General features: G+C 45.2%; 2 protein-coding genes across 2 annotated transcripts in view; both read right to left on the bottom strand.

The window, feature by feature from the left end:
- The window catches only part of LOC122124493 (heat shock transcription factor, Y-linked-like), a 1626-nt gene extending 75 nt beyond the window's left edge, over nt 1-1551 (bottom strand). Inside the window, exons 1-2 of the mRNA XM_042699204.1 lie at nt 1042-1551; nt 1-618 (exon numbers count right to left, since the gene is read on the bottom strand). The exon at nt 1-618 is cut by the window's left edge and continues 75 nt beyond it. Coding sequence (XP_042555138.1) covers nt 1-618; nt 1042-1551 — 1128 coding nt within the window. The remainder of the gene's footprint in view (nt 619-1041) is intronic.
- A 25172-nt stretch (nt 1552-26723) lies between these two features.
- Nucleotides 26724-65819, bottom strand: LOC122124495 (proto-oncogene tyrosine-protein kinase receptor Ret-like). Its single transcript, XM_042699206.1, is given in 20 exon segments — nt 26724-26746; nt 26749-26902; nt 28416-28515; nt 29406-29543; nt 31282-31352; nt 35572-35694; nt 35803-35954; nt 37911-38018; nt 38993-39140; nt 42805-43061; nt 44146-44265; nt 45351-45461; nt 46280-46405; nt 47867-48131; nt 50784-50983; nt 51223-51418; nt 52765-53006; nt 54955-55242; nt 57014-57277; nt 65750-65819. Coding segments are annotated over 20 exon segments (3156 nt in total).
- Nucleotides 65820-71779: the final 5960 nt, after the last annotated feature.

Here is a 71779-nt window from a genome sequence, read left to right as displayed (position 1 = left end):
ATTGGGAATGGTGGGAATGAAGAAGCATTGATTGTGTGCTGGCAGTAGCAGGTTCGAATCAGTAGAAAGATTGGCGAATACATAAGGATATTGAGTTGGGATAACAGAAGGCTCCATCATTAGTCCAGGATTTCTATTTTGGAAGGTAGGTATGATCCGATATTGACAAGTTGAAGTTGTAAAATAATTTACAATGTGGCCATTAGCCTGGGTGTAGCTGTTGTTTGACAGCACATGAAAAGTGGCCACATGATTTAGAACTTCATGTTGATTTGATCTAATTGGTTCTGACGGTTGAACTGCTGATGATGTAAAAGAAATGTCATTTCTGACTAGAGAAGTTGAATTTTCAATCATTTGCCTGCTAGAAGGCTGCTTTATTGGAGATAGCAGTGAATTTCCTGAAGTTGAAAGGAAACTTTCTCCACTGTTTTCAGCAACTAAATGAGAATTGGGATTACTTACATTACCATCTGCTTCGAGGTGCTGCTTGTGGTTCAGAAGTGGAACCAATGAAGCAGCTGCTGGAGAAACATTCTTAATCTTGACTCTTCTTTTCATCCTTGCTAACAGTTGGGGACATCCTTGTTTAAAATTCGGATTATGGTAGCACAGCAACTAAAACCAAAGGAGAAAATCATTTGGAGGTATTTTAATCAGATACAGTGCCAAACCTAGTGGAAGAAATCAGAGACTACAAACTAATCTTCTTGATAGAGAAGTCAAAATTTGTAGATACGCTTTCATTACTTAAAATGTACTTAAAATGTGAAAACTTATTATTGCCTTAACGTTAAAACATTCTGTCTTTATAGCAAAATGAACATTTTAAATAGCTTTATTCAAAGTTCACTTGTAAGATTCAAAATTGGTAGCAAATTTTCTGTAAGTGCTAGATGTTTAAGGTGCAGGTTGTCAAGAGATAAAATTCTTTTCATAGAATTTCAAGTAATTTTTTTTTTACTCTAGTGTAGTGGAAGGCAAAACAGGTGTACAAATGACATCGGTTAGTACTTAAGTGAAAAAAGCCTAAGTAATTACCTTGGTTAAAACAGAGGCCTCTTTTTCTTCGGCAAGAAAGTCAACTAGAGAAGCAGATCGTTGAAATTGATGCTGAACTTTACTAAACCCATAAAGATTCAGTTGTCGAATTAGACTTTTCATACTTCTAGTTTCAAAAATTTTGAAAGGATACTTTCTTCCCAAAATTTCTTCCTTAAACAGATCTTCCTTAATCACAACAGAAGTTCCATCCTCACTCCACCAAATAGACTTGAATTTGTCACTTTCAACTATTTTCCAAAGTTTTCTGGGAAAAGTCAGGGAAACAAAATCATTGTCTTCATCTGCTTCCGAGACACAAAATGTGGAACGGAGTCTTTGGGCCCACGGTGTCTGAGACAAAACTTGGAAAGTAATTTCCTCAATCTTCGACCTTAATTCAGCCTCCTCAGTGAGTGAGCGATCACTCAGTGAAGGTAGATTGGAAGTATCTGATTCTGCGGAACCATATTGGGAAGTATCTGGCATGTCTGAAAATAATTCCTCCATCTCAATCTCTTTCTTCCTCAGTGACTCATACTATCTTCACAGTTCTGAACAGCTTAAATAGGCCTACCTACACAGATAGATAAAGATCTGCATAAGCGTTCTATGACATCACAGGAGGCCTTTTGTCTCCTAGCAACAGTTGGGTAGGGCAGTCAGAATCTGTCCTTACCACTCTGATGCTAATCCAGTTATCCTAAAATGGAGACTGATCGCTTGATACACCTGGAAGTTTCAAAATCCGAGTCATACAGAATCTTGGCAGTCACTAAGGCAACAAATCAATTGATCAGTCTCTTCAACACAAATAACGAAAATTGCTTTTTCCTTTACCAACAGACTTTCTGCATTCATGCTCTGAGTATAGGGCGGGATAGTTGGACATCCTAAATGTGAAACAAATTACTCAAGGAGCTCAATCATCATGTTGTGCAGCCTGTAACCATAGCTACTGAGGGTTTGCAGATGAGAGGAATACTGCTCAACTCCAGTCTGTGAAAGTAATTAAAGAGAATCTATCTAAAAAATTAATTCAAGTGCCAATTCAAGTTGTGTATAATCTGAACTTTCTGAGATGATTTCTGACTTATACCTACCCCAGGCATATAAAGATCTCTTCATTATCACCAAGGAGGGAAGGTACTTGTAGTGTCACAACCCAATAGAGTTGCAATTCCAGTAATATGACCTAAAAAATAATATGATTCTTTCCTTACAATATTTTGCTGTTAAGGTTATCTCTCAGCATTTTCTTTATCTCATTCACTTGTAGAGATGAAGAATGAAAACTTACTTAAATTGGATTCTTTGAGAAATTATGCATGATACCCTTTTCTTTTCCTAAAATTGTGTGCTGATTCATGAATACTACCTATGAAATAACAAGCACCACACAATGGGGCTAGTTTCCTAATGAGTGCTAACCATGCAAACATATTGCCTCCTATTTGTCACTGGTTCTGCAAAGGGCTCTGCCACTCAAAGAAACTGCTTCAGATTGGTAGGGGCCAGTCACTGGTAGGAGCATGTGAGTGTAATTCTAGATCCTGCACAGCCTGAGACAGGAGAATCAAGTGTTTGGGCTGAAATGATAAAGCTTTAGGTACTGAGTTCTAGCCTAGTAACACACAAATATAAACACAACCCTCCACAAACACACACAAAGCCATAGACACAAGCACCAATGAACATACAAAAACCTGGCTGCATTTGTGTCATCTCACTGTATTTGCAGATCTACCTGTAACGATTTTGATTTCCAAATTCACTGTCTGATTCAACTGTAATGTCTCATCTGAAGGAAATAAGAATCTCCTTAAGGAAGAATTACAGTTTTCTCTCACAAATAAATAGCCCTTATGTGATTGGAAGAGACTGACATGTTAAGAAGGGTCAAACTGCTTTCCTTAAGTCCACAATTGTTGAGAATAAATGTGTGTGTGAGAGCACATGCACGTTTGTGTATTTGGTATGTGTGTGTGCATGAGTGTGTGTTTGTGTTCCACAAATATTGACAAAGGGGAGAGATAGAGAATTAGAAAACTGCATTTGAACACTATGTCTGGGGACTCTCCCCTTCCTTTAATGCTCAATCTTAGCACTCCTCCACTGTGCCATATCTTCACTTCTGCCTGTGCTTCTTAATTATTGGATAAAATAAGGCTACGGTGTAGCCTTAGTTTGTATTTTGATCTCATTTAGAAGAGAGAGGATTACAGGCTTGATCTACTGGTGCCTGTCACTATTATTCTTAACAAAGTAATTTTAATTAGAAAACTATGTTCCCTTCTAAATATAAAAGTTATGAAATGAGTGGGTTATGTATAGACTAGAAGTACAGTAAATAGGTTCATTATCACCCCTTTCTGATCATTTTGTGTACTAGAAAAGATTCTGGCAGAATGATTTTTAATGTTATAGTAAGTAGATGTTTTGGCATATTAAGCCTAATGATTAAGAATATTATTAACCATGTATGTGTCAACTTGTCAACAATCATATTCAAGTATGAATTAGTTTTGCACATCACAACACCTTGCCTAAACACGGCTTTTGGACAGAACTCTGCAAATACTCCAGATTGATTTTCTCCATTTCTTCCCAGAAAACTGTCACACTTCATCCAAACTTATCACTTGCAATTATGTTCTATTCCCCAAATCCAAACTCACTCAACTATACTGGAAATTATCAAAGCCCCCAAAATACAATTTAATTTTACGTCCACATTTAAAACAAAACACAAAAAAACCAAAACCCGAAATTACACCAGTTCAGTTTTCAAAAAAGGTACATGTGAACAGAGAAACTGTTATATTTTGAATGGGAGGTACATGTTAGAAAGACAAATAAAGATACATTTAGAAAAATAGTGGCTAACTATTAAATGATAACTGTGAAATATCTTCACTTCTGCCTATGGAAATAATAAACTATAAACAACACATTCAACATAATCAAACTAATTCCTTTTTCATATCCATCTGTGTGTCCAAGCAGTATTGCCTCTCTGACTAAGATTTAGAAGACTAAAATTTCAAATGGCCTTTTTTTTTTATTGTGAAAATACTGTAAGAGGGGTTACAATTACATGCCAAGATAATGAGTACATTTCTTTTTTTTTTTTTTTTTTTTTTGTCGGTCGTGGGGCTTGAACTCTGGGCCTGGGCGCTGTCCCTCAGCTCTTCAGCTCAAGGCGAGCGCTCTACCACTTGAGCTACAGCGCCACTTCCGGTTTTCTGGTGGTTTATTGGAGATAGGAGTCTCAGGGTCTTTCTTGCCCGGGGTGGCTTTGAACCGCGATCCTCAGATCTCAGCCTCCTGAGTAGCTAGGATTACAGGCGTGAGCCACCAGCGCCCGGCATGAGTACATTTCTTATCAAGCATTGTAGCCTCCTCCTTTGTTTCCCCTTCCTATCCTCCCCCACCCGCCCCCAGCTCCCCCACCCAACCTTCCTACCCCCCACCAAAGTTGTAAAGTTCATTTTTCCACATAACGACTTGTACATCTCATTGTTGCAATGGATCCACCTGAATCCCTATTTCAAAGATTTGTTTTTTCCCTTTCCCTCCACAAATTACCAACATCAAATACAGTGAAAGCAGGGGTTGTACCATGGGAAGGGACATACAAAGCAAGAAAGAAATAATCTTATAAATATGTTAGAAACAATCAACTGAAAGAAAAAAATTTGAATACATATCTTAGGGTTCATTTCCCTAACATCAACAAATCTGATCTTTTCTGCTTGACTCAGACATATACTAGTTATTGCAAATTAGGGAAACCATGGGACCTAAGTTTCTTTGGGCCTGGTTTACTTCACTTAATATAATTGTTTCCAAGTCTTTCCATTTCCTAACAAATGGGGCAATGTCACTCTTTCTGATGGAGGCATAGAATTCCATTGTGTATATATACTACATTTTCTTGGTCCAGTCATTTACTGAAGGTCATCTGGGTTGGTTCCATATCTTAGCTATGGCAAATAATGCTGCAACAAACATAGTTGTGATGGTAGCTTTAGTATAGTCTTGTTTGTGATCATTTGGGTAAATGCCCAAAAGTGGGATTGACGGTCATAGGGGAACTCTATGTGGAGTCTTTTGAGGAACCTCCATACTGCTTTCCAAAGTGGTTGAACAAATTTACACTCCTGCCAACAATGCAGTAAGGTTCCCTTCTGTCCACATCCCCTCCAGAATCTGTTGTTATGAGAGTTCTTGAGTATAGCCATGCTAACTGGGGTGAGGTGGTATTTCATGTTGTTTTGATTTGCATTTCTTTTATTGCTAGGGAGGTTGAGCATTTCTTCATGTGTCTATTGGTCATCCTTCTTTCCTCTTCAGAGAAGTTTCTCTTTAAGTCTTTAGACCATTTATTTATTGGGCAGTTGTTTCTTTGAAGATTAATTGTTGGGGAATAGAATTTTTTGAGTTCCAGGTATATTTTAGGTATGAGACCCTTGTCTATTGAAAATCTTCTCCCAATCTATGGGTTTCTATTAATCTTGCTAGCTATGTCCATTGCAATTTTATGCAATCCCATTTGTCCAACTTTTCTTTGATTTGTTGTGTTTCTGTGTCTCTATTAAGAAAATTTCAGCCTGTGCCAAGGAGTCCTAGGGTTTCTCCTATTCCATCCTGTAATGTTTTCAGGGTGTCTACTTTGACTCCGAGGTCTTTGATCCATTTGGAGTTGATTCTGGTGCAGGGTGATGTATAAGTTCAAATGGCATTATTTATATTACTGAATAGTTTAGTTTAAAAGAATAAATTCTTACACCATACTTGTTTTCAAAACCATTTTTCTTTTTTTCTTTGTCTTATAGAACTTGATGGTTTTTCTTAGATACAGGGAACTTAGTACATTCTTTTAAATTTTAATTTTATTGTAACATGGGCTAAGAGGGGATAGAGTAACATCAGTAAGATAATGAGTACATTTTATCCTTTACATTATTAAAACCCTCCTTCTTTTTCTCCACTTTTCCTCCCAAACAGCTTCCCATCCTTACAGGTTGTAAAGTTTGTGTCCAGTATGGGTTTTTGTTAGTAAAGCTCTTGCATTGCTTCTTTCTTTACTGTTTTCTTATGTTTTTTTTTTAATCTTGTGTTACTTGCCCAAAAGAAATAATTTTATACACAAAAGCTATTATACCAAAATCAAAAGCAGTGACAACAGGAGATGAAACAAAAGTGGAAAATGACAGAAAAAAAGAAATTCTATCAGGATTTTAAAATACCAATAAAAACAGAAACAATAAACAAAAAACTTCCTTGTTTCCATATATTGGAGTTTATTTCTATTAACATCATTTTATATGATTATATGCACATAGCCATTGAGCTAAGGTAATCCTCTCATGGGACTCCACCAGATGAGTACTAATACTTACTAATGAGGGAAACCATGGAGCCTATATTTCTTTAGGTCTGCTTTCTTCTCTTAATATGATTTTTCCATGTCTTTCCCTTTTCTTACCAAGGGAGCAGTGTCATATTTTTCTGATGGAAGTATAGAATTCCATTCTGTATATATATATATATATAAAATCACATTTTCTTGATCCATTCATGAGGGGCATCAATGTTGGTTCCATGTCTTAGCTCTTGTAAAAATTGCTGCAATTGACACAAATATCCTGGTAGCTTTACTGTGGCATTGTCCCAGGAACGAGATTGATGGATCATAGGTGAGCTCTATATTTAGTTTATAGAGAAATCTCCATACTGCTTTCCAGACTGGTTGAAGGAATTTACATTTCCGCAAAAAATGCAGTAGTGTTCCATTTTGATCACATCCCCTTCAGCATCTGTTATTATTAGATTTCTTGATTACAGCCATGCTTATTTATAGGGCAGTTTTTTTTTGTTTTTTTGTTTTTTTTTAGGGCAGTTGATTTTTTGAGGATTTCTTATTTGGGTTTTAATTATTTTTGTTTGTTTGTTTTGGTCATTGGCAGTGCTTGGACTCTGGGCCTGGTGCTGTCTCTGAGCTCTTCAGCATTTTGGGATTTGGGCTTTGTTGGAAATAAGCTCTCTGGTGCTATCCCGTGAATATGTGTGGGCATAGCACCTGGCCACACTCTATGCATTGTGAAAAATGAATTCTATGGAATCACCCTATGGAGATTGCAGGAATAACACCAGGCAATCTGCTAGGCATTGTGGGAAATGACCTCTCTGCTGCCACTCCATAAAGATGGACAAGCATAGCACTGGACTGTCAACACAGCATTGTGGAAAATGATCTCTCTGGTGCCACACCATGTGGTAATGCAAGCAAAGCATCCAGATGACAGCAAGGCATTGTGGGAAATTTCCTCTCTGGTGCAAACTCGTGGAAATATGAGGGCATAGCAATCGGTGTCAGCAGGAGATTGTGGGAAGTGAGCTATTTGGCGCCACTCTGAGGAGGTGTGTGGGCATACCACCCAACCAACTGCACAGCATTGTGGGAATTAAGCTCTCAGTGCCACCCCTTGTGGTGTTGTGGCATAGTACCTGGACACTAGCTGGTATTCTGCAAAATGACCTCTCTGCTGCCACCATGTAGATATGTGGGCATACCACAGCACAGCATTTTGGGAAGTAAGCTCTCTGGTGCCGCCCTGTGAAGAAGTGTGCGGAAATCACCTGACTGACCCATAGGAATTGTGAGTAATGAGCTCTCTGGTGGCTCCCCGTGGAGATTTGCTGGCTGATCAACTGGCTACCTATTGGGTATTGTGGGAAAGGAGCTCTCTGGAGCCACCTAATGCCTTAGTACGGCACAAGCACTGTGCAAGAGCAAAGCATCGTGGAAAATGAGCTCTGTGGTGCCACCCATAAAGATGTTCAGCCATACCACTGGGCTGTCAGCAGGCCATTGAGGAATGGCGCACCTTATGGTAAGGTGTGGCACTATCATCAATCCAAAAGCACAGCATTATGGGAAATGACCTCTCAGGTAAAACCCTGTGGAAATGTGAGAATTAAATGATCAGGTGTCAGCAGGGCATTGTGGAAAGTGAGCTGTCTGGTGCCATCCCGTGGAGTTGTATGGTCATAGCAACTGATCACCAGCTGGGAATTGTGGGAAATGTCTGCTGTGCTGACATCCCATGGAGATGTGTGGGCATAGCACCCAACCTACAGCACTGCATTGTGGGAAATGAAGTCTCTTTGGAGTTCTACCTGTGGAGATTTGCAGGCAAAGGAACTGGCCACACTGTAGGAATGGTGGGCAGTGAGCTCTCTGCGCAACCTCTTGCAAAGGTGCAGAAATATTGTGGCCAACAACAAGGCATTATGGGAAATGAGCTCTCTGATACCACCATGTATAAATGTACAGGCATAGAGGTACGGCACTATCACCTAGCCCACATCACAGCATTATGGAAAATGACCTCTCTGGTGCAACCCCCTGGAGATGTGCTGACATAGCTCCAGGCCCTATGCAGTGCATTGTTGGAAATAAGCTCTATGGTGCTACCCCCTGGAGATATGCATACACAGCACCCAGCTACCAGCTGGGAATTGAGGAAAGTGAGCTTTCTTCTGCCACCGCATGTACATGTTGTCATAACACTGTGCTGTCAACAGGGAAATGTGGGAAATGAGCTCTCAGGTGCCACCCTGTAGACATTTGCCAGCAGTACAACTGGTTACCCACTGGACATTGTAGGAAGTGAGCTATCTGGAAAGGTTCAGCGCTAGCACTGAAAGACAGCAAAGCATTGTGGAAATGTGTGGCCTAGGTCCACCCCGTGGAGGTGTGTGGGCATACAACCCAACCAACGGTACAGCATTCTGGTGACTCCTGATCATCCTATGGGAATTTTGGGCAATGAGCTTTCCGTTGCCACTCCGAGAAATGTGGGCATAAAACCTCTCCGTGAAGGTTCCGCAAAAGACTCCACATAGAGCTCCCCTATGACCAGCAATCTGCTTTTTGGGCATTTACCCAAATGATCACAAACAAGACCATGCTAAAGCTACCAGCACAACTATATTTATTGCAGCATTATTTACCATAGCTAAGATATGGAACCAACCCAGATGCCCCTCAGTAGATGAATGGACCAAGAAAATGTGGTATATATACAATGGAATTCTATGCCTCCATCAGAAAGAATGACATTGCCCCATTTGTTAGGAAAAGGAAAGACTTGGAAACAATTATATTAAGTGAAGTAAGAAAGGCCCAAAGAAACTTAGGCTCCCATGGTTTCCCTTATTTGCAATAACTAGTATATGTCTGAGACAAGCAGATAAGGTGAGATAAGGTGATGTTAGGCTAAAAGAACCCCAAGATAAAGATTCAAATTTTTTTTTTCAGTTGATTGTTTCTAACACATTTATGATTATTTCTTTGTTGCTTTGTATGTCCTTCCCCATGGTATAACCTCTGCTTTCACTGTATTTGATGTTGGTATAATTTGTGAAGTGGAAGGGAAAAAATAAATCGTTGAAATAGGGATACAGGTTGACCCATTGCAACAATGAGATGTACAAGATATTATGTCGAAAAACGAACTTTACAACTTTGGTCTGGAGAGGTGGGGAGAGGGGAGCCAGAAAGGGGGAGAGAGAAAGGGATGGGAAGAGGAAACAAAGGAGGAGGCAACAATGCTTGATAAGAAATACACTCATTATCTTGCCCATGTAATTGTAACCCTTCTGTATGTTATTTTCACAATTAAAAAAAGGAAGAAGCAGCTTTCCTTGAGCTGGTCATGGTTTGAAGAGAGCTGTAGGGCACATCCCTGTGGAGATTCAAGGGAATTGCACTCGTTTGACAGTAGAGCATTGTGATAAGTGAGCGCCATCCCATTGAGATTGCAGGAATAGCACCAGGCATTACACTAGGCAAAGTGGGAAATGGCCTCTCTGGTTCTACCTTGTGCAGATGAATGGGCATAACATTGGACCATTAGGAGGGGATTGTGGGAAATGAACTCTCTGGTGTCATCCCATGATGATTTGTAGGCAGAGCAGCTGGCCATGCTCTGGGCATTGTGGGAAGTGAGCTCTCTGGCCCCGCCTAATGGAAAGGTTCTGCAGTGCACTGACAAAGAGCACAGCATTGTGGGGAGTCGACTCTCTTATGCCACCCCTGGACTTGTGTTGACATAGCAATGGGCTTTCAGCAAGGCATTGTGGGAAGTGAACTCTTGTGCCACCCTGTGGGGTTTTGTGAGCATAGCACTATGCTATCAGCTCTTAGGTGCTATTCCTGAAAAGGTGGGGCCTTATGACCTGGCTGACAGCATGGCATTGTGGGACATGAACTCACTGGTGCCACCTAACACAATGTGTGGTTACACCACCCAGCAGACAGCATAGCATTGTGGGAAATGGGCTCTCTTGTGCCACCCTGAAAGGATAAATGGCCATAGAACTTGGCTGTCAGCAAGTCATCGTGGGGAGTGAGCTCTCTGGTGCTACCTCATGGAAAGGTGCCGCAAGATCACCTGTCCGACAACACAGCATTGTGGGAAATGAGCTCTCTTTGGAGTTCCGCTTGTGGAGATTTGGAGAAAGAAGAATGAGCCACCATTTGGGAATGGTGGGTAATGAGCCCTTTGATGCCACCTAATGCAAAGTTGTGATACTATCATCTGGATGACAGCATGGAATTGTAGGCTGGGCATTGTGGGAAGTGAGCTCTTTGGTGCAAACCCATAAAGATGTATGGGCATAACACTAGTTGGTCAGTGGAGCATTGTGGGTATGAGTTCTCTGGTGCCAACAAGTGTGCTGATGTGGGCATAGTACCTGGCCACCAGCTGGTTTTGTGGGAAATGACGTCTCTGCTGATGCCCAATAGAGATATGTGGGCATACCATCTAAATGAATGCACAGCATTGTGTGAAATGAGCTTTCTGGTGCCACCCTGTGGGGATTTGCAGCAGAGCAACTGGCCCTTTTGCTGGGCCTTGGGTGAAGTGAGCTCTCTGCTGCCACCTAATGCAAAGGTTTGGCATTAGCACTGACCGACATTACAGCATTTTGAGGAATGGGCTCTCTAGTTACACCCCGTGGAGTTGTGCAGGCATAACACTGGGCTGTCAGCAGGGCATTGTGGGAAGTGAGCTCACTGGTGACACCCCGTGGAGTTGTGGGGGCATAGCACCTGGCCACCAGCTGGGAATTGTGGGAAATGAGCTCTCTGGTGCCATCACGTGGCGATGTGTGGGCATAGCACCCAACAGACAGCACTACATTGTGGGAAATGAGCTCTCGGTGGAGCTCCACCTTGTGGAGATTTGCAGGCAGAGGAACTGGCCACCCTCTGGGAATGGTGGGAAGTGAGCCCTCTGAGCAACCTCCTGCAAAGGTGAGAAACTATAACGTGTCCAACAACATTGTGGGATATGAGGTCCCAAGTGGCACCCCGACACATTTTGTGGACATACCAATCGGCCCACAGCATGGCACTGTGGGAAATGAGTTCTCTATTGCCATCCTGTGGAGATTTGCAGGCAGAGCAACTAGCCACCAGCTTGGAAGCCCTTACATCTTTACGATATTGCACAATAAAGGTCATTTCGCAAAATTCTTTGCTGTTGGCCCATGCTAGTGCTGTATCATGGCATTAGGTGTCTCCAGAGAGCTCACTTTCCATAATGTCCAGCGGATGGCCCACTGCTCTGCCTGCAAATCTCCATGGGGGGCAGCACTTTAGACAACATTTCCCACAAGGCTGTGCTGTCAAACAGGTGATAGTGCATCGTCGTGTCTGAGAGATCACGCCCACAATGCCCAGCATGGGGCCAGTTGCTCTGCCTGCAAGGTTGTTGTAACCTCCAGAAGGTTACAACAAAGAACTCATTTCCCACAATGCTGTGCAGTAGCTTGGATCATATGCCCACATATCTCTATGGGTGGTGGCAGAGAGGCCATTTCCCACAAAACCAGCTGGTGGCCTGGTGCTATACCTGCACCACCACACAGGATGTGTCATCAGATAGCTCACAGCCCACAATGCCCTACTAAGGACCAGTGCTATGGCCGTCCATCTTTATGGGATGGTACCAGAGAGCTCATTTCCCACAATGCTTTGCTGTTGGCCAATGCTAGTGCTGCACAATAGCATTAGGTGGTGCCAGAGAGCTCAATTCCCAAATTGACCAGCGGGTGGCCAGCTGCTCTTCCTACAGAGCTCCATGGGGTGGCACCAGATTGCTCATTTCCCACAATGCTTTGCCGTTGGACAGTGCTAGTGCTGCATCATGGCACTGGGTGGCGCCAGAGAGCTCCCTTCCACCAATGTCCAGTGGGTAGCCAGTTACTATGCCTGCAAATCTCCACAGAGTGGAGCTCCACAGAATGCTCACTTCCCAAATACTGTGCAGTCAACCAGCTGGTGGCCAGGAGCTATGCTCAAACCACCACATGGAGTGGCACGAGAGGGCTCATTTCCAATAAGGCTTTACTGTCAGTAAATGCTAGTACTGCACCATGGAGAACTCACTTTCCAAAATGCCCAGTGGGGGGCCAGTTGCTCTGCCTGCAAATCTCCATGGGGGCACCACCAGTGAACCCATTTCCCACAATGCCTAGTATATTTCCTGATGATATTCCTATATACTCCATGGGATCCTTATCACAATGTTGTGTTGTTAACTGAGTGCTATTCTCACATATCTCGACAGGGTGGTGCCCTAGAGCTCTTGTGGAACTATAACCAGCTTACTGAGGGCTTCTCTGCCCATACTGTTCATAGTGACAACAAAGAGCGCTGTCCCCACACATCTCCTAGGAGATGCTAGTATCCCAAAATGCCCAAAGGGCTGACAGGTGCCCTGCCTGCACATCTCCATTGGGTGGCACCAGACAGCTCACTTCCAACAATGCTGTGCAGTTGGTTGGGTGGAATTCCCACACCATCACACAGGGTGATACCACAAAACTCACATTCCACAATTCCTTGCTAACAGCAAATCACTGTGCCCTCATATTTCCATGGGATTGCACTAGAAACTTCATTTCCCTTAATGCTGTGCAGTCAGTCAGTGCTAGTGCTGAACCTTTGCGTGCAAGATAGTGCACTTCCCACATTGCCCTGAGGGGGAGCCATTTCCTTTGCCTGTAAATCTCCACAGGATGGAGCTCCACCAAGAGCTTGGATGGTATGCTGACATTTCTCTATAGAGTGGCAGCAGAAAGGTCATTTCCTACAAAACCAGCTCATGGCCAGGGACTATGCTCAAACTACCACATGGAGTGGTACCAGAGAGCTCACTTCCGACAGTGCCCTGCTGACAGCCCAGTGCTATGGCCATCAATCTTTATGGGATGGCACCAGAAAACTCACTTCCCACAACGCTTTGGGGGTGGCCAGTGCTAGTGCCACACCATGGCAAAAGGTGACACCAGTGAGCTCACTTCCCAGAATGCCCACCAGAGGGCCAGCTGCTCCTCATACAAAGTTCCATAGGGTGGCAGCTGATTGATCATTTCCCAAAATGCTGTCTGTCGTGAGCTGTGCCCACAAATTGTAGGGAGGTGCCCCCAAGATGATACCATGCTGTCGACCAGGTGACAATTCCCCACTTTGAATGAAGTGGCGCCAAAGAATTCACTGCCCACCATTCCCAGAGGGTGGCCAGTTCCTCTGCCTGCAAATCTCCACAGGTAGAACTCCAAAGAGACCTCATTTCCCACAATGAAGTGCTGTAGGTTGGGTGCTATGCCCACACATCTCCATGGGATGTCAGCACAGCAAACATTTCCCACAATTCCCAGCTGGTGATCAGTTGCTATGACCATACAACTCCACTGGAGGGCACCAGACAGCTCACTTTCCACAATGCCCTGCTGACACCTGATCATTAAATTCTCACATTTCCACAGGGTTGTACCAGAGAGGTCATTTCCCATAATGCTGTGCTTTCAACTAGTTGATAGTGCCGCACCTTACCATAAGGTGCGCCATTACCCAAAGGCCTGCTGACAGCCCAGTAGTATAGATTGGGTGATATGCACACACATCTCCACGGGATGTCAGCACAGTGGACATTTCTCGCAATTCCCAGCGTGTGGCCAGAAGCAGTCCCCAGAAGAAAAAAAGCAAAGGAAAGAAGAAAGAAGAAAAATATTCCCTAAATCTGTGACCGCCAGTGGAACATTGGGCGCACAACTTTCTAGCAAAAGATTGGCAGACTAGGAAGTGAGATCTCTAGTGCAGCCCTGTGGTAACCCGAGGAATTGCCCTGCATTCAGTAGATCTCTGCTGCCATCAAGTGAAATTTGCATGCAAAACATGTTGCCGGCCAATAAGAATTTTGGGCATTCAGCTCTTTAGTACCACTGTGTGGACAAGAGGGGAAGTGTGTTGTTTTCTGCAATCTATGGTGCCACACAGTGGATATTTTTTAATGTTTTTTATTGTGGAAATACTGTTCAAGAGTGGTTACAGTTACGTGAGCAAGGTAATGAGTACATTTCTTTTCCAAAATCATTGCCTTCTCCTTTGTTTTCACATACCTTTCCTTTCCACCCACCTCCACAACTACGGTCCCCACCCCACCCCAGCCTAAATTGTAAAGTTTGTTTTTCAACATAGTATCTTGTACATCTCATTGTTAAAATGGTTCAACCTGTAACCCTATTTAAAAAATTTTTTCCCTTCCCTTCCCTAAATTAGATCAGCATCAGTGAAAATAGAGGTTATAACTTGGGGAGGAACATACAAAGAAACAAAAAAAAAAATCACATGGCACTTTATAAGTACATTAAAACAAGCAAGAAAGAGAAAACCAAATGTGTCTCTATCTTGGGCTTCATTTCACTTAACATCACCTTATATATGGTCATATGTACATAGTTTGTTAAATTTTCTACTTGTCTCAGACATATACTAGTTATTACGAATAAGGGAAACCATGGAACCTATATTTCTTTGGGCCTGGCTTATTTCACTTAATATAATTTTTTCCAAGTCCTATTATATCCAAGTCCATTTCCTAACAAATGGGACAATGTCATTCTTTCTGATGGAGGCATGGAATTCCGTTTGTATATATACCACATTTTCTTGATCTATTCATCATCGCGGTGGGTTCCATTTCTTAGCTATGGTAAATAATGCTGCAATAAACATAGTCTTGTTTGTGATCATTTGGATAAATGCCCAAAAGTGGGATTGCTGGCTCATAGGGGAGCTCTATGTGGAGTCTTTTGAGGAACCTCCATACTGCTTTCCAAAGTGTTTGAACAAGTTTACACTCCCATCAACAATGTAGTATGGTTCCCTTCTGTACACATCCCTTCCAGCAACTGTTGTTTAATTAGAGGTCTTCATTATAACCATTCTAACTGGGGTGAGGTAGATTCTCTATGTTGTTTTGATTTATAATTCTTTATGGCTAGAGAGGTTGAGCATTTGTTCATGTGTCTAGAGGGCATTCCTATGTTCTCTTCAGAGAAGTTTCTCTTTAGGGCTTTAGTCCACTTCTTGATTGGGCAGTTTGTTGGAAGGGATTTAATTTTTGAGGTCTAAGTATATTTTAGATATGAGAGACCCTTATCCCTTGGATGGCTATTGAAGGTCTTCTCCTAGTCCTTGGGCATTCTACTGGTATTGCTAGGTATGTGCTTTGCCATGCAGAGGCTCTGCAACATCATGCAATCCTATTCATCCAAACTTTCTTTAATTTGTTGTGTTTCTGAGTCTCTATTAAGAAAATTTTGGCCTGTACCAAAGAGACCTAAGGTTTCCCTATTTTGTCCTGTAATGTTTTCAGGATGTTTTCTTTGAGTCCAACGTCTTTGATTCATTTGGAGTTGATTCTAGTGCAGGGTGATATATAAGGATCTAGCTTTAGTTTTCTACAAATGAGTAGCCAATTTTATCATCACCATTTACTGAAGAGGCTGTCTTTCTTCCATTCTAATTTTTTAGCTCCCTCATCGAAGATTAGATGGCTATAAGTCTGTGGGTTCATGTCTGGGTTTTCAATTCTATTCCATTAGTCCTGAGTCTCTTCTTGTGCCAGTACCAAGCTGTTTTGATTACTATGGCTTTACAGTACAGTTTGAAATTTGGTATTGATACTCATCCAGCACTGTTCTTTCTGTTAAGGATCATTTTTGTCATTCGGGGTCTTTTATTGTTCCATATGATTTTTGGATTGCCTCATCTATTTCCTTGAAGAATGAGGTAGGAATATTGATAGGTATCGCATTGAATTTGTAGATAGCCTTGGGAAGTATTGACATTTTCACGATGTTGATCTTTCCAATCCAGGAGCCTGGGAGGTTTTTCCACTCTCTAAGTTCAGTTTTGATTTCCTTTTTCACACTTTTGAAGTTTCATCATCGAACTCCTTCACTTCTGTGGTTAAGTTAATTCCTAAGTATTTTATTTTTGTGGGACTTTACAAATGGACTTGCTTTCCTGTTTTCCTCCATGCTTTTCTCATTGTTGGCATACAGAAAAGCCACTGATTTTTTGAGGGTTAATTTTATACCGTGCTCCTTTGCCAAAGTTTTGAATCAGCTTGAGGAATTTGGGAGTGGAGTCCATGGGATTCTTTAAATACAAGATCATATCATCTGCAAAGAGGGAGGGTTTTACTTCATCTTTCCCTATTTGAATCCCTTTTATGTTTACATCTTGTCTTATTGTTGTAGCTAGGCATTCTAATACTAAATTCAAGAGAAGTGGAGAGAGTGGACATCCTTGACTCATTCCTGAGTTCAGAGGAAATTGCTTTAGATTTCACCACTAAGTATAATGCTGGCTGTAGGTTTGTCATATGCAGGGTGTGGAGAGCTGCGGGAGCTGGCCAAAGATGGCGCGGCCACATGGCACGGCCAAGCCAAAGATGGCGCTGTCTTCCACCTTCTGCCTTCCTGATGGCAAGTGCTCTCTGTGAAAAACAACTCCTTATATGGCTATGGCTTGGCTCCTAGTTTGCTTCCGTGTTTGCGACCCTATTGGTATATGTCACGTGGCACCTCGGGATTGGCCATCCAGGAGGCTTATAACCAGAGTGCGGGTGCGGGGCGGGAGAGAAGCTAATAATCAAGGTTCCTGAATAAACTGCTTTGAGAAGAATCCCGGGTCGTGTCTTCCTTGCTGGTCGAGGTGGATGCGACAAGTGGTGGCCCGTACGGGGAAACTAACTCCACAAGGGATCCAGAACTCTTGGCAGTCAGGGTGGTGCACCGGTAAGTTCCCAGGTAAGTGGGAATCCGCGATTAAAGCAGGCATAATACGGGGCTCTTCTCTGTAGATAAAGAGAGAGCGGAAGCCCGGGAAAAAATAAAGGCCTAAGGTGAAAGTAAGAAAATAAATATAAAAAATAAAAAAGGGAGTAAAAAAAGATAAAATTTTTATAACTAAGATGGGCGCCGCGACGTCTCATCCAATTTTTCTGGCCCTGAATGAGCTCCTACGCTCAAAAGGACTAAAGTTTAAGAAGGGTGTTTTACAGAGTTTCCTTGAAGAATGCAACATTGTAGCTCCTTGGTTCATAGTGTCCGGGAGCCTTACAGTAGCCTCGTGGGAAAAATTAGGGAGGGATTTGGACTTTGCCTATGAACAGGGCACATTAAAGGCAGGAGTCCGCACCATTTGGAAACTGATAAGGGGCTGTCTGGAGGACCAGCGCTGCTGTGAGGTTATAGAAAATGGACAGTCAGCACTGGAGCAGTTACAGGAGGAGAGGTCAGAGAAGGCGATCAGTGAAAAGGGAGACAGTAGACAGGGAAAAAGGGGGCAACTATACCCAGATCTGTCTGAGCTGAAATCGGAAAGAGAAAGTTCCAGTGAGCTAGAGGAGGAAGAAGTGAGAGCACTTATTCAACAGATGAAAAGGAGTCGTATAAAACAGGGAAAACATAAGCTAAGCCAACCTGTGCTTAATGAGGATGTGGAAAGAACTTTTGGTCAGGCCCCTTTAGATGACGTAAAAGGAACTTCCGGTCAAGTCCCCTTAGGTCCTCCTCCATATCAACATGGAGCCAATGGGCATACGTTTTGCCCGGATACTTGGCGGACTGCCCAAGCAGAACTCCCTTCCCAGTTTTTCAAGACGGTAATCAACAGAGATTTCATGAGCCTCTAGAATTTAAAGTAATTAAGTCCCTGGCTGAGTCTGTTCGGATGTATGGGATTACAGCCTCTTTTACTGTAGCTCAAGTGGAGGCTATAAAGAGATAGTGCATGACTCCCTCTGATTGGGCAAGCCTAGCACGGGCATGTTTGAGTCCAGGCCAATACTTGGATTGGAGGGCATTTATGCTGGAATTTTGTAGTGAACAGGCAGCCATCAATCAAGCAAACGGACACCAGGCTTGGGATAGAGATATGCTCTTAGGACAAGGCCACTTTGCTAATGTGTGTGGTTTCCCCTTTTGTGTTTTTGGTAATTAACAACATCTCTATATGCTCAGATGATGTGTGTGCTTGCACTAATGAAACCTGCTATTATGCTACCTGCTGGAGTTCTCAGTATCCGTTAGCCATAGTTACATGCATTCCACGTTGGGTGCCTGTGCCAGTAGATGCTTCTCAAGCTGTAACCTTGTTTAGACATAAGAGAGATTTTGGCATCACTGCGGCCATTGTAACTGCTATAGCTGTAGCTGCTGCGGGTGCGACGGCTGCCGCTGTCACCATGTCACATACTGTGCAGACGGCTCAAACTCTAAATAAACTGTCGGCTACTACAGCCAGAACTCTGGATCTACAACAAATGGCCTTCGCACAATTAAAAGGAGGACTGATGCTGTTAAATCAAAGGATTGATCTTGTACAGGAACAGGTTGATATCATGTGGCAGTTGGCTCAGCTGGGATGTATTCAGAAATATGAAGGGCTTTGTATTACTGCTATTCAGTACTATAACTATACTCAGGGAGCAAATTTGTCTAAACAACTGTCAAGTTATCTTTTAGGCAACTGGACGGGAGAATTCGACCAATTGATGTTACAGCTACGATCGGCCATTGTCGTGGTAAACTCCACCCGGATGGATGATGTCCTATTACAAGATGTTTCCTCATGGATTTTGACAGCTGTGGATCATTTAAAGGAGTGGGCGGGATTAGGCTCCCTTATCGGTATCCTGGCATTGGTGATCTTGCTGTGCCTGTGGTGCATATGCCGGATTAGGAGCTCGCAGCGCAGGAGTATGGCTATGGTGGTCCAGGCTTTCACTGCCATTGAGGCCAGACAGTCCCCCCACGCATGGCTTGCCATGTTAACGGAATAGCACAGGGTGTAAGGCAAACGCACTGCACTTGGGCAAACGCACTGCACATGGGAATCACTTCCTGGCGTAAGCCCAAGAAGAGCATGTTGGGTTGCAAGTGGGTTGATGCCCAAGATCCCACCTCTGCAAAAAAGGCATCGGACGGGCCTGGTCATCACTGGGGAAGGCGCCCCTCAGGCGAAGACCAGTGCAAGGTCCTCTCATTAATGTTTTAGACAGAGGCCCAAACTCTACTCTTACCTGTCGCTAATAAAACAAAAAGGGGGAGCTGTGGAGAGCTGCGGGAGCTGGCCAAAGGTGGCGCGGCCGCATGGCACGGCCAAGCCAAAGATGGCGCTGGCTTCTGCCTTCTGCCTTCCTGATGGCAAGTGCTCTCTGTGAAAAACAACTCCTTATATGGCTATGGCTTGGCTCCTAGTTTGCTTCCGTGTTTGCGACCCTGTTGGTATATGCCACGTGGCACCTTGGGATTGGCCATCCAGGAGGCTTATAACCGGAGTGCGGGTGCGGGGCAGGAGAGAAGCTAATAATCAAGGTTCCTGAATAAACTGCTTTGAGAAGAATCCCGGGTCGTGTCTTCCTTGCTGGTCGAGGTGGATGCGACAGCAGGGTTTATTGTATTGAGGAATGTTCCCTGGATTCCTAGTTTTTCCAGAACCTTCATCATAAAGGGATGTTGTATCTTGTCAAATGCTTTTTCTTCATCTATTGAGATAACCATGTGTTTCTTATCCTTGCTCTTGTTGATATGATGCATTTTATTAATTGATTTGTGTATATTAAACTAGCTTTGCATCCCTGAAATTAATCCTGTTTGATCATGGTGTATGATATTTTGGATGAATTGTTGAAGTCGATTGGCCAAAATTTTGTTGAGAAGTTTTGCATCAATGTTCATCAAGGAAGTAGGTCTATAATTCTCTTTCATTGATGAGTCCCTGCCTGGTTTGGTGATGAGGGTTATGATGGCTTCATAGAATGACTTCGGTAGTGAGTATTGGTGTGAGCTCTGTTTGAAGGCCTTGTAGAATTCTGCTGTAAATTCATCTGGTCCTGGGCTTTTTTAGATGGTATGTCTTTTATTGCTGTTTCTATTTCAATGCTTGATATGGGCCTGTTATGATGATTTAACTCATCTTGGTTTGGTTTCGGTATGTCGATATTTGCTAGGAAAAGAACCATTTCTGCCAAGTTCTTGGTTGTTTCTGTAGTGATGCTTCCATTCTCATGTCTGAGTTCATTTTGGTGTGTTCTCTTCTTTTTCTGATAAAATTTGTTAAGGATCTGTCAATTTTGTTAATTTGTTCAAAGAACAAACTCTTTGTTTTGTTATTCTTTCTATGTTTTTTGGGGATTCTAATTCTTTTAATTCTGATTTAATTTTAATTATTTCATTCCATTTACTGAATTGGGGTTTATCTTGCTGCTCTTTTTCAAGGAGGTTGAGAAATCTCATTAAATTGATGGCGTCAGATCTCTCCAATTTGTTGATGTAGGAACCCGAGCTATAAACTTGCCTCTGAGTACTCCTGGCCTTTGTTGTGTCCCAGAGGGGGTGGTGTTTGGGTGTTCATTTTTGTTGAATATCATGAGCATTTGAATTTCTTTTCTAAACTCCCCCATGATCCACTGGTGGCTCAACAGTGTGTTGTTCATCCTCCTTGTGTTACAGGACTTTCTTTGGTGGCTTTTGGTGTTGAGTTCTAATTTTATTCCTTGTGGTCTGAGAGAATGCAACGTGTAACTTCAATGTATTTGGACAAGTTTGTCTGGTGATGTAAAATGTGGTCTATTTTGGAAAATGCTGAGTGTGGTGCTGAGAAGAACGTGTATTCTGATGCTGCTGGGTGAAATATATGGTAGATGTCTGCTATATCCAGTTGATCTATACAGTTGCCTAGATTGGCTGTTTATCTGTTGAGTTTTTGCCGAGTTGATCTATCTAGTGGAGATAGTGGTGTGTTAAAGTCCCCAACAGTTAATTTCTTTGGATCTATGTGAGATTTGCGGGAAAGTAGTGTTTCTTAGATAAATTTGTGTGCTCCATTGTTTGGCAAATAGAGATTTAGAATTGTAATATCCTCCTGAAGGAGAGATCCCTTAATTAGTTTGTAGTGACCTTCTTTATCTCTTCTCACTAATCTTAATTTGAACTCTATTTTAGCAGATATTAGGATTGCAACTCCTGCCTAATTATGGGGACAATTTGCTTGGGAGATATTTGTCCCAGCCTTTCACTTTCAAAAAACATTTGTTTTCGTGAGCAAGGTGTGACTCCTGAAGGCAGCAGATATAAGGATTTTGCTTTTTAATCCAACTAGACAGTCTGTGTTTCGTAATTGGAGAGTTAAGTCCGTTAGTGGTGAGAGTTAGGACTGAGTGGTGTTTGGTAGTTCCTGCCATGTTATTCCCCTTCTTTGGGGTTGCGTGCAACAACTGGGTTCTTCCTATGGTTCTTGGATTCTCGGTTTGGATACAGTTTCTTGGCCTTTATTGTGTTCCTTAAGTATCTTTTGTAGGGCTGGATTAGTGGAGATATATTGCTTCAGTTTTTCTTTGCTATGGAATATTTGACCTTCGGTTATGAAGGAGAGCTTAGCTGGGTACAGTATTCTTGGATGATAGTTGTTTGTCTTTAGGGCATGGCATACATCATTCCATCATCTTGTTTTAATTGACTCTGCCAAGAAATCTGAGGTGATTCTAATTGGTTTCCCTTTATAGGTGATTGATCTTTTCTTCCTGACCCCTTTAAGGATCTTTTCCTTGGTCTGAAGTGATCCTGTGTGGATTATAATGTGACGGTGGGATGTCCTATTCTGGTCTGGTCTATTTGGGGTTCTAAAAGCTTCTTGTATCTGAATAGGCCTATCTTTTTGCATGTTTGGAAAGTTCTCTGCTAGGATCCTGTTAAATTTCCTGGACCATTAACTGCTGTCTCTAGGTGCTTCTCTACACCCATTATCCTCAGCTTAGGCCTTCTGATGGTGTCTTCCAAATGTTGAATAGAGAGATATATTCTATGTCTTGGATAGTTGTGTTCTTTCTCTGTGATATCTAGGCTGTCTTCAATTCCTGAGATTCGATCTTCTGCATGGTCTAATTAGTCAGCTTGATGGCTTCAAATTCTTTGTTGGAGCTTTGATTTAGATCTTTTATGAACTTCTTTACTTCCTTAATTTGGTGTTCAGTGTTCTCAAATCAGTTAGTTGATTGATTATGGTTTCCTTAGAGTCCCATTCTTTCTGTCAGGATCCATTCAGCATTCCCTTTGTTATCTCCCTGAATTCTTTCAGCTGTCTATCGATAGATTCCATGAATGCCTTTATTGATCTTTGTCTATTCTCATCCTGCTCTTGCAATTTCTGTATTACTCTTTGATTAGCTTCATGTTCATGAAATTCCTGTGTTTCTCTTAGACTGTTCTCAGCCTGCTTAAACAATTCCTGTATTTCTCTTTGACTGTGCTCAGCCTGCTCATCCAATTCCTTTCTCTTTGAAAAGCTGTTCTAAGCCTGCTTATGCAATTACTGTGTTGATCTTTGAGTAGCTTCCTCACGCTCATGAGATTCCTGTATTAACCTTTGGTTTGCCTCCTCTCACTCCCTTTGCAGCTTTTTAGTCTTTTCATTTACTAAATTTACCAGTAATGTTTGTAGAGATTTTTGGGAACTCTCCTCTGGATTATTCATTAACTGTTCTGTCACCTGATTATCATGAGTGGGAGTTGAGATATCTGGACTTGCCATTTTTCTTGCATTTCTCTGGCATGTTCTGCCAATTTGGTATGGAAGTAACACCAATTTTATGCTAGCACACTATTTTCAGGTAAGCATCCACCAGAGTCCTGTAGTTGCAAAGAGAAAATGGCTGCAGATACAAACAGATACAATCTATTCAACATCAAATAACTATGGATTAATGGGCTAAAAACAGCCAAGAAGAATTTGGCAAACCAGAAATTATTAGGTTTAGAGAGAAATGTGGGAGAAAATAGCATTAGAGGGATGTGTAGAGGTAAACAGAGACTGAATTTAACCAACTCGTAATCTCAGAGAGGGAAGCAGATTGGACAGAATGGTAGGAGAGAGTTTAAAATGAAAAGGAAAAAATGGAAAAACAAATTTAAATTTAAAAAGTGAAACACAAAAATTGTGTAAGTTTAAATAAATGATATTGAGAGAAGAAAATCATAAGATGAGAGGATAGGAGGGATAGAAAGGAAACATGAAAAACTAAAAAAAAAAATCCTTACAATTAGTTACTTGAAAATTATATAGGTATACATAGATAATACAGAGACTGGGGGCTGGGAAGATGGCTCAGTGGTGGAGCGCTTGCCTTGCATGCTCAAGGCCCTGGGTTTGATTCCTCAGCACCACATAAGCAAAAAGAAAAAAGCTGGAAGTGGCACAGTGGTTCAAGTGGTAGAGCGCTAGCCTTGAGCTGAAGACGTGAGGGACAGCGCCCAGGCCCAGAGTTCAGACCCCACTACCAGACCCCCCCCCATAAAAAAGAAGTTAAGACAAGAGGTTGTACATTGAGTAATAAATTGCTAGATTAAGTATGTACACAATGGAGAATAAGGTCTAATAATCAACAACAGGTATATATCTGGGGATGAGCAGAACAGCAATTAAGTCACGCAAAAGAGAAAGAAAGACAAAAATATGAAAAGAAGAAAAAAGTAGGACCAAATGGTCAAAAGAAATTTTTTGAAAAGCACACACATACATATACACCTAAAATTTAAAAAATGAGAGGAAAAAAACAATAGAAAACAAATTTTCAAAATAATTAAAATTAAAAAAAAAAAAGAACAGAGTTCTTTGATTTTTTTAGGGGGTGGAAATGGGAAGATCCTGTATCTCCCCTTTGTCCATAACCAGTCTCTTTGTGGACTCTGTGGTCTGCTGTTGTGTTTGGTTTTCCTGTGGCTTGATTGGTTTCTTAAGTCAGTTTGAGCAGGCAGAAAAATGCTCTGTGTTACCCAGAATTTTGTGATCCTCCTCCCAGGCTAGTTCAGTGGGAGGGATATCTGCTTTGAGTATCACAAAAGAGAGAGATGGCTGTTTCCTCTAGTTTGGAGATGCTGTGATGAGGCTAGGTTCTGGATAGGGTTGAGGCCTTTCAGCCAACAGTAGCTTTTCCCTGAGGCTACCTACCTAGACACTCACAGGGCCCAGCCTAAAACTATTCTCAGGCTTTACTGAATTTCAATTGTTTGTCTAGACTGCTGTAGAGAGGGGCAGCCTCTGGCTCTGTTTACCCAGTGAAGAAAGTCACTCTTCCTCTGTTGGAGCTTTCCCTGCCTGGGCTGGGTGACTTTTCCCTGGGTGGAGCTGAGCCTGGCAGGTCAGATCAGGTTCCTGTGACCTGCTAAATGACTCTTTTGCTTTCTTCTAAGACCTGAGTTGGAGCTAGCTGTTTAGCTGGGCCTTTGTCAGTAACAAAGTTGGAGATCTCCGGTGGTGGGGGAGGGGCAGCCTTCCCTCCTCTGCTCCCTGAGATGGAGTGAGGACGTCAGGTTTCTACTCACACCAGTCTTGGTTCCTGGGCCATCTCTGGTCTGCGATCTTCATGGTGAAGGTATCTGCTCCTTGTCAGTTCTTGCTGGTGCTGAGTAGAATCCGCTCAGATGTCACATCTGGCACCTTTGTCCCAGACTCTCTCTGTTGTAGGTATGGCAGCTACAGCTGCTGCCACTGCTGCCACAGCCATCACAGGTATGCTGAAGCTGGGGCTACCAGCAATTGCTCAGATCTGTCTCTTGCCTGGATTTTCCCTCTCTGGCCAAATTCTCTGTACTGTGATGGCACACTTGGTGTGATTCTCTAGTCTAGGACTGTTCACTGGAACACTACAACTGCTTTCTATGCAAGAGCTTGTTTAGCCTCCAGCTTCTCCTACATCATATTCCTCTGAACTCCCCAATACCACTAATTTTAAGGCCACACATGTACATCAACCAGCTTTCCTTTCTAGTCTTTAGAAAAATGTGAACTTAGGGGGAAAAAAGCAACTCATGAAAGGTTTCTTTGCACTTTTCTCAAGCAGTTCTTCCTCTGGAGAGATTTAGAAAGGAGGCAGAGAATGATTTTTTTTCCTCAGGCAGCGATGAGTGGCTGCTTTCCTTCTCATTGGCAGGCTCCTGGGCTGGGTGGACAGTGACCTGTGCTCCTCTCGATCTTCAGGCCTGCGCACCTGGACATCACTGCCCCTACAGTACCATCTGCCAGGTTCTGCACAGCCCACTTCCTACCAGGGACTCTAGGAAGTGTCCACTGATTTCACCTCTTTCACTGTCTGTGTGGGAGGTTTTTGTCTGGGGAGAACTTAGGCGGTGTCCTGGAGCCCTGGCACTTACACAGTGCAGTGGCCAGATTAGGCACCCAGCTCCCAGGACATGGGCAAAGCACTCCACACTCTCCAAGGCTCTTTCCCTTGTCCAGAAAGAGTAGGGAAATCGAGGTCTAAGCCAGTGAGTTGGCAAAGGGCACAGACCTGTAAGTGGGCCTTGTGTCCTCTCTATGCCTTGAAGTGGTATCTTTGCAAATTCTTAAATATGTTATGAATACAGCCCATAGTCTCTCCCCTGCTAACTCCATCCTGGACTCCCTCAGTCTTTAGAGAAAAGAGCCTGGACTCTCCGTTCTGAGACGGGATCGTTTTCCGGTCAGTAGCTTTTCTGGGTAGTCATGGGGAGGACAGCCGTGGCCCCACCCTCGACCAGTTGCCAGGCTGCAAGGTGGTTCCCAGACCCTCCCTCCCCCACCTGTGCCCCAGCTGTGTACCTGCTTGCTGCAGGCCACTAGGCAGGCAGTCTGGGTCTGTGTGAGCCCTAACAGGACCCAAAAGGTAGTGAATGGAGAGGAGCGACTTTGTGGTCACCACAACCCTTTCTTGACCACGCCCCGTGATGGCTGCTCCAGCCCCACCCAGCCCAGGGTCTGCTTTGCCTGGGCGTGCTTGCAGACTACATTCACCATCCACCCTTTGGCTGGGGAGAAGAGACCTGGGTGGCCTTTTGGAAGAATCTAGCCCAGGAGTAGTCTCTGGAAGTTCCTGGCTGTGTTCTTACTGGAAGTTGGGGTGCTAGGTCCTCCTTAATTAAATTCATCTCCAAATCAAATCAGTTCATCCAAGTACCAAAATCAAAAGTTGTTCCCCTACTCAGGAAACAACTTCAATCTTCTCCATATTCCCTGAGAATTCTGCCCTGATCTAATTATGTTCTCTTTTGTCATCTTAAATTGTCTGGTAATATTTATTTCCACATCCTGTTTTTTTTTGTTTTAACTTTTAAAGGAAAAAATAAATTTAAAAAACACCTGAATGTCAAAACTGGATCCAAAGTCATACATTTAACAAAGGTTTGATGGCATTTTAATTTCTTGCCTGACAGAGACACTCTTTAAAAATAAAAGCATTACAGACTGGAGAATACAGGGGAAACACTAGCTGCTAGAATCTTGTAAATGCATGGAAACTCTACCATAGAGTTCGTTTACAATCCATGTGGAGGGAAGGGTACATGGGAGTGGGACATGATTACAATCTACCAAGGGTGTCTCCTCCTCTGAAAGGCCATCATCCTCAAGCAGTGAGTCATAAGGTATACAGCCAGCCAGATCCAAGTAATCCTGAAAGAGAAAGAATATATAGTGGGGAGCTATGGGGGTTGTGTGTAGAGGTCTGGATGGCTTAAATTCAGGGCCTGGCTGCTGTTCCCAAGCCTTTGTGACAAGGCTTTTGTGGTCTACCACTCGAGCTACAGTTCCACTTCTGGTTTTCTTGTGGCTACTTGGGGATAAAAGTCCCACACACTTTCCTGCCTTGCCTGGCTTTAAACCACAATCCTCAGATCTCAGCCTCCTGAGTAGCCAGGATTACAGGCATAGGATATGCGTGCCCTGCTCCCTTGGCTGCTTTTAAGGACACCCCAAGATTGACGCCTTCAAGTTGCCAGTTCTGGCTATGTCTTCATCCTCCATATTGGCCTCTTAGCAAGGCCAAAGCCCCTCCCAGATGGTGGCACTGAGGCCTGCCACCCCCAGCCATGCTTAGAGCCCAGAACCAGGCCTGTTTTTCTGTGTGCCAATAGGGCTTAAACTTGAAGCCTGGGCATTGTTCCTCAAGCCTGGCACTAGCAGCTGAGCCAATTTTATTTCCAACTTTTGGTGTTTAATTAGAGGTAAGGATTCCATAGACTTTTCTTCTTGGGCTAGCTTTGAACCTCACCAGTGTGAGCTACTGGTGCCTAGCTACTTATAGGTTTATAAGTTGAAGGAGGAAGGGCTGACAGATGTCAGGGCAAGTTGAATGTGGAACTTATTGGACTTTTGGCATTATAAATAACCTTTTAACAGTCAAAAGACTTGGTGTGGCTGGGTTCCCATTCCTATGTGCTGTGGGTATGACAGCAAGGAGGAATTTAGAGGGACTAAGAACTTCTGGGATCCACACTCCCTTCTCCCCCTTCTCCTGAGTCACTTCCCATGGGACATATATATTCAGGATACCGACTAGGTACCTTTCTCTTTTTTTTTTTTTTGCCAGACCTGGGCTTGAACTCAGGGCCTGGGAATTGTCCCTGAGTATGTTTTGCTCAGGTTTACCACTCTACCACTTGACTCACAGCACCAATTCTGGCTTTTTCTGAGTATGTGGTACTGAGGAATCGAAACCAAGGCTTATTAATGCTAGGTTAGCACTCTACCAGTAAGCTAATGCCCAGCCAATAAATAATTTCTATTTAAACTATAGTTGGCTTGATGTTTATTTTATCATAGGAGGGCTTGAACGTAGGGCCTGGGCATTGTCCCTGAGCTCTTTGGCTCAAGGCTGGTTCTCTAGCATCTTGAGCCACAGCACTACTTCCCCAACTAGGTAACCTCATAACATTCAGTATTGCAAATAATCCTTTGGGGATTGTAATTTCTCTTCCTATGAGTGCCTGTGTCAAACTATGAATTGCATTGGTTTGTTTTGTTGTTGTTGGTTGCTGTTTTCTTTCTGATTTGCACAGAAGCCTAAGAGACGGTTTGAGGCCTCCTCTGAGCTGGGACACATGGCTCTCTCCGTGGCAGCTATACCCTGGTCCCCACACTGGGGTGTCAGAACCAAAAGCCTCTGAGCAGCAGCTCTGCGACTCACTCTGCTCTTCACCATCATCTTCTCCAGGTCTTTGCTGATGTCAGCAAAGACTGGCCTACTGTCTGGTTCCTGCTTCCAGCACTGCAGCATCAGAGAATACCTAGAAGGAAGAGCAAACTGGCAGTGATTAGCTGGCATGGACAGCCAGGCCCACTGGGACCTTCTCCAGCATGGTGAACTCCCTAGGGCCCAGCACAGTTGTCCAGCATCTTGGAGGAGCTGCTCTCTGGGCAAGAGGGTAATTGTTCCTTTCCTTCCTTTCCTTCTCTCTCTTCCCCTCTCCTTCTCTTCTCCCTTCCCATTCCCCTCTCTTCCTCTTCCCTCTCCTTTTCTCCTTCTTCTCTCTTCCTCTACTCTCCTCCTTTTTCTTCCCTCTCCTCTCTCTTCTCCCCCTCTTCCTCTCCTCTTTCTTCCTCCTCTCAAGGCCTGAAGCTTGGTCCACGTGTTCACTCAGCTAGTACTCTATCACTTGAGCCATACCTCAATACTCCCAGTCTGACTTTCTGCTACCTATCGTTGAGACACAAATCTCAATGACTTTCCTGTCCTGGCTGGCCTCAAACAGTGGTCCTTCAGATCCCAATCTCATAAGTTCCTTACAGGTGCTGGCACTGGGTTCACTGGTTGGAAGTATCTATTTTTGACTAGGTCTCTCTAAACCCTCTGATTTAACTGGAGAGTAGAGCACCCTTGAGCCAAAGTCCAGACTGCCCTGCTTGTACCTGGCACCTCTATTTGAGTGTTCCCCAACATCCTCCTCAAGGGCTTCAGCTCACATAAAAGGATTCCTGCCTCAGTCTATTCTCAGAGAACCTCCCCCCCACCCCCACCCCCCGTCCCCGCACTTTGCTGCCCAAGTCTCCAGTATCTGCCTCATATCAGAGGGTGCTTCCTACTATAACCTCTGCTTACATTCCCCCCACCGACTCCAGAAATCCTGGCCCAGGTCTCAGCATTGGAGGGTGTTTGGATAAGGCAAACCCCTCTCACATTTCCTCACTGCAGTTGTAGGGCCTTTCCAGTCGGTGGCCAGTCTTGAGAAGGTTGAAGAGCCGCTCAGGAGGAATCCCAGGATAGGGGTTGCCCCCCAGTGTCACAATTTCCCACAGCAGAACCCCGAAGGACCATCTGCAGGAAGAAGCAGATACATGACCGTTTCCCGCTGGCTCCGAGGCCTACTCAGTAAGGCCCAGTGCCAAGGGCAGCTGGTTTAAACTTCCATCCTGTGTGTGATGATGGGGTTTAGGGGATTCTGAACAATTCTTTCATCTTTCCTGTGGGCCACAAGACTTCCAGTAAGCCTCAAAATAGTCACACATTGATGGCCCACCCCTGTAATCCTAGCTGCTCAGGAGGCTGAGATCTGAGAATCGTGGTTCAAAGCCATCTTGGGCAAGAAAGTCTGTGAGACTCTTATCTCCAGTGAACCACCAGAAAACTGGAAGTGGTGCTGTGGCTCAAGTGGTAGAGCCCTAGCCTTGAGCTAAAGAGCTGAGGGACAGTGCCCAAGCTGAGTTCAAGACCCACGACAAAACTAAAAGAGAAAAAAATCTTGAAACACAAAAGGTCTAGAAAAATATTTCAGTGCAAGAGAAAACTTACAATGAAGTGGAAATAAAATGAACACAAAACAGCATGGGTCACTGGAGGCCACTTGTAGAGGTAAGATTTGTGTGCATGCATACAACAGAAAGCGCTAGAAGATTCCATGGCTGGGAAGAGGACAGCAGAAGAGGCTGGGCTATGGTGGCCTTAGGGAATCAAGAGTCTCCTCCTAGCACTTTTCAATTCCTTTACAGTCACCTTTCTGCAATCAGCAGACTACTGCTTATCCTAATTTATTTATTAATTTTGTACAAGTACTGGAGTGTGAACTTAAGTCTTAGGTGCTGTCTCAGCTTTTTTTTTTTTTTGCGGGGGGGTGGGGGGGAGGTCCAGTCGTGGTGACTGAACTCTGGGCCTGGGCGCTGTCCCTCAGCTCTTCAGCTCAAGGCTAGCGCTCTACCACTTGAGCCACAGCACCACTTGTGGCTTTTTTTCTTTCTGCTTATGTGGTGCTGAGGAATCGAACCCAGGGCCTCATGCATGCAAGGCAAGTGCTCTACCACTGAGCCACCTTCCCAGGTCTGTCTCAGCTTTTTCACTCAAGGTTGGTGCTCTACCACTTAAGCCACAACTACCACTTCTGCCTTTCTTATGGCTAATGGGAGGTAAATGACTCATGGGCTTTCCTGCCTATGCTGCCTTCTAAGTGGGATTTTTCAAATCTCAGCTTCCTAAGAAGCTAGAATTATAGGTGATAGCCTATAATTTGCTTAGCATATTATTTGCTTAGCTAGAATTATAGGTGATAGCTTATAATTTGTTTAGCAATCGAGTCATCACAGCCTATGTTATTGAAACTCTGCATGTCTGTGGATTTCAGAACACTTTAGAAGCCAGTGTCTCCATTTAACAAATGATCACATCTTGTCATCTGACCTGGAAGAGTGAGTTTTGGTTCCTAACATCCAATCTTTGTGTAATTTGGGACCCTTCTGTCTACAAACTCACACCAGTTGTGGGAAGGGGGCATTGTAGGGTTGCTTTCTTGAGCCAAAGTCACTGCAGGACTCCCAGGAGGGGAGTGATTTGGCTGGACCTGTTCAGGAGGTAGGAGTGGACGAGGGAAGGGAGGAGAGTGGCAGGTGGTGGCCCAGGTGTCCTCTCCTACACTTCCAACTTGGCCTTGTGGAACTGCTGCTGGAATGTCATTGGATGAATCCATGAGGCTTCCTCAAACTCATCTGGTCCTGTGCTGTTCCTCAGCCAGCTTCACTGGCGGCTTCTGTAAACCCCACCCTAGTATGGCAACACCCACACTTACACATCACTTTGGGTGGTATAGATGTCATTAAAAAGGGACTCAATTGCCATCCATTTGACAGGAATCCGGCCCTAAAGAGGATGTAGAAAGAAAAGCTTTAATGTTAATAAGAAGCCCTGGAGGGGCTGGGAAGGTGGCTCACTGGTAGAGTGCTTGCCTTGCTTGCATGAGGCCCTGGGTTTGATTCCTCAGCACCACATAGCAAATAGAAAAAATCCGGAAGTGGTGCTGTGGCTCAAGTGGTAGAGCGCTAGCCTTGAGCTGAAGAGCTGAGGGACAGCGCCCAGGCCCAGAGTTCAGGCCCCACGACCGGACCACCCCCCCCCCCAAAAAAAAGAAGCCCTTGAACCAGATCAGAAGAGATCTGCTTTGTCTTGTGGGGGTGTGCATGCACAGGTGCATGCACATTTGCCAGTCTTAGGAATTGAACTCAAGGCCTGGGCACTATCTCCAAGCTTTTTTGCCCAAGGTTAGTCCTCTATCCCTTGAACCAAAGCTCCACTATGAGTTTTGATAGTTAATTTGAGATAAGACTTGTCTCATGGACTTCTCTGCTTAGCCTGGCTTTGAACTGTGGTCCTCAAATCTTAGCCTGAATGAGTAGCTAGGATTAAAGACTAGAAGCCAATAGTGCCCAGCTTGAGTTTGACTCTGTACAGAGGGTGAAATACCAAGTCCTGAGGCTAGATCTAGCTGAGTAGAGCCTTGAAGAGGCTGAGTTCTAGCCTGAACCTCCAGACTTTGCTGAGTTGCTGATAGGATGATGGATAGCCTAAGATCACACAAGGTAACCTGTCACTCACTCTTCAATGTCTCCTTCTCTCTGTCTTTTCCTGTTATTTTTTTGTTGTTGTTAAGATGGGGTCTTGCTATATTGCTCATATTGGGTCCCAGGTTTTTAGGTCAAGTGATTCTCCTACCTCAGACCCAAGTAAAGATGGGACGACCGCAGACATGTACTATACACACGCAGATCCTAGGGCAAGTCTTCGGTGCATATCAATTTTTTGAAATGTGTATCTTAAGTCAGAACCCAACACATTGCACTTTCTCTGGCACTCTTTTTTTTTTTTTTTTTTGGTCAGTTATGGGGCTTGAACTCTGGACCCAGGCACTGTCCCTCAGCTCTTCAGCTCAAGACAAGTACTCTACCACTTGAGCCACAGTGCACTATCAGTTTTCTGGTGGTTTACTGGAAATGAGTCTCATGGATGTTCCTGCCTGGGCTGGCTTTGAACTGTGATCCTCAGATCTCAGCCTCCTAAGTAGCTAGGATTAGAGTTGTGCATCCTTTAGGATATTTATCATTAATGACATGTGACCATGTTCCTAACAAAGCTAGCTGTGGTGTAACAGCCAATATGGAGACATAGCAGGGCATGTGGGCAACGCTTCTGCCTCCACGGCCTCCTAAATAACAATGTATGTGTATGTGTATGTGTATGTGTATGTGTATGTGTGTGAGAAAGAGAGAGAGAGAGAAACAGAGACAGAGAACAGGAAGGCTCTACCACACCCTCACCAGGCCAGGAAACATCCACTGCAATTTTCCTTTTAGTAGTTTTGAGACATGTCGTCTCCATAGAAACCTCACAAGAAATACATACAGTCCTTATAACCTTTTGCAACACCAACAAGCCCTTACAGGATACAGAAGGACTGGGGAATCTTTCCTCTGTCGTTTAGACATTAATAACATCCTTTGTACCTCCTAAAAAATTATTGATACAAACAGCCAATGAGAAACATATTAGGCTGTCCAACCCTGTACCAAATGATTTTACAGCTCATGGTGAAAGAATCCCAACCCCTACAAGACAATGTGTATAGTGTTCTCTTCTCTTTTCTTTTACCTTCCTTCCTCCTTCCCTCCTTTCTTTCTTCTTGTCAGTTCTGGGGCTTAAACTCAGGGCTTAGGAGTTGTCCCTGAATTCTTTTGCCCAAGGCTAGCATTCTACACTTTGAGCCACAGCTCTACTTGGGACTTTCTGGTGAGTAATTTGAGGTAAGAGTTTCATGGATTTCCCTTCCTGCCAGCACTGGCTTTTTTTTGTCGGTGGGAGGGCTTGAATTCTGGGCCTGGGTGCTGACCCTCAGCTCTTCAGCTCAAGGATCCACCACTTAAGCCACAGCACCACTTCCACTTTTCTGGTGGTTTATTGGCGATTAGAGTCTCAAGGACTTTGCTGCCCAGGCTGGCTTTGAACCATGATCCTCATATCTCAGCCTCCTGAGTAGCTAGGATTACAGGTATGAATCACCAATGCCCGCTAGGCTGTCTTTAAAGTGCAATCTTCACAACTCAGCTTCCTGAATAGCTAAGATTACAGGTGTAAGCTACCAGTGCCCATCCATCCATCATCCTTCCTTCCATTTCCCTTCTCCTCCCTTCCTTCTTTCCTACCTCCTTTCTCCCCTGCCCTGTCTTCTCCTCTCTTTCCCCTCCCTCTACTTCTTTCCTTTCTTGTGTGCCTGTCCTGGGGAATGAACCCAACACTGTCCCTGAGAATTTTCACTAAAGTCTGGGGTTCTACCAGTTGAGTGTCGACTCTACTTCCAGTTAGCGATAAGAATCACTCTGATTTTTCTGTGCTGGCTGGCCTTGAGCCATCATCCTCAGGTCTCAGACTCCTGAGCAGCTAAGACTACTAACTAGAGCCACTGGTCCCTAGCTTGAGCTTTTCTTTTTTGCACAGCAGTTCTGAATGCATGGTCAGCAGAACCCCTCACCAGCTATAGGCTGTGGGTCCTGGGAGGCTTCAGGAGGCCAGCTGAGACACACAATAATGTGGTTGCCATGGCAACAGGACAACATTGGGAAATCAGATGGCCCACCTATTTCTTAGACTTGGAGGAAGCTGAAACTCCCAGGTCCTCTGAACTGTGTCTTGAGGGGGCCTTTTTCTAGGGGTTCCCTTGTGCCTTCCAAACTCCCTGGGGGAGGAGGGCACTTGTTATGTAGTCCCTTTCTTACTACAAAGAATGTCCACTAATATGTTTAGTTCATTTTGTTTGATTCTCCTTTGACAAAAGAGCCCAAGTTTCCTAGAAGGGAAATGGTAGCTTTTATTATTTTTTTTTTTTGGTGGTGGTTGGGTCTGGGATCTGTCCCTTAACTTTTTCACTCAATACTGGTGATCTACCAGTTGAGTCACACTCCACTTCCAAATTTTTGCTGCTAAATTGGTAGATATGAATCTCACAGACTTTCCTGCCTAGGCTGACTTTGAACTGTGATCCTCAAACTCCAAAATAGCAAAGATTATAGGTATTAGCCACAATGCTCAGCAAAATGGTGGCTCTTGTTTGTGTAGAATAGCGATAAATGATGATGTAGGGGCAGTCAATTTCTTATCCTCAGGCTAAGGGTCACTTTAAAAGGGACAATGAATAAAAGCAAGAGGGGCTACCTGTGAATGAAGGAACAGATGTAGGAAGAACCTGAGTGGAGTCTCTAAAACCCATGAGCAGGAGGGCATTGGAACTGATGGCCAGAAAAGCTCTTTCAAACTATGCATGATACCTCTGTTGAAAATGAACTACGCAACTTGTGGGTGTGGGAGAGTGAGGGAAGGCATAACATTCAAATAGAAATGACCTCATTACCTGACTTATATAACTGTAAACCCTCTGTACTGATGTAACAACAAAAAAGTTTATAAACAAGCTGCTTCATCATCTCCAGATGTTCTAAGGGTACTGAACTGTCAGAGACACAGAAACATGTGACCCTTCCTGAGCATTTGTATGCTATATGAGTTTATGTGGGCGAGAAGGTGAAGAGAAAACTCTTCCAACAGTCAGAACATCTAGCCAAAAGTCTCAGGGGGAAGGAGAAAACTCTTTCCAACTCTGACTAAGAAGTTTGTATGCTTCAGGGAAGGCACCAGGATGTGCTCTTTGTGCCCACTCCTAATGGCACCATAAACACATAAACAACCCTTCACACTTCTCCTATGGGTAAAACATTTGTGTCTTGTATGTCTTTTGTCACCTTTTGATCTGATATATATCTTATAACCTTTAGACCTCACCTATCTCCTGCATTCTTTTAGCCTATATATCTCCTGTAAACTGTTGGCCTTGTGAAACTGTCACTTGCCCACTAAGATTTACTTTCTTTATGTGTATGCCATATATACTAAGTGCGTAGTTTCCCCTAGTAAACTTTGTCCATACCCGCATGGTGTGGTCCACTTTCTGTCTACCCAGCACTGAGTTCCCAGGTCTTGCTGAGGAATCAGCAACACCAAACCAGCTGTGAGCCCCCACACCAACCCAGCAAGCTACCTTGCTTCTCTTTACATAGGTATCTGCTTCATAAACATCTCGGGATAGACCAAAATCAGAAATCTTCATCTTCCTTCCCTCAGCCACCAGGATGTTCCTGGCTGCTAAGTCCCGATGGATGAGCTACAAGGTAAACAAAGCAAAACAAATAACAGCAAATCTCCAGACATACCTCAGGAAGTGCAGCATGGCAATCAGGGCCCACACCCCTGTGCACAGGTGGACATGTACCTTCATTTCTGCCAGGTACTGCATTCCCCTGGAGATCTGCCAGGCGAAGGAAATGAGGTTGCCCATCGTCAGTGCCCACTCATTGCGACTGTCCCGCAGGAAACTCCGCAGGGAGCCATACTTGGCATACTCCACAATGAGGAGAAGTGGCCCTGGAGACAGGAAGAAGGAGCTTAAGGAATGGGACATCCAGCCAGCTATGGAAGGTAGAGATTTCAGGAAAGGGGAGGCTGTAGGCACTCTCTAGATCTAAAAGGTCCAGCTTAATCTTGAATAGTTTTTTGGTTTTACATACCTGCATGCACGCACACACACACACACACACACACACACACACACACACAAAGAGAGGGTTGGGGTCATCTGTGGTTGACAACATTTCATGTTTCTGAGGGTGTCTAGAATGTAACCCTGCTTAAATCTTGGGATTGTCTTGGGAGAGAGTGAAGAAAGGAGTGACATTGTCTAAGAAGAAATGTACTCGTTACCTGATTGTAGCCTCCATTATAACAATTAAAATAATTTATAATGTATAAAATACATTATAATAATTAAAATACTTAATAAAATATTTTATGTGGAAATTTGATCTAAAATACACCAGGACATGATATGTGATACAGAAATCTAGGCATTCCCACACAGAGCGACCAAAGGAGTACATTCTTAGGGGAGGAAAACAAAAGCACAGTGTCCATGTGCCCCTGATCACACAAAATCAATTCTAGTAAATGGAAATGTGAAGGCTTTTTCTTTCCTTTTTGTCTTGTGTGCTTATTTGTTTGTCTTTGGGAAGGTAAGGAGGAGATACATGAATGGAGAGACAAAGGGTGAACAAATGCAGCAGTGGTACTCACTAGATACTAGGTTAAAAATACAACTTGAAGTACAGAAAGAAGGAAAAAAACTGTTTTGAGAATATGAAAAAGTGACATTGTCCAAAAAAACTATACTCTTTACATGACTTATGTAACTGTAACCCCTCTGTATATCACTGTTACAATAAGCAAAAATATTTAATAAAAATATTTTAAATGTTCTTTTTTGTTGGTCATGGGGCTTGAACTCTGGGCCTGAGCACTCTTCCTCAGGTGTTCGGCTCAAGACTTTACCACTTGAGCCACAGTGCCACTTCCAGTTTTTTGGTGGTTTATTGGAGAAAAGGCTCACAGACTTTCCTGCCTAGGCTGCAATCCTCAGATGTCAGTCTCCTGAATAGCTAGGATTATAGGCATGAGCCACCAGCACCCAGATTACATGTTTTTAATAGAATTCAATCTGCAGATTATTTAGAAGTAGCTTCTTTAATTCTCAAAAAATTACTATTGTTCCTTTGAATTACTAATTATTAACTTAACTCCATATACCTATAGGATATATTTCATAAGATTAAAATTAACTAGCCAGGCACTGGTGAATCATACTCTTAGAGACTCAGAAACCTATGAACTGAGAAATGCAGTTTGAAGCCAGCTGGGACAGGAAAATCTTTGAGACTCATTTTGCCAATTATTCCCCCGAAAACTGGAAGTGGTGTTATGGCTCAAAATGTTATAGTAAGCTGGGTGCTGGTGGCTTATGCATGTAATCCTAGCTTTTCAGGAGGCTGAGATCTGAGGATCATGGTTTAAAGCCAGCCCAGGCAGGAAAGTCCATGAAACTCTTATCTCCAATAAACTGCCAGAAAAACAGAAGTGGCGCTGTAGTGCAAGTGGTAGAGCACAAGTCTTCAGCTGAAGAGCTGAAGGATATTTACATTTGAACAGAATGTGTATTTGGCTGTTAATTGGTAGGGTGTTAATAAATGTCCATTAGATCCAGGGAAAAAAGCCATCTTGGGAATCTCTGCCATGGGTGTTTGCCTTAAGAGGGATGGCACACTGAACGGGAAGCTGAGCTGTCCTGGCTGGTGGGAGGGCTACAGGCAGCAGCTGCTTCAGCTGGACATCCTTGCCTGCCTGTGGACAGGGTCACGCTAACCCAGGGATGGGGCTGGAAGCCTAGGCCTCCAGAGGAAGATGAACAGAATCATGGAAATGAGAGAAGACAGAAAGAGCATGGGGGCCCTGAGCCCAGGGGTGGCTGACAGCACCTGGAAACTGCCTTACCATCCTGACTGCAGGCTCCAAATAGCTTGATGACATGAGGGTGGTTAACTTGCTTCAGGAGGTTGAATTCAGACATCAAGTCCCTCAGCTCACTGGGGGATGCATTCTCTGAAACACAGCACAGATGCCTGACTCCACATGGGCCCTTCTAGAAAGCTATGCTATAGCAGACAGACCTAAACCCCTCTACCAGTACCCAGCTCAGGACACAGGGAAGTTTAAGGCACCCAGCTCCTCCCAGGGCCTGGGCTCAAACAAAAGGGCTATATATGCTCCACACCCTGGAGCAAGCTTCCACCTAAGTTTTCCATTGCTATCTATTTCCATTCTCCATCTGTTACCCTAGATACTCAGGAGGCTGGGTTCTGAGGATCTGGTTCTAGACCAGTCTGGAAAGGGAAATCTTGGAGACTTTCATCTCCAATTACTATCCCAAAGCCAGAAGCAGAGGTATGGCTCACCTGGTAGAGTACCACCCTTGAGTAAAAAAAGCTAAGGGACAGCACTCAAACTCTGAGATTGTCTCACTACTAGAAAAAAAAAAAGAATGACAAAAAAACCACCCAAGCAATGACAACCAAAACACAAAAACAGCTGGGTGCCAATGACAAAAAAGCCTATAATCCTAGCTACTCAGGAGGCTAAGATCTGAGGATTGAGACTTAAAGCCAGCCAGGGCAGAAAAGTACATGATACATTTATCTCCAATAAACCACTCAGAAAAAGTTGTTAGTGGTGCTGTGGCCCAGCGGGGGAGAGTGCTAGCCTTGAGAACAAAGAGGTTCAGGGACAGAGCTCAGGCCCTGAGTTCAAATCCTAGGAGTGGCAAAAAATGAAGTAAACAAAACCCAAACACAAAAAAGACCACCCAAACAAAAATAAATTAAGGGCTAAGATTTTAAGTCCTGAGTTCTTCATGAATATAGTCCAACAGCACATCCCCCTACACCAGCACCTTCTGAGAGGCTACAGCACCAGGAAGCCACCCCAAGATCACTGACCATAGGCAGGTGAGGCAGCTGCACATGCAGCAGGAGCTTGGCCCCTTCCCTGCCTTGGGGGCTCCCACATCTGGATGGTACCTTTGAGCATCTTCACAGCCACTGTGGTGTACCCCACTCTGCCCTTCAGGTGGAAGGCGGTTGCCTTAACCACTTTTCCAAACTCGCCTTCTCCCAGAGCCTTCCCAAGAACTAAGTTCTCCCGAGGAAACTCCCACTTTGGATCTTCCTGTATTGGGGAGGGAGAAGGGGGAAGAAAAGGATAATGGGTACAATTGAGAAGCTGTTGTTGACAAGATGCAAGTACACAAAAAACCACCACCATCTTACTGATGACTGAGTTCACCATGCCAGCTCTGAGGGCAGCGAAGTGACATTCTTCCCTTGGGAACAGCTGAGAGCCCAATCTGTCCCCAATTATTCTCATTGGATAGTTCCTGAGCCAATCTGGTTTCAAGTTGTGGGATGCAAGGGTCACCTAGCAGCCCCCATGTGGTCTCATGCAGACTACTAAGACATATCATGTCCTGACTCTCCAGTGGACCCCAACAGGTCTCTTAGTGCATAGGCTGGGCACTGTAATTCATGCCTGTAATTCTAATGACTCAGGAGGCTAAAATCTGAGGAGAGCAGTTCAAAGGCAGCCTGAGTAAGAAAATCTGAGACTCTTATCTCCAATTAACCATAGAAAACACTGTATGTGGAACTGTGGCTCAAGAGGTAGAGTGCTAACCTTGAGTGGAAAATTTAGGAATGATGCCCAGGCCATGAATTCCAGTCCCAAGACCAATGCGCACCCATGCACACACACACACACACACACACACACACACACACACACACACACACACACACACACACACACACACACACACACACACACACACACACACACACACACACACACACCCCTCCCTGACTATATTCCTGCAAAGAAAGGTATCACTGACCCTTTTGGGAGTCCCCAACTGTAGAGTGTAGGTAGCTGAGCCTGCCTCTGGCTATCCTGCATATGCAGCTCCACAGGTTGTGGTCCAGATTCTTGCGGACATTCAATGCCCCTCACCATTCTGGCTAAGCCCCACAGGTCATCATGACTGCTCTGAATGTTGCCATGTATGTGAATTCAAGATACCCAAGACTGTAAGAGCCCTCCCATCTGCTCTACTGGCGTTGGACCAGATGCCTGTTACTCCACAGTGTCCTCAAAGCTGGGTGTGGGCCTTGAGGTCCTGCTCATTATGGCACTCCCAGGCTCCCCAATCACAGATCTGATCTGTTAGGGATTCATGACCCTGGCTGTGGCCACCCTCTGTATTATGCAAGGGGTCTGGGGATGGCCTCTTCTACACAGTGGTGCCATCACATGGGTTCATGGGTCACCCTTAGTTTGTCTCTCACTCCATCAGAATCATTAACAGAAGTCAACATAGTCACCTTGTCAGTACCACTCTATTGGGCCCAGGGCCTCACTAATCATGAACAAATGACATCTACTTGCGCCTCTTAAAAATATGACACTCAGTAGGCTGAGATTGGGGGGGTCATGGTTTAAGGCTAGCCGAGGCAGGAAACTCTGTGATACTCATATCAAGAAAAACATCAAAAAGCCACATGTGGAGCTGTGTCTCATCAGCCTTGAGTAAAAAGGACAGAGCCTAGGCTTTGAATTCAATCCTTAGTATGGATACAGGTGCGTGCGCACTTGCGTGCGCGTGCCCACACACACACACACACACACACACACACACGCACACATAAATCAGAGGAAACAGGTTGAGTTGTTCAGTCAGAACTAAGACTTAGAACTGGCAGGTGTGGTCAGAAGGCTTCCTCTGTGGCAGAGGAAGGGGTGTTGTTTCCATGCTCAGATGTTAGCCTGCTTGTGCAACCTTACCTCATACTATGGGCTATGGAAGATTCTGAGTCCTCCCAGAGGGAAGCTGTGTGGGACCTGCTGCTTCTGGTAACAGGGGCTAGACAGCAAAACTCCACAGGACGTGGCAACGGCCAACATCAAGGCATCACTAGAATAGACCCTGGGGCTGAGGCTGCCCTAAGCCTTTGCATTACAACTGTAAGCAATCCCAACCCTCTTCTAATCCAAGGTGAGCATCTTTAGGGCTAAGGCCACAGAAACCTTCCACCACAGTCTGTCCTACTCAGTTCAGGCCTTGTGGTGTGTGTGTGTGTGTGTGTGTGTGTGTGTGTGTGTGTGTGTGTGTGTGTGTGTGTGTGTGTGTGTGTGTGTGTGTGTGTGTGTGTGTGTGTGTGTGTGTGTGTGTGTGTGTGTGTGCGTGCGTGCGCGCGCGCCAGGGCGCATTAGTACTGGATCTTGAGCTCAGGGTCTGTGCCCTTGCTTGGATTTCCAATCAAGGTTGGTGATCTGCCATGTGAGCCATAACTCCACTTCTGCTTTTTGCTGGCTAATTCCAGAAGAGTCTCATGGACTTTTCTGCCCAGGCTGGCATCAAACCTCAATCTGCCATACACCCACACCCAGTTGACAGCTCCATTTTTTTTCTTCTGCCTTTATTTTAATTGCATTTTTATGACCTGTTCATGTGCCCAAGAAACAAAATCATACAAATACACATCCCAACACATACTGAAATTTGACTTCAAGAATTTAAGTGGAAAGATGAATTTAGGGAGGAACATTTTATATTTTAATGTAGTCATATAGATGATAGCTTGGATTATTTAGACTAGACATCTATTCTGCTTCCCAGACACCCTCTCTTTCTCTCTCTTCATGCTAGTCCTGAGACTTAAATTCAGGACCTGGACACTACTCTTGCACATTTTTGCTCAAGGCCAGTGCTCTACAGCTTCTGGATTTTTGATGATTGATTGGAGATGAGTCTCACCAGTTTCCTGCTTAGGCTACATTGTACTGAAATCCTCAGATCCCAGCCTCCGGAATAGCAAGGATGACAGGCATGAGCCATGGGTACTCAGATAAGAAATCCATTCTTTCCATGCCTAGGCCCCTCCCAGGTCCTGCATATCCACTTCCATTTCAGTAGGACACTGAAGGGCCCAGCCCATCTGGCAGGGGAGAAGAAAGGAGAATGCCCAAGGAGGCTCAGAAGGCCTAGGACCCGTAGGCTCCAAGGCACTCATTTATAGCAGCACAGCCCCATAGGGTGGGGGGGACACAACCCCCTGGGGTGCTGGCTGAGACTTCTCTTCATGCCCAGGGTATTACTTTGCCCAGAGATGCCAACATTTGAGCCAGTGCCAGCCTTTTGGGACAGCCTTTTGCCAGCCCCACTGGCTTCACATCTCCCCAAATCCTTCATATAGGAACAACCACAAAACTCAGGTCTCTCCTGCTCATTTCCTACCCCAAGAGCTTCGGCCTTGGAGAAGACAATGTGCAGGGGCTTTGTGGGGTCCTGACTGCTCAGCTACCCAGGCTAGGGTTCTCTGTTATCAACTCTCCTGCCAGATAGGATGCAGTTCCCCACCCCAGTGCTGTATAAAATGATGACCCATCACTGACCTCTCACTCTGGACACCCCAGCCCCCTGCCTCAAAGTTCCCTTGGCAAGGCTACAGGCCTGCCTCAAGTTGGAAAGAAAACCTGGTCAACCCACCTTCCATCTTCCTTTCTTCCCCCCTCCTGGGGCTTGATCTCAGGGCCTGGGTACAATCCCTGAACCTCTTTTGTTCAAGGTTGGTGCTCTACACTTGAACCACAGCACCACTTTCACGTGCTTAATTCGAGATGTGTCTCACAGATTTTTCTTGCTTGGGCTGGCTTTAAACCATGATACTTAGATCTCAGCCTCCTGAGTAGCTAGGATTACAGATGTGAGCCACCAGTGCCTCACTCAACAATCTTTGCTCTGACTCTCACTGTACTAGGGCTTTTGGGGGACCCTCACCGGGATCTTGAAGGTGTCCATAGACACCTGGTTCGCCATGGAGTCCAGTGAGGGCTGGTGGGCACCAGATGCAGAGTAGCTGATGGAGAAGGTCTGGGTGGGCCTGAAAAAGGTCATCTCGGCTGAGGCGATGGGTGGTTTGTGGGCGTGCTTGTGGTAGCATTGGATGCAGAAGGTGGACAGCAGGATGGAGACGATGAAGGAGAACAGGACGGTGGTGGTGATCACCATGCAGCACAGCTCATCACACAGTGGGCCTCCAGCTGGAGCATCTGGCAAGGTACAATAGCCTGACACATGCCCCTCAAAGGCCCCAGAGAGCCAGCTAAGGGTACCTACTGGCTGCAGGCACTGAGTGCATTCCATCCTACAAAGCTAGCTAGTGCTGTCTAGTGGTGGAAACTGAGGCCCAGCAAGGCTGGGAAACCCAGAGAGGTCACACAGCAGAAGCAGGGTGCCAGTAACATCAGATACTTCCAGAAGGCTGAAATTGGGGGTTCTAGATATTGTTCCAAATATCTAGAAGTTTGTTCATAGAAGGTAGGAGGAGAGAAATAAAGGATCTATGATAACTCAGATATCAAGAGAGGGCCCCTGGACATGGGGTACATAAAGTATCCCCTAGTTGGCACCATTTGCTTCCTACCGCACATGCTGCCCTTGCTCTAGCAGGAAAGATGTGGTGTCAGATGGTGCCCAGGGCTCAGCAAGCAACTTGGCACAAGGACAGTCTGACTAGGGAAGAAGTTCTTTGGAGGAAGAATGCTTTCCTGCCCAATTCTTTTATTTTAAAAAGAATTTATTTTTACATAGCTGTACAAAAAGATTACCATCTCAAAAGCAATTCATATATTTGTGTGTGTGTGTATGTGTGTGTGTGTGTGTGTGTGTGTGTGTGTGTGTGTGTGTGTGTGTGTATCTCTCTTTGGGTTTGAACTCAGGGTCCTGGTTCTTGCTTGGCTTATTTTACTCTAGGCTAGAACTCTACTACTTGATACACACTTTCATTTCCTGTATTTTGTGGCTAATTAGAGATAAGTCCTTTCTTAAGAGTTACTTTCCATACTGGCTCTGATTTTCCCATTTCAGCCTCCTGAGAGTTACAGGTGTGCACTATCAGTGCCTGACTCCAGGCCAATTCATCTCTGAGACCTTAGACCAGCAATTAGTCTGAAGAGCCCAATCTTCTCCAGGGGCTATGTCAATAGGGAAATGGGGCCTTAAGGAAGAAGGGACCTCCTCCTTGCTGCTCCCTCCCTCCATGGCCTCTGGATGTAGCAGCACATCTCCCTAGCACTCAGGGAAGGCTGGACCCTGTGCTTGCTGCTATTCCCCACTCACCTTGGTGTTCCTCAGGCTCACAGAAGCATTTTTTCTCTTCTGGGAAGCAGTTGCAGATGCCATAGCCAGCTTTAATCCCTCGTCTCTCACCTGGCTCATGCCCCCCAACAATGCTGCCTCCTGAGAACAAATAAGGGCCTGTTCATAAGCTAGAGTGACCTGTCAACTCAGGACTCCTAGACTAAAAGGGCCATATTGCCAGGAGGCACCAGCCACTCTGCCCCTTGGAGAGCAGCCACCGCAGATCCCCTGGCCAGAGGTCATCACCATTCCATCCCTACTGGCTACTCAGCCATGGAGGGGGAGCCACAGACCGTCCAGAAGAGACTACAAGTGATTTCTTGGGATCCAAGAGGGGTGATAGGATAGTAAGGGGTTTGTGGCCTTGAGTGTGTCAATAGAATATGGGCACTAGTGGGCCATGCAGATACTGCAGAGGTCAGGCTTCCAGGCAGGCCTCATTGTTTTACAGGGCACAGAGCCACTTTCCAAATTAAAACTTATGCTTCACAAATGCTCAAGGAACTATCAGCATTGTGTGTGTGTGTGTGTGTGTGTGCGTGCGTGTGTGTCTGTGTTTGTGTGTGTGTGTGTGTGTGTGTGTGTGTGTGTGTGTGTGTGCCATACTGGGGCTTGCGCTCAGGGCAGGGCACTGTCTCTTAGCTCTTTTGCTCAAGGCTAGGCCTCTACCACTTGAGCCACACCACTACTTTTGGCTTTTTGCTGGTTAATTGGAGGTAAGAGTCTCATGGATTTTCTTGCTAGAGTTGGTTTCAAACTATGATCCTCAGCTCTCAGCCTTCTTAGTAACTCAGATTAGAGGTCCCATGGGGATCAGTGGCTCATGCCTCTTATCCTAGGTATTCAGGAGGCTGAGATGTGAAGATCATGGGTCAAAGCCAGCCTGAGCAGGAAATTTCCAATTAACAGCAGAAAACCAGAAGTGGAGCTGTGATTCAAAGTGGTAGAGAGCTAGACTTGAGCACAAAAGCTCAGAACAGCAGCCAGGCTCAGAATGTTAAGCCCCAGGACTGGCAAAATAATAAGAATAAAAAAAAATTGCAGGCCTGGCTGATTATGCACTAACAGTCCTCTACCATTGAGTCACACCCAAGCTTCACTTAGGCCACACAAACAATTTATGTGGCCTCTCTGGCTGTATCCAGAGAGATAGAATGCTCTACCCACAGTCTAGGGGTGCTTACGGAGACAGTCCTGAGGGCAGATGTTGATGTCCCGGATCTCCACGGCATCACAGTGGTTGTCAGGGCAGGTGCTGGTGCTGGGGGAGCAGGTAGAGAAATTCCTGGTGATCCCTATGGGACAAAACACAACAGGTTGTCACCCCACGTGGGCCTGTCCTGCCCTGGTTACACTGTCTGATGGCATCCCCAGCCAGCCCTGCTCCCCTAAGGGAAAAAGAAACCCAGAAGAGACACAACCCACAAATCTTGGCCAGCAATGGATGATACATCAGTATGGGCAGTCTTCCATCAAGGAAGCTCAAGGGGGTTGAAATAGTGTCAAAGCCACACCTCTAGCTGAACATGGTCATCCTAGCTATGCAAGAGTATGAGATCTGAAGATTGGACTTTGAAGCCAACCCCAGGCAAGAAAATCCATGAGACTCTTAGCTCCAATTAACAAGCAAAGAGATGGAAGTGGAGCTGTGGTGCAAATAGTAGATTGCCAGTATTGAGCAAAAAACCTAAGGGACAGCATGTAGGTCCTGAGTTCAAGTCCCAAGATGAGTACTGAAACATAAGCAAATAAATATACAAATAAGGCTGTCCCTGGTTCAGGATCCCCACAGCAGTGATTACTCTTATGGAAAAGCAGACACTGAATGGTCCATTGTGCCCAAAGCTATGTCCCCTGGCCTAGAAGCTTCTGGATAAGCCACTTGGTCTTCTATATACCCCAACCTTTCCAAGCCTGCAGTGAATGCAACTCAGGGCAACTATAGTTCCAAGATGGCACTAGTCCTTGGGACCCTGCAACCCACCCACTTTGTTGGCACTAGACCCACAGGGAATAAGGTCCAAGGAGCAACAGGATGAGAGAAGGGCATCTCACAGTTCACTGGCCACCCTCCCTGCTTCTGGTGACCAGCCATGGCCTCCTTTTACCTTACCATTCCCATCTCCCTGCCTCCACTTGCATCTGCCCGTTGGAGAACCAAGGCCGCCACAGTCCTCACACTCAGATTGCCGCTTGCTGACCGCACAGGACAGGGGACAGCCAATCTCCTCAGCTACATCTGGGGAAGACAGCCAAGCAAGGGTCACAGGATGCCAGTCTGTGCCCAACATCCAGAGACGGGGGGGGCTGCAGCCACATGACCCCCAAAATGCTAAGTCCTGGGAAGATTACAGTTGACTTGAGAACACTGGACTTAGGGTGTGGTATCAGGGTCACACGTAAACACAGGAGAAAGGATAAAAATCAAGGTCAGGGAAAGACATTGAATAGAGTTCCCAGTATCCGGAATTTCAGATAATCAATGAGCACGTGCTCTGTGCTTGTTTAAACAGATGCATGTTGTCTTTTACCTTGTCGATATTTACTTCTTTCTTTTCTCCTTTTCCTTCTTCCCTTCCTTCCATCTTTCCTTTCTTTCTCTCCCTTTTTAAAAGCCTGAACTCTGGGTCTGGGCGCTGTCCCTCAGCTCTTCAGGTCAAGGCTAGTGCTCTACCACTTGAGCCATGGTGCCACTTCTGGCTTTTTTTCTTTTTGCTTATGTGCTGCTGAGGAATCAAACCCAGGGCCTCAGGCGTGCAAGGCCCTGAGCCACCTTCACAGCCCCTTTCTCTCTTTCTTTTTCAAGTTCTGGGGCCTTGAACACGGGCACTGGGGCTGTCCCTTAAGCTTTCTTTTTCACTCAACATTAGCACTCTACCACTTGAGACACAGCTCCACTTCTAGCTTTTTACTGGTAGCTGGAGATAGGAGTCTCAGATTTATCTACCCAAGCTGTCCTTGAACCTTGATGCTCATATCTCAGCCTCCTGAGTAGCTAGGATTATGGGGGACGGAGCCACCAGCATCCAGCTTTCCTGCATCTGCAATTTGTTACTTGCCTGAAAGTCTGGAATTTTCCACTTAAGAGTTACTCGGGAAATTTTGGAGTTTGGATTTGCTGATTTAAGAATACTCAACCTGTACCAATAAGTTGTTTCTATTTTATCTGAAATTCAAATTTAGCCAGAGGCTTTAGGTTTTCTGGTGGTGGTGGTGGTAGTGGCGCGCGCGCGCGCGCGCGTGTGTGTGTGTGTGTGTGTGTGTGTGTGTGTGTGTGTGTGTGTCCATCCTGGAGCTCAGGGCCTGAGCACTCTTCCTGAGCTTCTTACTTAAGAAGCATGCTACTACTTAAGCCACATCTCCCTATCTCCATACCCAGCTTGTTGGTAGTTAAATAGAAATAAGTCTCACAGTTTTTTCTGCCCAGGCTGAGATCACTGAATAGCTGGGATTACAGGTGTGATCCATAGAGCCCATCTAGAGGCCTGAGTTGCAGCTGGCAGCCTGTAGGCAGGCACGTGTAAAGACCACTGGCAGGGTGGTAAGAAGTGGGATGTCTACCAAAGGGCTTTCTGGGGGTAGATACCTCATAATGCCATCTTCCCAGCAGGGCTGTTTTATAGGCAATGCTTTTCCCACTTGTGGAAACAGCCAGATTTGGGGGGAATGTGGGGAAGGGGCCATGACACCCAGAACTCACATGTCTCCTGTACAGCAACGACGAGTGAGGCCTGCGCTTGCCTGCGGGTGTGGCGGTCAGTGGCCACCACAGTGTAGGTGTAGTGGAGTTCCCCACATTCGGGCTGCTGTAGCACCTCAGTGTCATTCACGAACAGCGTCCCTGAGATGTCCTTTGAGGAGGTGATCACACCCAGGGCTCTGCAGCTGGTGTTGGAGGCCTGAAGCTTGTACTGCAATTGGATTCCACTGAACTCCTGACAATGTTCCACACACACTTTCCCAATCTGGGGTGGAAAGTAGTTACAGAGCACCCCCTGCTTAGCCAGTGGCTGGAGAGGCTCTCCAAAAGCTACCAGACTGTCCCCACCCACACTCCAACTTGGTCTGGAGATCTGAGTCCCTCTGGATAGCACATGGTCCATCCCACCTGTCTTCCTAGTCCTGCCACCCAGGACTGCCTAGGTCATTGTCCCCAACCACCCAACCTCTGGCCTCAGCCATGGGCTGTGTGTGGGTGTGTGTCTGTACTCATGCGAGTGTGTGTGCCAGGGCTTGAACTCAGAGCCTGGGCTCTGTTCCTTAGCTTTTTCATGCAAGGCTGGAGCCCCAGCTCCACTTCCCCACAGGCTTCTTCCTCTGGCAATGTCCAGCCCTCAAGCTGGGCATTTGGACTTTCCATTCCACTTGATCACTGGAGTTAAGGGTTGCCATTTCATAATTAAGAGCCAGGTGCTAGCCATGAGCTGGTGGCTCACACCTCTAATCTTAACTACTCAAGAAGCTGAGATCTGAGGATTATGTTTCAAGCCAGCCCAGGCAGGAAAGTCTGTGAGACTCTTATCTCCAATTAACCACCAAAAACCTGGACGTGGAGCTATGGCTCAAGTGGTAGAATGCTACCCTTGAGCAAAAAAAGCTCAGGGACAGAGCCAGTGGCCTGTAATCCTAGTCCACAGGGGTCTGAAATCTAAGGATTGAGATTTGAAGCCAGAGAGGGCAAGAAGTCTGTGAGACTCTTTCTAGACCACACCAAAGGCTGTGGTCTGGAAAGTTTCACCTGCTGAAATTGCAAAGAAACTCAGAAAGCAAAATAAGAAAAATACCTAAGGACGAGTCTTTAATGGTGAAATGTTCTCCATTAGTTAGTGGATGTGGGCATTAGTATCCTTTCCTCTCCTCAGTTTCTTTTTGAGCTTTGTTTGCTCAGAGCTGGTGCTCTACCATTTGAGCAACATCTCCAGCCTAGGTTTTGATAGTTAATTTCCAAAAAATTGGAAATGTAATCTTGAGGAATTTATTTTTTTACATGGGTTGGTTTCAAGTCACAAACCTCCAGGTCTCAGTCTTTTAAGAAGCTATGATTGCAAGTGTGAACCACTGCCTCCTGGTTTCTGATTTTCTTATCTTTTTAACTTTTTGTTTTGGTAGTCAGGCTTGAATTCAGCACTATCACTGTCCCTGAACTTTTTCACTCAAGGTGGGTGCTCCACCACTTGAGGCACAACTTTACTTCCAAGTTTTTAGTGGTTATTGGAGATAAGAGTCGCTTGGACTTTCCTGCCTGGGATAGCTTTGAACTGTAATTCTGAGATCTTAGCTTCCTGTGTAGCCAGGATTATAGGCATGAGCCACTACTGCACAGAATTAATGCATTATGATGTTGCTGTGATCAAACTTTTTCTTTGGTGGTGCTGGGAATCAAATTCAGGATCTTGTACATGCTAGGCAAATCTGCCACTGAGCTTTATGTACACTCCTTTCATTACCTTTATTAAACTTTTATGACTTGTTTCTCCGCTTCTTTATTATAGCAATGCTAGGGATGAAACCAAGGGCTTTACGTATTTTAGATATGTGCCACCACTGAGCTATATCCTAAGCCTTTTGTACTTATCATTTTTAATCACTATATTCTAAAGACAAATAAAAATACATCAGCCAGGCACTAGTTCTCATGCCAGTAGCTGCTCAGAAGACTGAGAGCTGAGGATTACAATTCTAACCAGTCTGAGCAGGAAAGTCCCTGAGATTTATCTCTAACCACCAAAAAGCTGGGAGTAGAATCGTGTCTCCACTGGTAGAGTGCTAGATCTGAGCAAAATTGCTAAAGGGTAGTGCCCAGGCTGAGCTCAAGCCCCAGTACCAACATATACAAACACACACACACACACACACACACACACACACACACACACACACACACACACACATGAATACACTGTAAGTTCTCAAGCAAATGTATTTACAGATTGTAAAACTGCAAGAACTCACCTTCTCTGCTAGAAATTCTCATCAAAGAATATTTATTTTTGTCAAAATTAGAGTGACTAAAGATCAATGTGAAAATGACTTTTTTCACCTAACAATCTAAACAAGAATATCTTTCTAAGTAGGACTGTATCAATTCATCCAGCATTATTTTTTGTGTGATTTTTAATTGGTCATAGAGCTAGAACTAGGGGTCTGCACACTGTCCCGGAGCTTTTCTGCTCAAGGTTAGCACTCTATCACTTTAAGTCATAGTCCCACTTCTAAGTTTTAGATGGTTAACTGGAACTACAAGTCTCATGGACTTTCCTACCCAGGCTGGCTTGAACTCTGGTCCTCAGATCTCAGTACCATAAGGAGCTATGTGGGACACCCAGCCCCACATTGCTATTAGATGGGTCAAAAAGAAATCTTGTCATTGGGAATGACAAGTAGCTCAGAGGGGATGGTCACTCTTGTAAAAGGAAGGGACCCCAATTGCATAGGGGTGACACCCTGGCCACTACCTCTCTGTCCCTGTGCCCATGGCTATACTTGGGCTACTCTGTATTTTGTGGGCTAATGCAGGGACATTGGCAATGGGGCATTTTCTCACCCCCTCCTTGCCCTCCTTGCAATCTGCCAAATAGAGTGGAATATCACTGGAATTACTGGGACCCCAGGCTCACCTGAGCATAACGATGAGCCCTCCTGCTCAGGGAAAAGGAGTAGGTCCTGGGCAGGTACAGGCTGACAGACAGCACAGAGACATTGAAGTGGAGGATGACAACCCCTGATCTGGGGCCCTGGAAGTCAGAGTCATTGATAAGCACAGCCAATGATAAGACTCGGCTCTCTGAGAGGGGGAGGGTCCGCTGGAGAACTAGCTCTGTGGAGACAGGTTGGCAAGATGATGACCAAGTACCGGTGGTCCAGGATTGGCCCCTCCCCCAGGCCACAGCCCCACACACCTCCTCTACACACACAACCACACAACCCCATAGACACACACGTGCCTATGTTAACAGGTCTCACAGCCTACTGTAAGAATGAATAATCAGGCCCTCCCATGTAAATAGTACATAAAGACTTTGTGTGATCACACAGGAAATCCCAACAACTACTTACTGTAGTAGTGTAGGGTTGCCCTCACTGAGCTGTTGTTGGTTTGGACCAACGTCTGGTTGGGTGAGTGTTCCACACGGAAGGTCTGCTGAGCCCAGGGGTCCCTGGTGAGCAGAAGGCTTGTGTACTGCCTCACCAGCTCCCTGGATGCTGGCACAACATCGGCATCAAACACACACAGGGTTGCTAGCACAGTACCCTGTGGGATGCAGGAATGCAAGTAAGGGCAGTCACATGAACTCAAGGCTGGGGCTTTACCACTCAAATTCTACTGCTTCCCTTCAGGATTGCTTTGTTAGTGGTTGATTGGAAATTAAGAATTTTACTCTAGGGGCTGGGAAGGTGGCTCAGTGGTAGAGCGTTTGCCTTGCATGCCTGAGGCCCTGGGTTTGCTTCCTCAGCACCACCTAAGCAAAAAGAAAAAAGCCGGAAGTGGCGCTGTGGCTCAAGTGTAGAGTGCCAGCCATGAGATGAAGAGCTGAGGGAAAGTGCCCAGACCCAAGGTTCAGCTTCCATGACTGCAACCAAAAAAAAACAAAAAAACAATTTTACTCTCTTTCCTGGAATCAAATCAGGATCCTCAGATCTCAGCCTCCTGAGATGCTAGGATAACAGGCATCAGCCACCAGTGTCCAGCGAAAAGGACTTTTGAGCCAAGCCAAAAGAGACCTTGTTCCCTGATGGCTTCCCGTGCAGACTCTCATTTGCCTCAGATGTGATTTCCTCCAGCCCTACTGTCTAGCAAACTGCATCTAGACACCCAGAGAAACAGGCCATCCCCATGGCTCTCCATTCCCATTGTGCCCACCAGTGAGGGAGCCTGCAGTAAGGCCTGATGTCCAGCAGGAGGTGATCACACCCAACCAGCAGCACAGACATCTTGTTCTTGGGGTCTCACCCAGTCCCCTTATCTTTGTGAGCCCCAAAGGCCTTCCAATGGAAGCCTTGCTGACTGCAGAAATGGGCTGCCCTCCTGGTAGGTAACACTCCAGCTAGGCATCACTTCATAGTCCAGCAGCACAGGTTAGCAAAGGTTCTGTGCCCAGCCATGATTGGCGCAATAGAGGCTGAGCACTGAGAGCCGATGGCTGCTGGCAAGTGGACCACTTACAGACATCAAGGCAGATGATTTCACCAGTGCACAGCCACAGGCTCAAATAGACCAAGGAGTAGCATGAATATAGAATGGCACACTGGTGGTCACACCTGTAATGCTGGCTCCTCGGGAGGCTGAGATCCCAGGTTCTCAATTCAAAGTCAGCCTGGTCAGAAAATTCCAGGAAACTCAACACCAATTAACTAGCCAAATAGCTGGATGTGGAGCTGTGACTCAAGTGATGGAGCACCAGCCTTGAGTGGAGAAGCTCTAGGATACCACTCAGGCCGATTGCAATCCCTCGACCAGCACGCGCGCGCACATACACACACACACACACACACACACACACACACACACACTCATGAGAGAGAGACGAGAGAGAGAGAGAGAGAGAGAGAGAGAGGACAGACAGACAGACAGAGAGGCAGACAGACTGATAGGCAAACCTCTTTCCGCTTGAATTCTACCACTGCACTGGTGGAATCCACACCCGCAGGCAAGGTGGGCGGTGAGTCATCCTCATCATAGATGGTCACAGGAAAGTGCACCCTGACCACCTCCTTATGTGCGCCTGAGTGCACCATGCACTCAGCCAGCAGCTCATACTTCTCCTGCTGCTCACGGTCCAGGCTCCAGCGCACGCTCAACTCCATGCTGTCCATTGTGCACTGGAAGGGCAAGTTCTCACCTGCTACAGAGCAAAGGGACCCCACATGACACTGGAACGAGTTAAGCGCCTTTCTTGGGGGCCCTGTCCTAGCTCCCATAGGGAAGGGGAGAAGGGCATTAGAGCCAAGCCTGGCTTGTTTGTTTTTGTCAATTATGGGACATGAACTCAGAGACTGGGTGCTGTCCCTGACCTTTTTTATGCTTAAGGCTAGTGCTCTACTACTTGAGTCACAGCCCCACTTCCACTTTTCTGGTGGTTCACTGGAGATAAGAGTTTCACAGACTTTCCTGCCCCAGCTGACTTTGAACTTCAATTCACAGATCTCAGCCTCCTCAGTAGCTAACATTACAGGTGTGAGCCACCAGCACGTGGCTCAAACAAGGTTTTTGTGTGTACTCGGATTGAACTCAGGGCCTTATGCTCTTGCTTGACTTTTTTTGCTCAAAACTTGTGTCCCTTAATCCCTAGTCTCATCTCAGCCCACTCAGGGCTCTCCGGAAGCTTCTGGAGAGCTCTACTACTTGAGCAATATTTCCACTTCTGTTTTTTCTATTTTGTTTGGGGATTTTTTTGCTGGTAAGTTGCAGATATCTTGTAGACTTTCCTGCCTAGGCTGGCTTTAAATCACGATCCTCAGATCTCAGACTCCTCTCTAGCCAGGGTTATATAACAGAGTGTGCACCAGAGCTCTGCTCCAAGCCAAACTGATGCTTATTTGCCTTTTTGCTCCTACTCATGTCCATGAGGCAGTCAGAAGACCCAACTACATTTACTTCCCCTCTGACAATCCCCTCTTCACTTCTGCCCTCCATCCTCCATCAAGATAGGGGAGTAGAAGGGGGTGTTTTGCACAGCTGTGGCTCAGCTCAGCTAAAGCAGCAAGGCACAGAGTCAACTGTAGACATTCATTAGTAATAATAATAAACCACCACAGCAATATTTTAAATTATAGAGATGAGATTTTCTCATTTTAGAAAAATATGACGAAGGCATGGTTCAGCCAAGTGCTGTGGCTCATGCCTGTAATCCTTGCTACCTTAGTAGGCTGAGATAATAGGATCAAAGTTTAAAGCTTCTGTGAACAGGAAGAGTTTGTGAGACTTTTATCTCCAATTAAGCACTAAAAAGCTGTGGCTCATGTGGTAGAGCACCAGCCTTGAGCAATAAAGCTCAGGTCCTGAGCCCACATCCCAGTACTGGTGCACAAAAACAGAATTTATGTTAGCTGAAGGGGCAGCCTGCCGTGCATGTGTTGCCTAGCTCTGGCTCACCACTATCCACCTAGCCCTGGTGGAGGAGAGCACCATGGCAGCCTCTCCCCAGCACTAGATAGTGAACACACCATCACATGTGTGTGCACTGAGTAGTTGCCCTGCAGCCTCAAAGACTCCAATAAGCCAAATACCCGAGCTTCCTGCCCCTTGTGTCCCTTGGCCTCTAGTCTCAGCCACTCCGGGCTTTCTAGAAGCTTCTGCCTCTCTCCCTGTTTTCACTCTATATTTCTGATCCTGACCCTGCCTCGTAGAGATCTCTGCTGTCAGCAACACAGGGTCCTACAATAGTACCCTCCAAGGAGCTACCTATACCCTCCTGGCCCCAATTCATCTCTATTCAGTACCACCTGCCCTAATCATTCAAGCAAAAACAGCATTCTCCACCACTCTCCAGACCCCAGAACCCTGGATTCTCTTCCCACTTCACTACTTCTAGAAGCTACTTGATTTCCTTGACAGAGTAGTGAGCTCTATCCCCCAGAGGAATAGAAGTCAAGGCAGGTGAGATACCAGACTGTCTGCTTCCATTTGCATTCTTGGTTCCTGGAATCAAACTTATCCTGTGACTGGCCTCCAGAGACCCATGTGCAATATTAAACAGTAGTGAAAAATAATGCAGATGTCTCACACTTAAAGGGTAGTGCACCGTGCTGAGCTGGACATGTGACAAATACACAAAGGCCAACACTCACCTTCCAGGAGCCTGTAGGACACGCTGATGTTGGGGCAGAGGTACTGGACAGGCAGACGGCAGAAGTGGTGAAAAGTTCCAGAAGGCCTGTTCTCCCGGATGCGGAAGGAGAGGCCTGTCTCTGGGAAGCATAGCTCCTGGGCTGTGAGGGAACTACAAGGCGGGAAGGAGGCATTGATGAAGGAGAAGTACACACGGGCACAGGTGGGCCACTGGCATCCATCCTCATGCATGGGTAGGGATGACAGAAAGATCTGGAGGAAGACTGTCAACAGAGGGAAGCCGCCATCTGCAGAGGACAAGGAGAGAGAAGAAGGCAGACACCTGGGGGTGGCCAGAACACCTGTCAGGGCCTGGGGAGGAATACTGACACTCCAGGAGGGACTGGATCCTCCCAGCTCCCCATGCTCCCCATGTGCACCTCTCATTAGCCAGGCCTCATCTCAAATGGTCCCCCTTCAGTGAGGAGACCAAATATGGTGCCCAGAGTCCCTCTCCAATTCTGTGGATGGTCACCATCTGTGGTGGTTTTATAGCTTGTTCTGTGTCCCCCCTCCTCAGCACCTCTCCTGGATGGGCTGGTCATGGACTGCCTTCCCTCAGCATTTAGAGGAGGAATTTCTAGCAACTTCTATCACAGATAACACAGCAACTTCAGAAAGGGATAGGAATGGCACTCTTTGCAGCCCCTTGGGGCCTCCCAGCTTCTTGGTCATTGGTTCACTGTCTGGTATGGCTCCAGTGCCCTTTGCTGCTATTAGGAAGTATTGTGTGTGTGTGTGTGTGTGTGTGTGTGTGTGTGTGTGTGTGTGTGTGTGAGCGTGCATGCACACCAATCATTGAACTTTAGACGTAGGTGCTGTCCCTGAGCCTCTTTTCCTAAAGAATAACACTCTACCACTTGAGCCACAGCTCCATTTTCATCTTTTTTGGTGATTAATTGGAGAACTGTCTCACAAACATTACTGCCTGGGCTGGCTTCAAACTGTGATCCTCAGATATCAGCCCCCTGAATAGCTGGGATGTGGCATGAACCATTGGTATCTATCTGGCTTCACCACTAGTCAATTTTTTTCCCCAAGCTTTCCCTGTTCAAATCACTACATAGCCTCTTTTTGTTTTTTGAAGAAATGAATGGTTATTATTATCATAAAGGGGATACATAGATGGGTTGCAGTTCCATTAGTCAGGTAAAGAGTACATTTCTTTTTGGACAGTGTCACTCCTTTCCTCACACTCTCTCCCAGCTTTTCCTTCCCATTCTCACTCACAAGTTTAATCGTTCATTTTCCACAGTGTCCAGTGAGTGCCCTGCTCTGTGCTCACCCTTTGTCCCTTCATTTCTGTACCTCCCCTGTTAAGAGCCAAAAAGGATTTCTTTGGCCTCCTGAGGGAAGACAGGCCTACAGTAAATTCTATCCCATGCCCACTCCCCAATTTCAAGGATCCTCATGCCTCAGCTCCCCACAGGGACATAGAAGAAAGGGCATGGTGACAAAGGCATGATGGAAGGGAGACACAGACAGCCAAAATTGCACAAATTATGTTTCCTGGGAGCTGTCCTGAGACCCCTCTGCACCTCAGAACCCTGGATGCATTTGACAGACACATTGTTGGTTCTGTGCCCTGGCCTGGGCTATACACAGCGCATACCTGCTTCTTGACCATGAGCAGGAGCTGAGGGCCAGAAGACACCATGTCATGGCTTTGACTCTGCCTCTAACTGTGGCCTTGCATAGCTGGCACTTCCTTCTGCTCCACTCCCTTGTAGCCAATCCCGGCCAGGCCTGTGTACCCGCCCTTTTCTCTCAACCTGATCAGTTCCGAACGAATGGCCTCTGCTCCAGAATGGACAAGCCAATCAACCTATTACATCCCCAACTCACATCATTGCCAGCTGCCTCCCGAGGTGCCAGCACCCCGAAATTCCTGGCTCCCTTCCTTAGGCAGACACAAAAGTAACCAGATGGCCTGGCCTCTGACTCTCATGCCTGCCTTGCCTCCAGGCTTCACGAAGGGAATGGTGCAGGAGTGGGGATAGGATGTAGCTATCTCCTTACTTTGGATGCGGAGTTTCTCCCAGGAGCTGTGATCCAGGCTCTGGATGAGGTACAGAAGGCCAGTGTTCTCCTGGATCCCAATCCAGTCATTCTCATGCAGCTGCTTGTGGTAGGCCCCATAGAGATGTTGGCCCAGGTGGTAGCTGGGCACCTCACTGGGTGTGTCCAGAAGGGCTTGGATGTAGAGCAGGGGCATGCCAGCTGGCTGGTCCACATATAGCTGCTCCCAGTAAACATCTCTAGAGAAGTAGAGGCCTAGAGGGGCTGGGGAGGCAGGGAGGTATGACAGGGAAGGTAAGACAATGGCTTACTTGAAGTCCAAATTTTCATTAACTTAAAATTCCAAGCTGAGTGTTGAGAACTCATGCCTGATATCTTAGCTACTGAGGAGGCTGAGATCAGAGGATTGCAATTCCATGTCAGCCCAGGCAGGAAAGTGTGAGAGATTATATCCAATTAACCAGAAAATAGTGGAAGTAGTCCATGAAGTGAAAAAAGTATTTTTCTTTGTTATAAAAACAAACAAAAAACCTAGAAATACAACTGTTGCTCAAGTAGCAGAATGGAAGCCTTGAGCACAAAAATCCTAGGCTGCTGCATGCTGGTGGCTCATGCCTATAATCCTAGCTACTCAGGAGGCTGAGAACTGAGGATTCAATTCTAAGCCAGCCCAGCAGGAAAGTCCATGAGGCTCTTATCTCCAGTTAAAATAGAAAGCCAGAAGTGGTGTTGTGGGTTAAGTGATAGATTATAAACTTAAGAGAAGAGCTCAATGCCCAGGCCCTGACTTAAAGCCATTATGACAGAACAAAAAACAAGACTTTCACAGACTTTGCTGCCCAAGCTGGCTTCAAATTGCAATCCTCAAATATCAGCTTCCTGGGCTAGGATTGTAGGCCTCTCAGCTAATTAAAAAGAAGTGGGGGTGGAGGGAAGTGTAAACAATAAAAGTCATTTAAACCTGTCTGGTGTGTGGAGGGGGGAGGAGTAAATAGGTGTCTGTTTGACTGAGGCAAAGCAAGTTAGGAGATATTTGGGGTCCAAATGTGAGGTGTATCTTGAGGGAAAATGCACAGACAGCGGGACAGGGAAGCCATCCTGGAAGGGCCAGCCATACAGAGGGGAGCAGAAACTGCTTGGTACAAGTAAGCCTGGGCATAGTCCAAGGATGGGGAAATGACATCCATGGAGAGCCCCTTCCCTAGAAGAACACTGTATGGAAGGATCTAGAAGCATCTAGAAAAGGTTTGAGGTTAGAGGAACCACCTGGAGTATCACACTGGATAGACGGCTACCAGGAGACCATAAACTCTCAAGCCTGTGGAGACCCTGGGTAGGGGGACCTCTGAGGAGGGCAGATCCCTGAGTAGGGGAATGCTGGGGAGGGCTGATCGCTGGGAAAGGGAGCTGTTTGTGAGTTGACTTGTGATCCGAGGTGGGAGGAGAGAGACATTGCCTCTTCTAGGGTGCCCTTCCACAGCTGCAGGGTAACCACAGGTGCTCAGGGCAAGAGAAGGGCAGGCTGGGCCTTCAGAATGGAGGGGCTGTATAGAGCTCTGGTGACCCTTTTCTGAGGTAGGGGGCAGGGAGGGAAGGAAAGACATCTGCTATGATGGGGGGAGGGGAAAAGAAAGGGGCAGGGGAAGGGGAGAGGGGAAGAGGAGAAAACCAAGACAGGGAGAGGGGAGAGGTAAATAAGAAAAGGATCCTTTTCCTACCCCTCTCTTCCTCATCCTCCTCTTCCCTTCCCCTCTTTCCTCCTCCCATTGCCTTTTCTCCCTAGTCTCCCCTGCTTCTCCCAATTCCCTTAACCTCTTACTCTCCCTTCCTCTCCCTTTCTTCTTTCTCTCTTGCCCCTCTTCTTCCCTTCCCCAGGCTCTCCCCTACCCTCCACTTCCTCTTGCCTCCTCTCTCTACCTCTTACCAGCTCCTCTTCATTTTTGTGTTCTCTTTCTCCTCCCCTCTCCCTTCTTTCTCCCTTCCCAGTTCCTTTACCTTTTCTCATTTACCTCTCCTTCCCTCTCGTACTCCAGGTGGTTCCAAGACATGCTGGCTCTAACCCCTCTAACCTCAAACCTTTTCTAGATGCTTCTAGATCCTTCCATACAGAGTTCTTCTAAGGAAGGGGATTTCTATGGTCCTGGGTGTGTCTAGCCCCAGGCCAGGAACCACCACAGTGCCATTTTTTCTGCGTGTTTTTACTCAGTGTGTCCTTAAGAGTCCAGACCTTCTGATACCCCGGGCTCCTGGATGGGGCAATGGGGACTGTTTCCACAACTTCTGGTTAAATATGGCAATAGGAATGGGAAAACCTTGGATTTTTGTTTTGTTTTTGGTGCTGGTCCTGGAGCTTTAACTCAGGACCTGGGTGCTGTCCCTGTGCTCTTGACTGAAGGTTTGCCCTCTATGACTTCAGCCACAGTTCCACTTTGGATCTTTTTTTGGTAGTTAATTGAAAATTAAGAGGATTAAGGACTTTCCTGCTGAAGCTGACTTCAAACTGTGATTCTCAGGATCTCAGCCTCCTGAGTAGCTAGGATTATAGGTGTGAACATGGTATTGAACTGAAAACATGGTTTCAAGAATTAGTATAAAAACTGGTTCTCGGGGCTGGGAAGGTGGCTCAGTGGTAGAGCGCTTGCCTTGCATGCCTGAGGCCCTCGGTTTGATTCCTCAGCACCACATAAAAAGAAAAAAGCTGGAAGTGGCGCTGTGGCTCAAGTGGTAGAGTGCTAGCCTTGAGCTGAAGAGCTGAGGCACAGAATTCAGGCCCCACTAACCGGACCCCCCCCCCCCCCCCGAAAAAAAAAAAAAACTGGTTCTCACTTCTAGCACTAGATCATTAGTTTTTGAAAAATGCAAACCAAAACCACAATGAGCTTGTAACTCTGTATGTACTAGATTTTTAACACTTTTTTATGTATTTTTCTTAGTTATTTTATTTACATTATATAATACACTTTAACATTTTATTAATTATATGTATATAATATATAACATTTTGTTTCTATATTTGTTATCTCTATAATATGTATTCTATACTATATATTTATATCTTTATTTTATTTTTATTTATTCTTATTTATATTACATATTTTTATATATGTATAAATAAAGTTTGCTTTGCATGACTAAGAGATAGAGCTACTTTAATTATTTGGTGCAAACCTCCAGCAGAATATAACAAGTGTTAGACAGGAAATGGATAAATTGTAACCTTTGAACATGGCTGAAGGAAATTTAAAATGCTTCTGCTTATCTTGTTCAGTTGCTCACAACACCAAAATAGAACATAAGCAACTTCATTCTTAGGTATTTAAGTCTAAAGGAACCAGAAACAGGGTCTTACAACAGCAACATTGTTCCTAATGACATGCTTACAACATTCTGCAAAGTGAATGAACTTTCAAAACTTTATGTTGAGTGAAAGAAACCAAACAGCAGTAGTCTATTCAAATGAATGGTGCCAATAGGGCAAATTCAGAGACAGAAAACAGGCTGGTGGATTAGTTATCAAGCGCAGGGAGAGAAGGAAACAGGAAGGCCCCAAAGGACTGATGGTAAAGAATTATAAAGTGATGCCTATGCACTAAAAATTCCCAGATCCAAACTAGGAGCTAACTCCAAGGAGCTAGGAACTTTATTACAGTCACGTAGGGTTCCTTCCTATCACTGGGAAAGTAGGAGATTGGCCTTAAGCTTGGGGTAGTTTGGATTTGAATAGGGGTAGGTCATATAGAGTTACATAGAAGAGCTATGGAAGGAAGGTTTGGCACATTTTCATTGGCTATATATTGTTCTTTATGGTAAATACCATGCATAATAATTTGCAATATTTTGCAATATACTGCCCATAGTGGGATCACTCTGTGGTGGTCTTCAATTGGAGGACAGTGGTGATATCCTTGCTACTGAGTCAACCAAGCAAGGTTATAGAAGCAAAACATAGCGTTCAGTCACAGGGGCATAGGCAAAACATAATTTTAACTTGGTCACCAAGACCGACACTACCAATGCTATTGACACTATTACAAAAATTATTTTTATTATAAGCTCCTGACTAATACAGCAACTCAATGAAGCTGGTGATAAGCCTCAAGGTTGTTAGTAGCCTTCTGCAAAATGCCAGCTTGAAAAGAGGCTAAGGCTGACTGCTGGTCAGCCTTTGCCTGGGTTTTTTCTTTACCAACAGGTTTTGCCCTTTATCAATAATTTTGTTCTGTCTTCTGATGATGGATAGCCTTCTTTTTCAAGGAAAAAGGGACTCAGAAGAAGGAGTAAATGTCCAACAGCAGAAGGGACTGAGGCCAGACAATAGGACGAACTTTCTGCCAATGAATAGCAACACAGCTATCATAGACTCCTCTGAATGAATAAGTTATGTGCACCATTCACTGAAAAATCATTAACTTTAGCTGGACTCTGGTGGCTCACACCTATCATCCTAGCTACTCAAGTGGCCGAGATCTGAGAATCCTGGTTCAAAGCCAGCCTGGGCAGAAAAGTCCATGAGACTTTTCTCTAATGAACCACCAAATGCTATAAGTGAAGGTGTGGATCAAGTGATCGAGTGCCAGCCTTGATTGAAAAGGCTAAGGGACAATACCAGACCCTGAGTTTAAGCCACTGCAGTATCAGCACACACACCACTAGCCAATCCACAAGGAACACACATACCTGTCTAGGAGCACAGATGGCCTTTTTTTCAGTAACTTTGATGGCTTTACTTTGTGGGGCCACATGAGGCAAAAGCAAACAAATAGCAGCTTGGGGCTGGCCAACTGTTCTACTACAGCCCATGTGGTGCCCAAACAACTCCCTTTCAAGATTCCTTCAGTGTCACCTGCCCCCCAGCCAGCTCCTAGAACACACCAACTCCAAGGGGACATGTTACAGGAAGAACAGCACCCTGAGGCTTCTCCTTTGTCACATGCTAGGGTCTCACAGTAAACATGTGGGGATTGAATGGGTTCTCCTAGCTTCACAGCCTCCAGCCTGGCAGAGAACAACCCCACCTGCATTGGATTAGTCATCCACAAGTCTGGAGCTCCAAGGGTGGGGGGAGTGGAGATATCTCAGTCCATAGTAGCTTGCGGTGTTCCAAAGCCTGTCCTTCCTCCCTTCTGAGGGAAGTGGCAACCTGCTTCAGCTCATGCAGCCTAGGTGTCCTCTAGCTGTTGCCCTGGGGTCAAGGGAGTGCGGAGGTGGGCCAGGGAGCCTTAGGAACCTTCTTACTCCTTCCAGCCCATTCATACTCAATATCACGACCTCAGAGAAATGGATGCACTTTAACTCTGAATCTTCTGTACTGACTTCACAGCTTCCCAGGGAGGAAGCAACCCCAGCGCAAGCACTCCCATATTACAGAGCACACAGGACAGCCTTCATTAAACAGGGAGATAGAGAGAACCCTCTCCACTGCCATCACCTCTAAGTCATTGTCAAGAGTGCTCTTTGCCTAGCTACCCACAGCCACCCTATGTACTGCTGCATGCTGTAGAATTAATCTGGAATGCCTCTTTCTATCTCTCTCTCTTTCTCTGTCTGTCTGTCTCTCTCTCTCTCTCACACACACACACACCAGTTAACTGCTAAGTAATTCCTTTCCTGCTCGTCTCTCCCAACCAAGTGACACTTGAGGGTCATTCTATTGTGCCCCCAAGGACACTGGTAGCCTGAGAGAAGCCTTTGGGAGCAACAGGTATTCCCCATCCCCAGGGAGCCCTATCAATCCTTGTTATGATGCAGTCATTGCACTGGAGAAAACTCAGGAGAGGGGAATATAAGCAAGGATGGAATAAGAGGCTTTAACAGAGATCCCTGGCAAGCAGGAGGCAGGGCATGGGGTCAACCCCAAGATGGCCTCCATATGACTCCACAGGAAACATGGCCACATACTCAGTCTGGAAAGAACTGTATGTCAGGGGAGGCTGCCAATCCCTTCCAACTACTGTCATGTGTGTGTATGTATGTATGTGTGTGTGCATGTTGCTAATCCTGGGGCCTGAACTTAGGACCTGAGCACTATCTCTGAGCTTCTTTTGCTTAAGTAGAGCACTCTATAACTTGAGAGCCACAGCACCACTTCCCAAGGTTTTCCGTTTATGTGGCACTGCGGGATGGAACCCAGGACTTCACACACAGTAAGCAAGCCTTCTATCAATAAGCCACATTCCCAGCCTCCCTTGCCTTATTTCCTCAGGCACTCAAAGAGTGCTTTCTTCTTGTAGCTTGCCCCACCACCTTGATGAGGAAGGTCTGGAGGAAAAGATAACCCTTGCATTCAAGCTCCTGTAGACCTTTTTGTATCCATTTACCCACTTCTCAGTACAGCAGATATGGCAGATGATAAGTATATTGGCTAGGAAACACTGGGGACAGGAGCAACCAGCCACACCAAACTAGCGTGGTGATGTCTCTGCCCTGGGGAACCCTGCTCGCTCCATTATCCTAGGCCAGCTCTGACAGGACCAGGCCAGGGCTGATTCCTAGCCAACAGAACTTCCAAACAGCAACACAACTCTGTCCTATATAGAGACCAAAGGGCTCCTGCCTCAGGTGTCCATGGGTGACATCACATGTTAGTTCCACACCACCAGGGTGCCTGGAGTTTCCTGTGGTGGACAGGAAGATTCTGGACCATCATTTCCTTTACTGAGATCTCCCTCTTGAGCCCAGTCCTTATTCCCACCACCCAACACTCAGAAAAGTGGCCTGCCAAAAGCTAGGGGTGGGAAAATGGGATCTGTAAATTCACATAGACTCCAGAGTATATAAAGCTTGGAGAGCCTCAGTTTCCTCATCTGGGAAATGGGAAGAACCATCAGCTTCATCAGGACATGAAGTCATCTGATCAGCTAGCAGCTGACTGGGGCCAACACATTGGGATCTCCCTTATCTCTGAGGGTAGGCTATGGGTCCTTTCTTCCTTGTCCAGGTGAAGACAAAGGGAACTAGAGCTTGAGTCTGTCAGGTGCAGGGCTAAGCTTCCCAACTCCCTTTTTCTCTTGGGACCTTGGTCTTCATTTCAACAGATACTGTAATTTTTAATTAGTATCCTACTCCCCTGCTGAAAGGCCATTAGTGATCCAGAAGGTAGATGGAGTGCATGTTCTTTATGCTACCCAGGAAAATGTAGTTTACTTAACCTGTCCCTAAAGCAATTCGGCAGAAGGAAAGCAATTTAGTGAATGGACTCTGTTTCTTTTCTTTTTTCCCTTTTCTTCTTTCTTTTCTTTCTTCCTCTCCTCTTTCTCCTTCTACTCCTCCTCCTCCTAGTGTGTATGATTGTGTGTATGTGTACACATATGTCAGTTCTGGACCTTGAACTCAGAGCCTGGGTATTGTTTCTTAGCTTCTTTTTTACGATGCCGGCACTCTTTTAAGCCACAACCCCACTTCCAGCAATTTGCGGGTTAACTCCAAAATGTGATGATGGGGATTCCCTCTACTGAGGACACTGTAGGAAGCTGGAGTCTTGGCACACAAAGCTATCAATCTTCTTCCCAGGCCCCCTGATCTTGGCTTCCTTCTGTGGCCTGCTGGGGCACCCAGATAAGCTCAGATTCCCCATTCCTATACCAAAAGTTATGTATAAGGGAGTTCTCTCCTTAGAGACTCTGTCATAGACTGAAGGACAATCTGTCCACCAACTTTCTGTTTGGCTGAGAATCTGTACACACAAGGGCAGCTTTGGGAAGAGCTGTGTTCCCCAAAGTCTCTCTAGGACCTAGGACACGGCTTTTTTTAGGCCAAGGGTGGAGGGAAGAGGAGTGGAGGATGGCAGTCTGGCTCCTTCTCTTTTTGGAAACGATGAAATATGACACTAGCGCTTGATGACAATCAGTTTAGAGCTGCTTCCAGGGACTAAAAAATGTATAATTAGCAGGAGGAGTAGGGTGTCAGGGGTATCTAGCCTTGGATTTCTAATCTGTTTATATGAACGGGAGCAATACCCAGGCTTTGCAAAGCCATCACTTGCCATCTTGCGGCACCTACCACAATCCCATCTTAAGTAATCCAAAGTGCTCAGGAAATACTATCCAAAGCAAAGGCATCAGCCCCAAAGGCCACCTGGACCAGAAAGATGCGCAATTCTGAATTGCTCAGGCAAGGTGAGCAATTCAGACCACAGCGGACTCTGAGGAAGGAAAAAAGAAAGCTCAGAAAATACAGCCTGTTGGTATTAGAAGGGTCCGTGCAGAAAACAAGACAAACAAGTCCATGCTAGTTTTCTTTCATAAAAAGGGCTTCACAATCTCAGCAGCCTGGCCAGGAAAGTAGAGCGGGTAGAATATAAAAGGAAGAGAACCTCCAAAACCAAACCAGGGTCCAGATGTTTTCTGCAGAAATAGAATTCCCCTCACAAGTGTCGAGCTTCTGGGGCCACCTGACCAGAGAGATCACTCCCCTCTGTGCCCAAAAGGCAGCCAAGTTCATTGGCCTTGCCTCAGTGGGGCTGAGTCTGGAGAAGAGACCAACCTTGGTTGCGTGGCTGTGGCGTGGTCTCCGCACAACCTCTGTCCATTTGTCCATCCTTCCCGACCATTCGGCCGCATCCTGCAGGTGCCAGGTAACCACCCAGCCCGTGGGTATAATTCCCAGGCCAGACCTGGCCAAGATCAACTGTCACCCCGTCATCCAGCTCTGCCAATGAGACCCCCTTTCTGAGCGCATCTGCTCTGCCAATCTGCACACAGCTTGAACTTTACCATGCATACTGTGACCAAGGCTCACCTTCTCCCATCAAGGGCAACAGCAGGAGCAGCCACAGCTGGGCAGCGGCGCCGGACGATGCTTTCTCCATGGCCCTGAGGAACGCGGGTCTAGGTGATGGTGGGGTGAGGTTCTCAGTCTGTCAGTCCACACGTCTTGGGGTTGTGGACACTCTGCAGGCACAGTTTGTGCATGAAAGGCTTAAAGGAGCAGATTCCCGCTATGCGCCAGGATCTGGACTGAGGCCCGGCAGGATCCTGCAGCGCCAGGGGCGTAGGCGGTGCCAGAGGGGGTGCAGATTCCTCCTGTGAGCTCTTTCTGGACTGAGGCACGGTCAAGGAACCAGGGGCGGGGCGACCAGGGACGGGGGGAGGTCCTTTGTTCAGGCTGTGCAGTTCCAGTTTAACACAGTTTATAGAACATGTGAGACCAGGAAACCATATTAAAACACACCTTTTTTTTCTTCTTTTTTGCGTGTTGGTTCTAGGTTTGAACTCAAGGTGAGGTCTCTGTCCCTGAGTTTTTTTGCTCGTTTATCGCTTTACCAACTTGAACCACGCCTCCATTTCTGATTTTTTGTTTGTTTTGGTGGTTAACTAGAGATAAGGGTTTTACAGACTTGCCAGTCCCAAATGGCTTTGAGCTCCGATCCTCAGATCTCAGCCTCCTGAGTAGTTAGGGTTACAGGTGTGAGCCACCAGCGCCCAACTAGAAATGGGAAGTGTTGAGTGAGGTCGGATGTGGGCTTTAAGTCACATCTCCTTTCTGCCCCAGTTGCCATTTGGGGTCTAATTTCTCCCTAGGTGCAGAAGGATGAAATAACAAAGGACTTGAGATAGAAAGTCCTTCTGATGTTCACATAGACGCTGCAGAGATGAAGTCAAACTGAAGTCACTCTGGGCAGGAGAAGCCAAGAGAGATGTTGGCTTGGGCATGGGCCTGCCAGAGAAAGGCCTTGAATGGAGCTGGACTTAGCCATAGGGAGTTACCTTTTGGGCAGGTAGCCCTATTCTTGGGGATGTCTCTTAGGGCTGTGCCCAGGGAAGAGGCTTGAGTTGTCTGTCCATTCCTGTCAGAAAGGGCATCAAAGAAACAATGTTCAATTAATGCTCACTTTTTGGACAAACTTTTCGACTTATTACTAAAAATGTATTGATTTCCTAGCCTCTGATATATTCTGGGTCCTCTCCAAACATCTTATCCAGCACTCAGCTTGGAAGATCATATCACTATTCTCATATTCCCTGCCCAGAAAATCAAAATACACAGAGGTTCCTCTACTTGCCCAATTTCCCCTGCAAACAACTAGCCTTTTTTACACTCAAAAGCTATAAGATATATGAAATAAGATTAATCTGTCTCCAAATAAATCAAGTATATTTCATATATATTTATAAGGAAGAACTTCAGTCTTTAAAAATCTACCTGTGGATGCTAGGTTAAGGTTGTCCTTCCACTCTGCAATTCATAACTAAAATTGATATTCAAACCATTTTCAGTGCTCAAGGCATAGAAGAAATGAATGAATCCACCTGTACTCCTTGAGATTATAACACTCTATGCTAAACCCTAGAGATGCTGCAGGGATAATGTCTCAGTGACCAATTACAACATAAAAATTCAACTTAGAATTACAAAACAGAGGACATCAAGTCCAGCTGTAGATATTGGGGTCTGTAGCCATTGCTCTTGTTTCAAGAAAAGCCCAAGATCTACAATGTATAGTCATAGTGTTAAATCTACAATGTAAAATTTATAGTGGAAAAAGCTGTGCTGAGAAGATTCATCAACACATTAAACTTGGTAATAACCAGTTGATGCACATTTTCTCAGATTTCCCAGTGAGAAAAATGGCTTTGTCTAGGCTTCCAGCCCATCCTAAGTGAGCATTGGTTGCAATTATATTCTTCTTTTTTGGGGGGGCCGGTCTGGTTGTGGGGCCTGAACTCTGGGCCTGGACACTGTCCCTCAGCTCTTCAGCTCAAGGCTAGAGCTCTACCACTCGAGCAACAGCGCCACTTTCAGCTTTTTTCTTTGTGTGTGTGTATATTTGTGTGTCTTTTTAAAAATTTTTTTATTGTGAAAATACTGTACAGAGGGGTTACAATTACATGGGCAAGAGAGTGAGTACATTTCTTATCAAGCATTCTAGCCTCCTCCTTTGTTTACCCTTCCCATCCCTTCCCATCTTCCCTCCCCCTCATCTAATCCTCCCCCCCAAATTGTAAAGTTCATTTTTGACATGACAACTTGTACTTCTCATTGTTGCAACAGGTCCACCTGTATCCTTATTTAAACGACTTGTTTTTTACCTTCCCCTCCACAAATTATACCGACATCAAATACAGTGAAAGCAGGGGTTATGCTGTGGGAGAAGGACATACAAAGCAACAAAGAAATAATCTTATAATTGCATTAGAAACAAATGCATGAAAGATAAAAATATTTAAAATACATATCTTAGGGTTCATTTTCCTAACATCACATTATCTGACCTTTTCTGCTTGACTCATACATATACTAGATATTGCAAATAAGGGAAACCATGGGACCTATGTTTCTTTGGGCTTGGCTTAGTTCACTTAATATAATTTTTTCCAAGTCTTTCCATTTCATAACAAATGGGGCAATGTCATTCTTTCTGATGGAGGCATAGAATTCCATTGTGTATATATACCACATTTTCTTGATCCATTCATCTACTGAGCGGAATCTGGGTTGGTTCCAGATCTTAGCTATGGTAGATAATGCTGAAATAAACCTAGTTGTGCTGGTAGCTTTAGTGTGGTCTTGTTTGTAAACATTTGGGTAAATGCCCAAAAGTGGGACTGCTGGGTCATCTAATTTTTGATAAGGGAACTAAAAAAATAGAATGGAAGAAAGACAGCCTCTTCAGTAATGGTGCTGGCAAAATTGGTTAAAGACTTGTAGAAAACTAAAGCTAGATCCTTATAGATCACCCTGCACCAGAATCAATTCCAAATGGATCAAAGACCTCAGAGTCAAAGCAGACACTCTAAAAACATTACAGGATGGAATAGAAGTAACCCTAGGTCTCCTTGGCCCAGGCCAAAATTTTCTTAATAGAGACCCAGAAACACAACAAATCAAAGAAAGGTTGGACAAATGGGATTGCATGAAGTTGCAGAGCTTCTGCATGGCAAAGGATAGCTAGCAATATCAAAAGAAAGCCCACAGCTTGGGAGAAGATCTTCACTATCCATACAACAGACAAGGGTCTCATATCTAAAATATACTTGGAACTCAAAAAATTAAATCCCCCAACAACAAATCCTCAAAGAAACAACTGCCCAATAAATAAGTGGGCTAATGACTTAAAGAGAAACTTCTCTGAAGAAGAAAGAAGGATGGCCAATAGACACATGAAGAAATGCTCAACCTCCCTAGCCATAAAAGAAATGCAAATCAAAACAACATTGAGATGCCATCTCACTCCAGTTAGAATGGCAAAAATCAAGAACTCTAACAACAACAGATGCTGGAGGGGATGTGGACAGAAGGGAACCTTACTGCATTGTTGGTGAGAGTGTAAACTTGTTCAACCATTTTGGAAAGTAGTATGGAGGTTCCTCAAAAGACTCCACATAGAGCTCCCCTATGACTCAGCTTTTTTCTTATGTGGTGCTGAGGAATCAAACCCAGGGCCTCATGCATGCAAGGCAAGCGCTCTACCCACTGAGCCACCTTCCCAGCCCCACAATTATATTCTTTACATAATGTCATAACTATTGTTTCTAGTACACCTAGACATCTTTAGGGCTATTTTCATCACAAAGTACTAGACAAGGGTTTGGGCCAAACAATACCTCAAATTCTCACTTCAATTACTAAAAAGTCAATAAGAACATGCCCTTGTTAGAAATAAGGAAACAGACTCTTTGAGTTTGAAATAACTTTTGTCAGGTCGGCAAGCTAGGACTAAGAGAACCTGAACGCTAATCTGGTGTGAGTGATTGGCCGGGAGTAATTCATTATCCATAATTTCCATCCTCACTTATCAACCACATTTTCTTTTTTTCCTGCTCTCAGCCTATTCCCTGCTCTGGGCTTCCATTGTATTTACAAATTTTCCCTCCCCAAGAATTTGGTTTGTTCTAGATTAGTTGTCCCTTCAATAAGATCCACTGGGCTAACTGCTTTTGGGGTGGATAAATCCTGAACAAGAGTTGGAAGCTGTAAGATCACTTATTGAGTGTGGTTGAATCCATTGTGTTTCATTTCTCAAGTGGGGATTACTAGTCCTCCTGTGAGAATAGAAAATACAACATAGGTACAGCTTATTCAACAAATATGAATTCCTGCCTCTTTTCTAGCTATCCAAGATGGATGTTTAACTGCTTAGGAATGGCACCACCACCAAGGATTAAATGGAGGATAAAGGTTTGTTATGCTATGTTAAGTGGACTGAAGATCAGCCCCCTACCATCAGTTTTTCCTCGAAGTCTCCGGACACTGTGTATGTATATGGCAGGAAGCAAATGTTTGTTGAGTGAAACACCTCCCCCATGAAGTGATGGATGTCAGTGCATGCACACCCACAGTCTCCTCAAGTCCCTTCAAATTCTGAAACTTGGCCATTTACAGCATGGAGCCCAGAGTGGATCCATATACAAAGCCCTCAGAACAGTTCTTAGAATACGTGATCCTGTGATTTTAAAAAATCCATTATTTTCATGGTTATGATCTCTCTATTTTGCAGATGAAGAGGTAAAGGTTTGGGATGTCCAAATGGCTTATCTGTGGCCTTCAATCAGGGCACTGGTAGCGCCACTGTGTTTGACACTGGTTTTGGGCTTTTCTCTGTACTTGTCTACTTGTCCTTGGGTCCTGGAATCCAGATATGGATGTGGGCAGATGACAAGGAATGCAAAGCATTTGTCACAGAGGAGTTTTTGGTTCTTTCTCTCTGTGAAGCAGGAAGTCCTCCCTGCTGCCATCCTTATCTCTCTCCCCTCCCAACACACAGGATGAGTGCCTGGTCCTCAGAGTCCATGGGTGGTGGCAGGATGCCCCACACCCATTGAATGAAATGACCTCTGGTAAGCACCCATGGTATTAACATATCTTTATTGAAAATGAAGTTATAAATTATAATGCTCATTGGGGAAAGACTCACTTACTTCCCAATTGCAGCTGATAGAAAAAAAATTAATGTAGCAATGAATGTAGCTGCGCTTACAGCCCCAGTATATTACATTCAGGGCCATAGCCTCAGAAGCGGGAACTAGGGCATAGAGTTTAATAAAGTTTTTCTTTCTTCTGTGTTGAAACTTACTTAAGAAACACACAGTGGGGTGGGGGCAGGGAAGAAGAGATTATTTAACATTTTAGAAGTACCCACAACACTTATTGATCCACATGGCCCCTTCCTCCATGCTTCTTGAACAAATAACTGAGTTGGCAGACACATGGAACCAATCTGGCTGTGTTTCGAGCATGTTATTTGCTTGTTCCTGCTTAAAGCTTTGCTCTCTTCTTTCTACTAGAACTTCAAATAGGACACAGAAGCTTCCTATTTGCTCAGAATTAAAATCCACTTGCTTTCTGGAAGTGGCTCTGCTTTAATCTGTATATGATCATTGGCACAAAGCCCTCAGAATAAGATCTGTCAAATGACCTCTATTTTTAAAAAGGAGAAGAGAAGAAGAAAAAACCCTCTGAGCACCTCTATTTCTCATTCAAATTTGGAATAGCATCATAACTATGCACCACTAGACAAGCAATATTATAATAAGAACATGATAAAATACCAGCAGTTCAGTAATGGCAATAACGAAGTGGTAATTTCTGCTTCAGAAATTGTTCATTTATCTTGCTGGTCTATTCTTATATCCAAATTGCATGAAGTTTAATATAGTGTAAAGTTGAATGTATTCATCCTTTTCAACAAATATGGCATGTGTGAGAATGATTTAGGAACTTTGCATCAGGAAGAGAGGGACCTGATAACAGGACCAGAAGCTTGAGTAGTGAAGATAGTAAGGCTTTAAGGAGGTAGAAGCAAATAATGTCTCAAAACATAGCCAGATT

This window comes from Dipodomys spectabilis, unplaced genomic scaffold, assembly GCF_019054845.1.
Source record: "Dipodomys spectabilis isolate Male_0828 unplaced genomic scaffold, ASM1905484v1 ptg000236l, whole genome shotgun sequence".
Classification (NCBI taxonomy): domain Eukaryota; kingdom Metazoa; phylum Chordata; class Mammalia; order Rodentia; family Heteromyidae; genus Dipodomys; species Dipodomys spectabilis.
Note: the sequence above shows the minus strand (reverse complement) of the source record. Positions and strands in the feature narration are given on the sequence as shown.